This window comes from Condylura cristata, unplaced genomic scaffold, assembly GCF_000260355.1.
Source record: "Condylura cristata isolate star-nosed mole 26May11 unplaced genomic scaffold, ConCri1.0 scaffold00001, whole genome shotgun sequence".
Taxonomy (NCBI): domain Eukaryota; kingdom Metazoa; phylum Chordata; class Mammalia; order Eulipotyphla; family Talpidae; genus Condylura; species Condylura cristata.
In genome coordinates this window covers 6,289,742-6,341,197 of record NW_004567102.1, presented here as the reverse complement: position 1 = coordinate 6,341,197, position 51,456 = coordinate 6,289,742, and the positions used below count along the sequence as shown (strand labels likewise).

At 49.8% G+C, this 51,456-nt stretch overlaps 2 protein-coding genes across 2 annotated transcripts in view; one reads left to right on the top strand and one right to left on the bottom strand.

Annotated features, from left to right (window-relative positions):
• Nucleotides 1–1,985, top strand: part of SAYSD1 (SAYSVFN motif domain containing 1) — a 7,538-nt gene extending 5,553 nt beyond the window's left edge. Inside the window, exon 2 of the mRNA XM_004673444.2 lies at nucleotides 1,111–1,985. Within this exon, the coding sequence (XP_004673501.1) occupies nucleotides 1,111–1,455 (345 nt within the window). The 3' untranslated portion in view covers nucleotides 1,456–1,985. The remainder of the gene's footprint in view (nucleotides 1–1,110) is intronic.
• Nucleotides 1,986–17,350: 15,365 nt separating this feature from the next.
• On the bottom strand, nucleotides 17,351–44,133 carry GLP1R (glucagon-like peptide 1 receptor). Its single transcript, XM_004673997.1, has 13 exons — nucleotides 44,126–44,133; nucleotides 43,950–44,071; nucleotides 42,988–43,095; nucleotides 34,951–35,069; nucleotides 34,506–34,612; nucleotides 30,100–30,253; nucleotides 29,413–29,572; nucleotides 24,384–24,444; nucleotides 23,522–23,591; nucleotides 23,303–23,391; nucleotides 22,842–22,980; nucleotides 21,913–21,954; nucleotides 17,351–17,488 (listed from the first exon to the last, which is right to left on the bottom strand). Exons 1-13 carry the CDS (start codon nucleotides 44,131–44,133, stop codon nucleotides 17,351–17,353), a joined length of 1,317 nt encoding a protein of 438 aa, XP_004674054.1.
• Between the last annotated feature and the right edge of the window lie 7,323 nt (nucleotides 44,134–51,456).

The following is a 51,456-nucleotide window of genomic DNA, read 5'->3' as shown; positions in this document are numbered from 1 at the left end:
TACCCAAAAGACACAAAAACACTGATTGAAAAAGATACCTGCACCCCCATGTTTATTGCTGCTTTATTCACAATTGGAAAGACATGGAAACAGCCCAAATGCCCAATAGTAGATGACTGGATTAAAAAGACATGGTACATATACACAATGGAATATTACTCAGCAACCAAATAAATAAACACATGCCTTTTGCAGCAATGTGGATGGAGCTGGAAAAGATCATGTTTAGTGAAATGAGCCAGAAAGGAAAGGAAAAACACTGGATGGTTTCACTCATAGCAGGAGTATAATGGCGAGAAAATAATAATAATGAACAGCTATAGACCAGAGACATTTTATGGGGGTGGAGTTGGGGGATGGAATCAAAAACAGTGGCGGGAAGGAAATGCACTGGACTATGGTAATGGCACATGGGTGATCTGGTGATGGGAAGCCCATGGGGATTACAGCTGAGATGAAGAAATGCACAAAATGATATAAAAATAAACTATTATTTAAAACATTTTTTGATTTGTGTATAGAATATTGAGGGGCATTTCAGGAGATTCACCAGGAGGCTGCTCATAGGATGGTTTGGGCAGGAGGAGATAAGAGATGGGGTACCCTGTGTAGGATGATCATCGGGGGTGGTGGTGGAACTGATTGTGATTAGTATGTGAACGAGTTTTTTGTTTCCTGTTTTTGGTATAGTTGAATAGTAGTCTCCATGTTAGAATCATGTCACTCAAAATTTTGTTCATCTATCAAGTTGGCATAAATATTGACACCTGACCATCGGAAGCTGTGTGTGACTAATGTATTATCAGTTACTAGGAGTTTCTGTTGGAGACCCAAAGCACCTCTGACCAGCAGCAGGTGAATCTGGGGAAATGGCTGTCCCTCAGATGCTGTAAGGTTTTTTGGGGGTCACATCTCAGTGCTGATCCATTTGATTTAGTCAGAGCAAGGCACATGTGCTCTTTGGAGATGATTGTTTTAGAAAGCAGAGCAAGAAAATAGAAATCAATGAGCCAGAAGCCTTCCCAGGCACTGAGAAAGACCTCTCCAGATTTGTTTAGCTTCTCTTAGCCCCATTACCCTTTATTCTTACTTGTGTTTGTTGTGTCCTAGGAAGTGACTCAGCCTGGGAGCAGCACATCAGCACCACCTCAGAACACAGCTGCTCCCCCGCCCGCGCCACTGGACCAGTCTCTCCTGACCAAAATCACCTTCTTGAAGGTTCTCCTCTGGCTGGTCCTCCTGGGACTGTTTGTGGAACTGGAATTTGGCCTGGCTTATTTTGTCCTGTCCTTGTTCTACTGGATGTATGTGGGGACACGAGGCCCAGGAGAGAAGAAGGCCGGAGAGAGGAGCGCCTACTCAGTGTTCAACCCTGGCTGCGAAGCCATCCAGGGCACCCTGACTGCGGAGCAGTTTGAGCGGGAGTTATTGTACAGGCCCCTGGCGGGGAGGTAGGACCCCCGCACGCTGTCCTGCAGCTCGTGCCGCCTTGGATGTGCTCCCAGGGATGTGCTCCCAGACCCTGGCACAGACTTGTGGGTTCCAGGTGCCCCAGGAGAACGGCTGGTGACCTCGAGTTTCTTCCAGTCTTTTGCTATCTACTCCTGCAGTTTTATCCTTGAAAAACTTCTTTTGGTTTTGTTAAAATTTCCTGAAAGACACTGTGTGTCTGATGCAATTTATAAAACTTACATACTCAACAAGAAGATGGTCTTATTATTTGAGGTGATTTTAGAGTGCTAGAAAGGCATTGGGGAGAAAAATAGTTTAGAACATCAAACTGCTTAATGATTGTGCATACCTTAAGACTATATTAAAAGTAAATGTTCTCCTTAAGACTTAATATTTATAGCATTTTTTCCCTTGAGAAGTTTTAGGTTGTGAGTTTTTTGTTTGTTTGTTTGTTTGCTTTTGCTTCTTGTTTAAGTCTTCCCTTTTCAGGTATTAATGGCATTGAAAAATAAAATAAAAACAGCTGCTTTTCAGAAAAGGCTCAGTGCCTGTCCATGTCTTCCATTCTCTTTAGTTATTCAGCCCCCACTCAGTAAAGAAAAGACAAAGTCCTCAGTGGGTGGGGTGGGGAGAGATTTCACAAAGTCCATATTGGTAGATTTGATATGTGATCACATTTAAAAAGAAAAACTTGGCCCTCCCTGGTGGTGCAGCGGGTTAAAGCACAGCACAGCACTGAGAAGCTAAAGCCGTTTCCGCATGAGTTCGATCCCCGCCTGCCCCAGCGAAGATCCACATGGCGAGGCAGACCTCTCCTGGCCCGCCTGCTGCTCCCCTCAGCAGTGTACTTGGTCGATCTGTCTGTTCTGCTCCCCACTCTGTCTCTGGTGAAGTCTCTCACCCTCTGCATCTCTGGCCTGTACCCCAGTTCCATATGAATAAATAAATATTTAAAAAAAAAACAAAAACTCTTGAGTGTGTGCAAAAGGGAACTCTGGATGTGGAGTCCACTTACTGGCTACTGAGAGTTTCTGATTTCCTGAGGCTTGAGCCTGTGTGGGCAGGCGGGCCCTTCCCCTGTGGGCCTCTGATGAGAATTATGTACATAGTGCTCATCAAGCACACTCTCAGTGTTCCTCCTCTGGGACACAGAGTTTGGGTTCATTAAACTTGGGCAAAACAAGCCACTGAATTCTATTTTGTGGTTCATACTGATGAGTAAGCAGACTCTGGGTCTAAAACTTTTTTTTTTTGCAAAAATAATATTTTTAAAGAAGATTTATGCATACAAAAGCTGGGGTACAGGCCAGAGATGCAAGGATTCACCAGAGACAGAACAGGGAGCAGTACAGGCAGATTGACTGAAACATACTGCTGAGGGGAGCAGCGGGCAGGATGGGAGAGGTCTGCCCCATGTGGGTCATCCTGGCCAGGGAATTGAACTCATGCTGCAGTGGCTGTAGATAGCTTCATAGTGCTGTGCTTTAACCCATTGTGCCACCAAGGAGGGCCCCAAAATGATTAAGAAATTAATCATTCAGTAAGTTTGTAACTTCAGACTTCAAGTTATTATGAAAATAACTAATATTTATGAGATGTTACTGTGTCGTAGAGGCCTTTCGTTGGTTCTTTATTCATTCTTGCCAATTAACATACTAGCACAAACTGAGTTCATTTTCAACTGAACTTTTATTCAGTGAATGCCAGGAGACTTTTCATATAACAATGAAAAAAGTGAACATAATTTGAGTTCTCTGAACACAGCCACACCAGTAAGATTGTGAGAGGCTTTATTTATAGAAGGAGTTGTAGGAGGGGATATGTAGTTATAAGGAGGTGTTCTCATTACACCCAGTAGCTGACTAGCCCCACGTGTTTCAGCCTTGTTGAATAGATAAACACTGCTTCTCTCTCCAGCCCTTGGCTGATTAGGAGACTGGCTGTCTCTCAGAACTGTCCAATTAAGCAGAAGTTCCTGTTAGCTCGCAAAGCAGTTTTTTCTTCCATGACTCCTATCTGATCTGGACCTGTAGAAAGTATAGGCAGCAGACAATTCCCTTTTAACTATGAAAATTTGTATTGTATTTAAGATGGATGGTTTTCTTTCCTGATTAATTTGCTCGAGGTTTTCTTCATTTTCCAATGTGTAACGTGGGCTTTTCCACTTAATGAAAGCCAAATGCAAGGAAGAAATAGCTCTGCTTGGCAATTCACTGCAATGCTCAGGTCAATAAACATTGTTCTAGGAAATAATTTGCACTTAAAATACATATGCGTGTATTTGGGGTGAAAATGATTTAAACATATAGGTATAATTCAAATTTTACCCTAAAATGAAAGGCCTATAACTGAATCAGGGCCATTTGATTCAATTAATAAGCCCGGCAAGGTAGGAACTTCTCTTAAACATGGAAGATACTCAACTTTGGAATGGACCTCAATAATGTTCTTTGAAAAACAACAGTTTTAGAATGAGGTGGCTCTTAGGTTGCCTTAAGTCTGTCTTTCATGGAATTTTCTGTGAATGATGTGGCATGTCTCCTTGTTCGCCTCTTCCCAGAGGTTACATGGAACGATAGCATTAACTTCTAGGAACAGGGACCAATTAAATGCCTGAAGGGGAAGAGAAGGAAGGACAGTTCGTATTTGCTTGCTGTTCTTATCAGACCATTAAGCTTTAGGTGCAGCCTTGATTTATTGAATTTAGAAAGACCTATTGATCTTGGAATTTCTGCTCAGGACCTGGCCATTAGCCGGGCAGGCAGCTTCCATTAAAAGCTTCTTCTGTCATCAGGGAATTTGAAACCCCAGAAATGTGTGCAGTTCCTATGATAGCCATGTGCGCGGAGAGGTTGGTTCTGTCCATGTCTGGGAAGTAAATTGGCTTTTGCTTTTATTCACATTATCCCATCTTGCCTATTCAGAGAAATGTTAAATGAGCCTCTACTTGTAGGGCTGGAAGGAACCGCCAAATGACTTCAAATTTCCCTCCCCTGCTTTAGGTAGAGTCACATTTATCCCTGACTAAAGGTTTTTTTATTTTTTTCTTCTAGTCACCCTTAGAGAAGAATCCAGGCATAAGATTAGGGTACTTCCTAGGATGTTCTTTATGGAAAAAACTTTTGCCATCCTCCCCTGTCACTCCAGATTATTCTCAGCTCAGTAGGCACGGAACACCATCCAGACTGGTAAGCCGTTGCTCAGTTTTCTCTCAGGCCTCTGTTCTTCAGGCTACATTATCCAAGTTGTATTTCTGCTACATCATTTTCAAGCCAACTCTGACCTACTCTGAGGATCCCAGGAATGAATGAGATGAATGTCCCTGTTGGCAGGTACAAGGAATCTTTCTCAAAAGTTTTGGATTTTACCAAAGATGATTTAGGCATATATGTTTTGTGGTATGAAGACTGCTCTCTGAGTGTAGGAGCTATTCCACATTTGATTTTCTGACTGATTTGTATGTCAGAAAAGAACCACATAATCGAACTCATGCGGAAATGGCTTTAGCTTCTCAGTGCTGTGCTCTAATCCGCTGCACCACCAGGGAGGGCCAAGTTTTTCTTTTTAAATGTGACCACATAACAAATCTACCAAGACTAGGAGCTGGTATAACGGGCAGGAAACTCAATCCCTAATTTCAATTAAGACTCAAAATCCCCATGCTTAAAAAAAAAAAAAATTAGAAAGTTACACAATTGGCAAAAAGAATGATCCTCAGTCGGGAAGAAGAAATTCAAATTCTGTGTTTTTGCTTTCTGTCACATTCACACACTTACAGAGCTGTAGTTCATATAAAAGTAGGTTAATTCCTATTTGCCAGCAAATATTTGTAGGTGTCCTGGGCTTGTCATTGCTGGGAATCCATAAATAACCTTCCGGAGTGTGAGTCAGCTTTGAGAGTCCAGTGATGTGGGGTGGGGCTGGGAATCTTGGCGCATCTTACCACCAGGGGGTAGCATAGAGCTGACGCTGTACGGTGGGTGCCTTCACATCACACTTCATTTATGTAATGTGGCACCCCCGCACCCCCACCCGGGATGTTTATCTGAACCACTTGTGCTGCTTTTCCAGGCAATCCTTTCATTTTAAGGTTCACAGAGGAAAAGGGCTCATCAGAGGTCCTGGGAAAGGCATAGAAAGCTATCAGAAGTGATTTAAACATGTTTTAAAATAAAACAACAGCCCCCCTCTAGACGTAGAAGGCTGTATTGCAACCATGTTTGTCCACATCTGAGCTTTGTCGGGACAGTGGGAGAAAAGACTAGGAGCTGGAATAACGGGCAAGAAACTCAATCTCTAAGCCAAAGAAAGCAAACTTTGGTTGCTTTGGTTTTTGCTATACAAACTTTTATATCACAACATGGGTGCGCTGGGCTGGATAAAAACTTTTGGATCTTGCTTTTAGGACACTGTCAGAGAAGATAAGGTGAGTGTCTAGAACACAATGCAGGTGTTTTTACAGCTGTGGGGGAAGGGTGCAGCGAGGGGCTGTCAGGAGATTTGTCACTTGCAAATCTAAATTTTATACTCTTTAAGACTGTCACTTTTATGTGAAAAATATGAATTGTCCTTAAGGTTATGGAGGAAGGTTGTGACCACCTGCATCAGAATCTCCTAGAGCAATGTTCAAACGTAGGTTCCAGGCCTCCTGTCACACCTACCCAAGAATAAGACTCCAACACACCTACCCACTCAGAATGTCTGAGGGTAAGACTCCAAGAATCTGTGTTTTAGCAACCTCTCTGGGGTCACTGCCAGCTGACCGAGGACCTAGAGCCTTTGATATAAATCATAAATGTTAAAATAGGTAGAGAATTTAGTGATCCGGAGAGCCAAGCACAATCTTACAAGGGACACACAGCTCACCATTTTCAGTTTCTTCTTAGTGTCGGTTGGAATACCAACACTGAAAAGAAATGAAAATTGCATATGGCTTTAAAACAATGAGAAACAAATTCTAAAGACAGCTCGGTCATTAATTACAGTAATCACTGTAAGTAAAGGGGCTTTACTTTTGAAGTTTTCTTTAAAAATAATTATTAAAATAATTATTACAAAAGGAGTCCATTCTTTTCAGAACATTTTGGAAATATAGAAAAGGATATTTTATTTTTGTATTTTTATGCTTGTATTTCAGAACTCATGAGGACATGGGATACACAGGGAGACAGCCTCTATCCCATCATCATGCTGCTGCTTTCTCTAGCCCACAAATGACATAAATACAATGCTGCCCCCACACTTTTTTCCTTTTTTAGAAGTTAGCATTTATTTACTTACCATGACCAAACACATGCAATTTTCATGTAAGAGAAGGATATCTAGTTTTCATTTTTAAAAGGTCACCTAGGCTAGCACATGGAGACTAGAAGAGTTATCTATGTCAGTCTTTTCTCTGCCTATCCACCCACCCACGTATTCATCCACCTATATCCCATCCATCTACCCACCCACCCATCCATCCATCCATTTGTCCATCCATCCACATCCACCCATCTGTCCATGCGTCCGTCTGTCCATGTGTACATCCATGAGCACCTAATATTTGCTTGTCCTAGTCCTGAGCCTATGAAAATAATACACAGGTCCTTTCCTCAAGGAGTTCACAGTCAGACAGATAAAGTACAGTGTCCTGAACAGTATGAGCATGGAGTTTCAAAATGAGGTCCTGAGCATCGAAAAGGGCTATCAGACCACTTAGAGGCTCAGGAGACAGTGACAGAGGGCAAGCTCCTTGGGTTTTTTTGTTTTGTTTTTTTTTTAAAGATTTATTTATGCATACAGACTGGGGTACAGGCCAGAGGCTCAGGGGCGGTGAGCGGCTTCACCAGAGACAGAGTGGGGAACAGAACAGGTAGATCAAGGAAGTACACTGCTGAGGGGAGCAGCAGACGGGTCAGGAGAGGTCTGCCACGCCATGTGGTCACTTCCGGGGCAGGCGGGAATCGAACTCACTGGAAGCGGCTTTAGCTTCTCAGTGCAGTGCTTTAACCCGCTGTGCCACCAGGGAGGGCCTACTTGGGTTTATATACAACTCTGGAGTAGTAGGCTTTGTAGACCAGACTGTCTCTGACATGAGTACTCAACTCTACACAATCTAAAACCAGGCAGCTTGAGCCATTCCATTGTTGCTGAGGACTCACTTTGCCTGGAGCATCCTAGGACCTGTTCCCTTACTCCACCCAGGCCTCAGATGTCGGTCACCCCATGAGAAAGCCCTTCCCTGACCATCTATCTTTTGGGCCCCCAAGTCTCCATGTCCCTTCCTGCCCCATTCCTATGGTGAATATCACCTTTCATTGCTTTATTAATACTATTGGTCATATTTTGATAATTCCTAGAGAAAACCTAGGTGTTAACAGCAGAGTGCTTTTATACATGTAGCATATCATGACAGCAACATCTCTACAACAGATATAACTTGGTTACACAGAATTGTTTTAATCATTTTCTCTTTAGCAACCTCCCCCCCCCCCATATTTAGACTGAGGTTGGCAGTGCCAAACACATCTCACAGTGACATGACACAGAGTGACACGAAACCACTGCTTGATTCTAAACCTTCATCAGTGACGAAAGAATGTCTTTGACTCTTCTGGCTCTTATGGATGATTCCAGCTTCTGCCCACTATGCCACTTTCAAAAACATTCCTACAGAGAGTATTTTCTATATAATTTGCATGTTTTCATAAACCTGGGAAGCCTCATGGTATAATAAAAGGCCAGTGCAGGGTAACTGGGAGAACAGGAGAGACTTTCCCTGTGGAAAGACGAACATATAGGACACTGGGATCAGAAGAGGATCAGACTGGAAGATCCAGCCCAAAGGTGGAGAAAGAGAGTTTCAGAGAAGTCCATGCAGGGTGTCTGTGCCCAGCCTTTCAAAATCTACACCAGTGCCTCATTTTGATGGAGCTGAAGACAGCCTTCCACGTGGGCCGCCAGCACACGGGACATGTGAGCTATCCATGTCATCAGGCAGATTTGGACGCGTGACTGGGCTTCGGGTGGCTTGACAGGCTCTCAGGCAGATGGCGGGCATCTGCACCATGGGTGCAGAGTATCGTGAGTTACCCCAAGACTAAGCCAGGGAAGGAGCCTGAGAGCAAGGCCCGCCTCCTGCCCGGAGAGGGGCTGGACTTGAGAAGCAGGCAGAGATCTGGGCTAGGCATGTGTGAGCTGCAGCTGCAGCTGGCTCTGAGGCTCCATGGCTCTGGCATATTTCCTGACCTGATGGTTGCACCAGGCTTTGATTCCCGGGCTTCAAGGTCTTCACCAAGTTCTTCAAGAAGGTGTTTAGTTTAGATCCCTTGTATCAAGCGTGGTGTTTAGGGGCATTTTTCTCGATTGCTAAGACTATGCCAACACACTATAGTTCTTTTTCTTTTTTTTAAGGTTTATTTATTCATACAGAACTGGGGTAAAATCCAGAGGTGCAGGGGTGGTGAGAGGCTTCACCAGAAATAGAGTGGGGAGCAGAACAGGCAGATCAACAAAGTGTACTGCTGAGGGAAGCAGCGGGTGGGTCAGGAGAGGTCTGTCTGCACAATGTGGGTCACCTGTGGGGCTGGGGATCGAACTCGCATGGAAGCGGCTGCAGCCAGCTTGCAGCGCTGCATCCTAACCCATTGTACCACCAGGGAGGGCCTACAGTATAGTTCTTAATGTAACACAATTCTTTTTTTTTTATTTTAATTACAAAAGTTTATTTTTACATCATTTTGTACATTTTTTTTTTCCATCTCAATTGTAATCCCCGCGGGTTTCCCATCACCCAGTCACCCTTGTGCCATCACCATAATCCCGTGCACTCCCCCCCCCGTTTTTGATCCCATTCCCCACTCCACCCCCACAAAATGTCTCTGGTATATGGTTGTTCATTATTTTTGTTATTTTCCACCTGGTCCATTATACTCCTGCTATGAGTGAAACCATCCCGGTATTTTCTTTCTCTTTTTGGCTTATCTCACTAAGCATGATCTTTTCCAGTTCCATCCAAGTTGCTGCAAAAGACATGGTAACACAATTTTTTTAAAGACGATGAGTCTTCATACTCTTTTTTCTTTTTTATAGTTAAACTATCAGTTTTACTACTTTTGAAATGTCTTGTTAGTTTTGAATGAAAGTTAATAGAAACATGTAAACTTAAAGCTTTAAGATTTTTTTTAGTTTTCCAATTGATATATATATATATACACATATACATATATAATGATTTATTTTTACATCATTTTTGCATTTTTCCATCTCAGTTGCAACCCCCTTGGGAGTGTACATATTCTTAACTGTGCTTTTCAAAAGATGCTATTGGAAGGACATGGATTCTGCTTAATCAGAATGAGATGATTTTTCTTTGGTGTGTGTCTCCTATTTGGTTTTCTTGTCTTCATTTCCCACAACAAGCTTGAAGGTGGTGTCATTGTAAATTGCCATTTAATTGGTGGGTACCACCAGCGGGGTTCAATAAAAAGCTAAATTCAATTGCCTAAGAATCTTGAATGTTCTGAAACTCTCCGGAGGGCCAAATACATGCTGGCCAGACCCCTGTCCCTTCAAGACAGAAATGTGTGTAAGTGCTTATAGATTGCAGAAGATTGGACCTTAAAGGTAAAGAACTATTGTTTTTTGGTTGTAGTTATTCAGTTAGTGTAGTTATGTTCCTTAGTCCTGAACTGTATTTCTAATTCCACCTTAGGTCATTGGAATAGGAAAGTCTTCTGTAAACATCATTATTTCAAGTTAAAAAAAAAATATTTGCCAATTCCCTCCAGGTATAACCAGCCTGCTTCAGTTCCAAGGCAGTGTTTGGGTTGCTGGGTTGGGACTGCTGTGTTTATAATTCTCAGCTATTGATTTTATTCTTGGAGATTGTAACAAAGATAAATTTTGAGGTCTTTTGGCCCTACACTAGTCAGGACCAGATTAATTCATCTTACAACTGGTGGCCTATATGGTGGGAAAATAATATGTTGGCTTTACTTCAGGCTGTGAGTCTTTTCCTCTTTCTAAAATCATTGTGTTAGTGAAAATGAGCCTTTGTACCAGAGAAAATAATCTGTCACAGTTTGGGATTAGAGAACTCAGGAGAGCAGGGGAAGAGCTAGATTTATGGAAGAAGGAGCTAATAACATTGACTGGAGATAGGGCTCCTCACCTAGCTGCCTATAAATAGCTTCCCAGTTGTAATTCTCATTCATTTTTCCACCTCTGCAATTTCCTTCTTTCCCTGCCCCATCCCCCCCACACAGATTTTTAAGTGTGCTGCTTTTATTTCTTTTTCTTATATTCTGTTCCCTTCAGAATCTCTTTCCCATCTACCCTTCCTACCACTGGGGACAATTTATATTCCTAATAAACAAAATAAATATTGTTTTGTCCCAATATTGGGTCTGTTTTCTCATGTCCAACTATCTGGCCAATATTGTTTTTTTATTCCAGCTTGTATTGTGTTTTTCCCCCCTATTTGATAAGGAAGACCCCACTATTCTCAGTATTTCCCTTTAGTGGGCATAAGGGAGAGAGAAGGAGGAGGAGGAGAAAAAGGAGGAGGGGAGGAGAGAAGGAAGGAAAGGGGGAGGGATGGAGAGAGGAAGGGAAGGAAGGAAGAAGGAGGGAGGGATAGAGGAAGGGAGGAAGGAGGGAAGGAGGGGGAGGAGGGGGGAGGGAGGCAGGGAGGGAGGGGAAGGAGGAAGGGTATACACTCATACTACATATGATACCTTCACAAATTCTACGGGAACTCAGCTCTTCCCATCTGTGGGGAACCAGTATTTTCTGGTATTAACTATTGCATACGAATGTAGGTGAGTCTGAAGGTCAAACTTTCTCAAACTTTCTCTTTGTTTTTCCCATGGCTGAGCCTCACCAGAGAGGAGTAGCTCTCTTTACCCTTTCTTCAGGCTGGGAGTAAGCCCAGAAAGCCAAAGTGCACCCTCTTTTGCTTACACCAGCTGTGAATATGCTGGTCACAGTTGGGTTGGGCAGGTGTTTTCCTGGGCCAGGGAAGGAAGAAAACTCCGAAGTTCCATCTTAATCCTGCTTTGTAGCAGGACAAAGGGTGAGGTTATCAATAGGGAAGTGAATGAAGTTGAAAGCTAGATTGGTTAAAACAAGCAGAAAAGTAGATATTCTGTCTGCAGGTACTAATTTGTGTTTGTTCTCAGAGTAAAAACTATGTTTGAAGGAAATAATTACCACTATTTTAAAAAGCTGTCTTTCAGGAAACTTAAAATAAGATTTTTAAGCAGTAACTGAAATGCTAGAGGAATTAAGAAGATTTCTGCAGTTACTCTGCTCTTCTGTAAGAGTGAGTTGCAAATTCAGAGACCGAGTGGTTATTTGAATTAGAGAAAAGTTTGTTTTTTTTGAAAATGAATCTCTGAACAGCAGCTCCATTCAAATTCTGTGGCTGCTTTGCAAACAGGGTTTGTGCTTCTATGCCATTTTTTTTTAAATGGATTTAATGGACTGAGTTTATTTAGACAGGGGAGATCAAATGAATGAGTGGAATGAGAATACACATCCATTTGGCCGTCAATCATTGTTTAAAGCACTCGACCACCCAAGTTCGCTAATTAAATGACTTTGCAGTCCCTGTATCTAGTCTGCAATGGATAAATTAGTAGTTGGTAAGTGCTTTGAAGATGAAAATCACGATATGAGTAATGAGCAAGGTTTTTTTCCCCTTGGGTTGGAAGCAGCATCTTTTGTGTTTTCCCACTGCACTGTGAGTCACCTAGGTTGACATTGCAGAAAACCTCCTTCCCAAAGGAAGAGCAAATGAGACACAGTAATGACAGGCTTTTATTTGATTTAAAGGCAAATTAGGAAAAAGCCTGAACCTTTTCACATCTGTATAAGGAATTACATACCACACACATTTGCTACTTACAGACACAGGTCATATCTTACATGAAATATACATTAAGGAACAGCATGAAAATTATCATGTTTAAACATTCATGAAGAGCAAATGTCCCCCAAGAGCACCGCAGACAGAAATCCAGCTTTGTCTTAAGAGCATGGCTCACCTGTCTCTTGGTGCATTTAGAGCTCTGCATAGAACCTCTCCCAAACCAATGAGATGTCGAGGTTTATCTGCTTTGCAAAGAAGATCTTTATTTTTAGTTGGAGGAGGTTTAAAACTGCAGATTTATAAGTGAAGTGGGAACTGCTTAGCAAGAACCAGCCCTGTCTGTCTGGGGTGGGGGGAATCTTGCCCCTTAGACATGATGCCTACAGACACCCCTTGCAAAGAAGCAAAAGCTAACTTGTTCTTTTGATACGTACCTATCTTTGCCAGGGACTCTTTTCTCACAAAATACTCATTCTCGATTATATGTTTTCTTTCCCCTGGACTGCATTGATACTATGCTGATTAAGCAAGATAGTCTGGGTTGGCTACTTACTGATACCTTGACAGACCCCATCAGAGAGGTCACAGAACCCCGATGTAAGTTAGGATCCAAGCTGCTGGCTGCAATGCTCCCCACTGTACCAGTGTGTGAAGGCGTTACATCATTTTCAGCCCTGGAAGCACCTCACTCTCATCTGCACCCCCAAATTGGTCACAGCTGAGAGAATGGTATTCACAGCACGCCTGGCAGGATCACCTCTTACTGAGGCAGCAGGAGGAAGATTGAGGGGAAGCTCATTTTGGGATGGGGGGTATGCGGGGGAAACAGGAGGGAGAGTGGATACATCAGAGGGAAAATGTACCACTGCAAAATAAGATCCTAAAAAACTGGCTAAAACGACCAAAGGGAAGGAGAAAAAACTCTCCCCTCTGGTAATCTCAGATGTAGGTGAAGTCCAAGAGATGGTTAAGGAGTTAATTGGAAAACAATTATGCTTATCTGCTTCCTGCCAATCTGTATCCATTGACAGAGCAGAAGTAATTATAGATACTGTAGACACACTGTGGCATTAAGTGAAGTGTTTGAAATTATCCTGCTTAACAACGTTTCCTGACATGCTCCTCTGTGGGGCCAGAGAGCTGATCAGAGCCAGCAGGTAACACGCAGGGCCCAAGAGATGTTTCTCACACTGGACCATTTTCTTTCTCCAGCCATAAAAACGAGGAAAAGTTTGAGCGGATACTAATTTGATTTCTGTTGAATATTTAGCATGTCATTCACATAGCTGCCTTCGCAGAGTAAGCTGACATATTTTATTTGAGGGTTTTTATAGAGTTTGCCTCATAGGAGGCAAAAGCAGGGTCAGCACTGTAGATTAGAATCAATTCAGTGGAGGGAAAATAAGCCTTTGGAATATATTTTGCCTTCCCTGAGCACGTCTCAGGCATTAGCAATAATGGGAGTCCTGTCTGTGCATGGAGACGGGGCATCTATTGCTCAGGCCCCCACCCAGTCTCGCCCTGGGTTGTGCGTTCCAGTGACCTTCACAGTGGGTGTGATTCTTCGGGAATCATCATCTCTTCACTCTATGCTGCTGTGCACAGGATAATACACACACACGTGGAACACGAACACACATCCGCACACACACAGTTCTCCCCTGTAGATGAGACAGGAGAGAATGGCGACGGGGTGATGAAGTGACTAAAACATGGTCCACACCCGAGAGGAGGTAGTCTTTTAGGGCCAGGATGTGAACTGACTTTCTCTGTTTGTTCTTTGTGGGAGCTGTGCTCTCCTCTTTGCTTGGCTAATGTTGCCCAGTTTGCTAGTGTCTAACTTCAGGGAGGACAGGCAATGCAAAGGGGCAGTTCGGGACATTTCTTGAAGTTGAATTTTCAGTCTACTCTAGGTGGCTATTGATGCCACTTCTTAAGCAAGTACAGCTACATTAGAAAAAGCATTAAGCAAAGCCATGCTCGCAGTGCATTGTCTTTACTATCTGAAAAGGCTCCTTTGCTGTTCTGAGCATACATGTATTGTTATGTACTTCATTTCTTAATTTTCTTAATTTTAAGACAAGGGTGAATGAGGGACTAGAGTCACGAAATAAAGCACACCATCCCCTCTTCTCAGCAAGGGAAATCACTGAGGAGATGGCACCTTCACCATCACTGTGTCTGTCGTCGTTGCTACTATTTTCCATTAACAGAAACTCCATATAACACTGTCAACTGACTTTTACTTACAGGCTCTCAGCCATTTATATTTTCCTCCTATCCTTTCCAGCCTCTCACTGGATTGGGACAGAGGAGTTGGACAGGGTCTAGACCAGCTCACCCACTATCTAGCACTGTGTCCTTGGGCAGGTCACCTCTGTAAGCCTCACTCCTCACTTCTCTGATCAGGTAAGTTTTTTACTGTTATGAGTCTGCAATTTTCAACTGTCTGATATTGCATTGAGGCAATTGAAAATCATACCCACAATCTGGAAAGTTGCTTTAAAGGGAAGGCAACTTTGCAATCTTAGTGGCTCATTTCAGTTCTGTGATTTTTGCTGCTCCAAAGATTAACATGGCAAAAATGAGTTGACAGGATTTAAACCCCTAACAAATTTGGGGGAGCTGGCCAGCGTGCTGAACTCAGATGTATGACCATCACTAGACCTTGCGTGCTGTCCGACTCACACGTAGCACTTACGTCCTGCTGGTCAGGAATAGGAAAGAGGCAGGCACAGGAGTTCTCAGTCAGTCCCAGACTCATAGCATCAGGCATGTAAACAGCTAGTGGAATTTCAGAGTACATTACATTCCCAGACCTGTTGTTGAGCTATATTTGGCTTAGGAGAGTTTGGGAATAGCTTGGGAAGAATACACTGCCATTCAAACAAATATTAATAGTGTGGGTCTTGGTGTAAAGAAAATATTTCTTCAGTTCTGTATCTGGTATGTATCTGAGAAAGAAAAAGTTCCTTAGTTGAAAGACTTAGGGTGTGGAGGGTGATGAGCCTTCTGAAACCAGGGATCATGAGTACCAGTCGGGAAGTCTAGCATAACTTCAACCAAACTGTCAGAACTTCCCAGATTTTGAACGAAACACTTCCTCCCCACAACTTCTTCTCAAGAAATAATTTCTCACAGACTATAGCAATCTGTCTCTTTGAGGTTATATGGCAAATGAGTGATTCAAGGTCATTCAAAACTAGAACACTTGCACCAGAGCTATACCCTGAGCCAGCTGGCCACTTTTGGAGTCTGCTCACTCCCAAAGTAAAGCCAGTGACACCCCCTGCTAATTCTTCCCTTGTTCTTACTCTGGGGCCAGGGGTGAGGCTGGAGCACTGCTCTCGCTTCCAAGTCTACATTTTCCCAGTCAAGAAGGCCATCTGCACAATTCCTTTCTCTAGCCTGAGGTCCAGCTTCCCTATTAACACACACACAACACTTCGCTGAAGCTGAAGTATAAGAAATTTTCTGCTTGATGTGTTTTATGTCCCATTATTATTTCCCCTGCATAACGCATGCCTCTCTGAGGGGCACAGGAGAAAGTATCTGGTGCAAGGCTTTGGGGGAGGGTGACCCACTACTTAAAAAGGAGGAGGGAGAGACCCAGCTCATAAAAGAAATCACCCAGTGCCTCTCCCGCTGCCTTCCCAGGAGGCCCTGACTTCAGAGTTCTCTCCTGCCCAGAAACTTCCTCTGCATCCATAATCTCAACTGCCAGCCTCCTTGGGTTGGGTCTTGCTCTTTTGTCTGGGTCTCTACAGCACTGCTACGTGTCTGCATTCTTACTGTGTCTGTGGCAGGATTGACAGATTTGCCCCAACTATCCTCTCTGCTGTTCATTCTTTAGGGATGGGGCTGATGCAGGCCAAGCACTAATTAGCACAAAAATCAATTACTACCTCATTCTCCCAAACAACATCACAATCACCACAATGATTTAGATCTTATTCCAGCAGGTGTGAGAAGTCAGAATTGCACATTTACACAGGTTGTTCACAGCAATAAAATGAATAAAGCACATATACAGCTCTCCGGTTGGAAAACTCTTCCCTGGTGACAATGGGAGTGGGTGGTTTCCCCAGAAACATCTTTTCTTGATCACACCCCCTAATGTTGGAGGGTGCATCCAACTCTCATGTATAAGATACACAATCCTCACCTCCATGAAGAGGTGGAGGCAATACCCTTTAGCTCCCTGGGTCCCCTACAGTGGAGGTTATTTACACCTTCCGTGTGTACACCCCTAAAGTCCCCTAGGTGAACCCTGGAATCTTGAGTATCTTTAGATAGCCAGGGCCAGCTCACCTGTGGTGGGCCAGCCTTGGCTTCCTGGTGCCTGGTGGAAGCAGGCTCCAAAGTAACTCAAAACACCAGGTTCGGAGAAATGGGTACCAGCACAAGAAAGCTTCGGGCACCTTTCCAATGTTTATTCTCCACACCACCCACAGCCACGTCCAGAAATAGCTGCGGGTGGCCCAAACAAAGGCCCCAAAGAGAAACTGGGTGAAAAGACAAGGGAACAAGATGAGGGAAATAAGCAACCCAGACATATGGACAGCTTCTGTTAGTGAGACGCAGACGGGATGGTGTCCCCCAAACTGGAGGCAAGCAGTACTCCCATTCTGCAAGCTGTGCCTCTGGCCAGGGCTTCTCAGCAAGCCCTCCAACAGTAAGCCCCATGTCCACTAATGAGCCATTGACCTTGAGTTTGAATTTGGGCTGGTTTGCTGCTCTGTCTGGGGGAACCCCAGGGACCTTGTGGCTTAACGGGAAGAAATCCTCCTTATTTTAGCAGCAATCATTTTTCCTCTCCTCCAGTCACAGTGATCAAATTAGCAGGCTGCTTCTCCTCAGAGAAAATGTGTCCACAGCTCCCAGGAGGCACTGCCCAGTTGCCTGTCTGATGGGTTTGGGAAGGGGAAGCAGGGATGTATGTGTGCACGTGTAAGCCCCCTTTTCTGTCCCCGGGAAGGCTTCTCCCACCTGGGATAGCCACCCAGCCAGCAGAGAGATGGCAGGGAGGGCAGTGATGGAGCCCTAGCCACAGGAGGCCTGGCAGGTGGCCGCGTACACACTGCTGGTGGGACACTGGAGGGGCTTCATGCTGCTGTCCCTCTGGATGTGCAAGCGTTCCAGCCGCCAGCGCTCCCAGCTCTTCCGAAACTCCATCTGGACCTTCCACGGGGAAAGGAGGCAAAGGAAGGCCATCATGCAAACCAGCTGCCCACAGATTGGCCCCACGATTGCATTAGCAGGAAAGGAAAAACATCCACTGCATTAAACTACGAGAGACAAGTCGAGGCCTTCAGGCGCCTAAATTAATATCCCAATAAAACTGTTTATTGTTGTCTCCTCAAGAGCGAGATGGGTTTGATGATCTAATTGATCTCTTCCATCTCAAACTCTGACTCAGCTAAGTACCTTTTACAGTGCATCACGGTGCTACTTAACGGGAGAGAAAGATACAGGGAGACGGACAGGGGAGAGGGAAGAAAAGGAGAACTCTGACTTCAGAGCAACTCCTCTGAATGCAGCTTGGACCAGAAAAGGGCAACCCTCGCCAACCCCCTCCCCTCCCTGACCCTTTTAAACTCTGCAAGGGTTCTCATACCCGCCCAGGACCCACAGGGAGGGAGAAGGAGTAAGACTAGCAGCAGTGGTGAGGAGGGGGCTGTAGACAGGGCTTCTCAGCCCAGAATTGAACTAATTCCTTCCAGGAACGAGTTTCAACCTGTGGATTCTGGCCTGGTGGAGGGGGGGATGGATCTTGTGCAGCTAGCCTGGAGGGGCCTACAGTGTCTTCGGGGAGCCTTTCCTATAATTTTGCTTCTCTGCTGTGTCCCACCTTGGTCCCCGGGCCTTCCCTCACAGAAAATTCTAGGGCCTGGACTCTCCTCTCAGGCTCCTGCCACAACAGGGCCAGCTGCCAGCAGTGGTAGTAGGCAGCAGCATGCTGCCAATGTCCCATGTGCAAACATCCTTCTTCTCCTGCAGGGGCTGTCATCCATCTAGCTAAGCCCAGGAAGATGCCTGGCGTAGCTGCATGCCATCCCTTAAAAGAACTCTTCTGCACTGTGTGGAGCTGAGATGACCCAGAACCTGCCAGGATGGCCCTGATGCTAGGCAACGGCATAGAGTCCAGGCTGGGATGCAGGAGGGAGGCTGAGCAGATCCCACTATGACCACCTGGCTCTATGCCAGCTGGCTGCCCAGATGAGCCCGTGGGAAATGTGTGCTCACAGCCAGGGTGGGGACACCAAGGTCAATGGGTGGCTCCTCTGAGCAGTCTCTGCTGGACCCCAGACAGAAGCCTGGGGAAGCCCATCCAGAAGCTGATGATTCAGAGTCAGTTATTTTCCAGGAGCAGAGTGGGGGTGTGCCTATCCCTTACTCCTTAGAAAGCTGGTCCAGTCTTTCAAGGGTAGGCCAGAGAGGAGGTGATGGGGTGATTGGGCTTGGAAGAGTGGAATCAGGAGAGGAGCTTAAGCCAGAGCCCAGGGAAGACTGCAGAAGTGACAGGAAAACCATGCACCCTCACATACAGGCAGCACAGAGGCCAGTCTTGACCAACAGCCCTTAACTGGGGAGAGGGTGGAGAAGGATGGTAAACTGAGGCACCTGTGTTCGCCACTTCAGAGACCGGAGAGACTTCAGGAAAAACAGCAGCATCAGGATTTCTCCACATGCTGACATACATGTCCCCTCCCACCCCAGTCTCCCTCAGCACTTTTCTGGGACCTCTGTTCTGTATGCCCAGAATTTTCCATAGAAACTTTCAGTCGACTTTCACAGCACCCCTGACCGGCAGCTCCTGATATTATTCCCTGCTTAATGATGAGGAAGCATTTCTCATCCAGGTCTTGAACCTTACCTGGGCCGACTCGACCCCTGACTCCTACCATTGGCCTCCCCTCCTTCATGACTGGGTGATGCTGGTCTCTGGCAGTGTCTCCGCCCCAGCCAGCTGGGTGCCTGGACATACTCCTCACCCAGTTTCCCTGAGAGTCACACAGGGCCCAGCATGTACCAGGTACTCTAAGTGTGTTTTTGAATGAGCCAAATAGTGAGCAACTAAAAGAACATCTGACACTGGCTTCTGTTACTGACACCTTACGATGAATCCACAAAGTGCCTGGAATTCTGGGGACGATGAGCTCCTTCTCAGGCCACGTTCACCTGGCTGTGCCTCCCACAGCCTCTCAGGCTGGCCCCAGGTCAGGTCTGGGATTCAGATGAATTGGTATAGCTCACTCACCTCCTTTTCCACTTGGGGAGAGACAAAGGAGCTGCTCTGGGTCACACAGCTGGTGGTGGCAGGACCCACACCAGCACACAGCTCTCCAGAGCTGCATGAGCAGACAGGAGTCAGCCCAGGCCTTTCCTGTGGCCACTGCCCCTCCCCCTAGCACTGCTGCTGACCCTGCCAACCAGACAGGACCAGCATCCAGGCCATCGTCTCCAGGCTGGAGAACAGCTCTTGGAGACGGGGGCCTCACCCCAAGAGCTGCACATGTCTTTTGTGGCCCAGTGATGGTGATACATTTGGCCTTGTTATGGGGGGGGGATTGGGGTGGGTGGGGAGTGGTGGGGAGTCGGGACACAAGGTGTCCTAGGAGGTTTTACCGGAGCTGGGCAGTGCACTTAACTAGGTAGTTCCTGGTTCTGCCACTACCACCGTTCCTCTTAGCTATCTCTGCTGGACCAGAGACAGAAGCCTGGGGAAGCCCGAAAGGAGTGACTGGTCCAGTCAGGGTCAGTTATTTTCCAGGAGCAGAGTTGGGGGTGTGCCTATCCCTCACTCCTTACAAAGCTGAACCAGTCTTTCAAGGGTAGGCCAGAGAGGAGGTGATGGGGTGACTGAGATTGGAAGAGTGGAGAGAAGCTCAGGAGAGGAGCTTGAGCCAGAGTCCAAGGAAGACTGCAGGAGTAGTAGAGAAACCATGCACCCTCACATACAAGTGGTGGGGGGTACGGTGAGTGTGGTGCATGGCATTGGGGAAACTGGAAGAAGTGGGAAGTCGGGGCAGAGGATGGTGAGAAGGTGTGGTAGGGAGCCAACTTCTCCCCACCAGTCTGTCCCCTAGCCACACAGGGCAACCTGCCACCCAGAATTATCTCCTGTCTCCTTAAGCAGCAGTGTCTAGACCAGGTAGCTCACCATACCTTTGGCTGAGAACAATGCCAAAAGGTAACACCAATCTGCAGAGCTATTTATAAGAACTTGGATGTGGTGGGTGGGAACCAGGACCAGGGGGAGAAGAAGGCCCTCCTGTGTGTCCTTCCTTCCCTGGCCCACCTCAAGCTGGGCCTGGTGGACCCACTGAGACCTGCCCAAGGGAAGAGCCAGAGCCTACTACAGGTATCACTCACTGCCATGCGCTGCCTCCACACAGCCGCTCCGAGCCACTAGCTGGGAGCATCGCTTGGCCCACTAGTTCTACTTCCTTCTAGCTGTTCAACTGGGAGTTATTCACTTCACTTTGCTGCGTTTTAATTTTCTCAGCTGTAACATGGCAACAAATCTACTAATAGGATTTGGATTTAATGAAAACACATGAGTATCTTAAACACAGTCAGCACTGAGAAATGTCATTTCCCTCTCTTTTAAGAGATGGGAAGGTCTCATGCTCCAAACATTAGTGCCTCCATTTTTACATGAGGAACTGATGTTCAGCGTGGGCATGAAGCATGACCAAGGGACTGGGGAAGATTTCTTAAGAGCCCACACCTTTGCTGCGTCTTTCCTGCACCATCATGTTGTGTCTTTGAGCCATCACATGGCTCCCTGAGACATGGAGGTCCCCAACCATTGCACCCTGGTGTCCTCCTCGCCCACAGCAAAAGACAACTTTGTATTAAGGCTCTAAGCTGTCTGAGCTCCGGGATCTCAGAGTCAATGACACAAAAGTAACCCAGAGACAGCCAGGGATTTGAGGAGCCCTGACTCTGGGTCACTTGAGCCCAGCCCCACTGATGCCAACTCTTACCTGGGCATGAGTGGAGTTAACACCATCCTCACTTTCCCTAGCCTGGAGCTCAGGGGGTTGCCTACACTCTTCCTTGCTGGCTGCTTGCCCACATGTCCTGGCTGGCACTGACTCTGACTACACTTTGATGTCCCCTCTGGAAGGGTTTAGTAGGGGGACATGCTCTGGCATTTATGACACTTGGTTTGATGATCTGGGGCTGCTCCTGCTTGACTCTAGCACAAAGCTGGGTGTCAGAGCCCACGTGCAGGTACCCACAGACACACACAGCCTCCTCCTACCAGGAGCTGAGCAGCTCAGAGGGGGCATGCGTGTTGAATCACCTTGTAACATTCACCACCACCCCCATGTTCATCCAGAGCCCCCTTTCCAGGAGAGCCGAGTCTTTCCCAAACTCACATACCCTTAGGGTATGCCTGATTGTGTGTGTGTATGAGAGAGAGGCCACCACATCGAAAACAATACATGGACAAGGTACCTCTTCAACTCTAGCGCCTCAGTGGGGTGAGTGAAGGTTTCATCTGAAAAGACTGAGGGGGGGTCCCCTTTGCCTAACTCAGAGCAACCCACGGAAGGGCCCCCCAGGGCTCAAGGGCCCGCTTCGGGCCTTACCTCATTGTTGACAAAGCAGTACAAGATGGCCACCATCAGTCCCTAGAAACAGAGTCAGATGAGCAGAAAGGAAACAGCAGGAGGAGACCAGCTGTGGCAGGCCCACGTTAGCCCCAATATCCTCTCTCTTCAGATAGGGCAACCCAGGCAGAGCCAGAGGTGGGGGGGTCCTGGGTTCCCTCTTTCCTTTCATGAAGAACAAGGAGTTCTCATGTTCAGAAGCTCTTCAAGAACTCTCTCCTTGAGGGGGTCAGTCCCAAGCAGTACATCATCTCTGCTCATGGGGCCTCTCCCCATGCCAGCCCTCATCTGTTCACTCAGGAGTGTGTGTGTGTTCACTCAGCGCTGTGTGTGCGTGAGTTGCAAGTGCATATGTGTTTAAGTGTGGACATGCATGTAAATGCACGTTTGCGGCAATATCCTAACCTTGCAAAGGTCCTAGGGCCAATTTCTTATATTTCCACACCCTCACTGACACGCATGTTTCCTCCGTGCACTAAATACTAGTGAAGAGGATCAATTTTTAGCTTTAGAAACTATATGTGCTGGTAGATAAGATATCTTTTAGCATCTTAAAGCCTGTTTTCTCCTCTATACAGTGGAGATAATCCTGCATCCCCCTTGGGATTCTGAGGGTTGGATGCACAATGTATGTAAAGTACCTGGCAGGATGCCAGCCACCTGCCACCCAGGTAGAGGCCACCTGTGACAGCAGACTGGATGGCCAGGGCTCCACTGGGAAGGCTTCCCACTCACCATACTACCAGAGAGCCTAGCCTAGGTCTGGTGTGGGGAGGTGGTGGTGGGCCTCTAGTTCGGGCTCTGCTTTGGGCAAGAACCACCTCCCCGCCCACCTGCATGACACTGGTCCACCCCTGCCCCACCTCCACTCTGGGACTTCACAAGGGAGGCGCCAACTGGGAGGTCACCTGGAAGGAGGTGAAGGAGAGCTCTGTGAACAGCTTGATGAAGCGCAGCGTCCCCCGGGCATGCTCGTCCATCACGAAGGCAAAGATGACCTCGTGGGTCCCCAGCAGGGGGATGAGCGTCAGCGTGGACTTGGCCAGTCTGGGGGTGGTGGTGTGGTGTGGAGATGTTATTCCACACTGTTCCAACGACCCTTGTCACCCTTCTGTGCCCCCAGCTGCCACCAAGGTCTGGGTCACAGATACCCTCTTACCCTTAATCCCCTGGGATGGGTTATCTAGAGGGGAGGACATAGAGGCCCAGGTACCCCAAGGCATAGGGGCCTCCCAAGTATAAGGGTATGGATGGGCGTGACCTATGTGGGAGAAAATTACATAGGGTTCCAAGCTCAGCACCCCAGGATCTCTGTTCTGCAGGAAAGAAGGGCTGTGGGCCCCCCGCAAAGCCAGCTCAGTCACACCACCTGCATTTGATGTCTGTCTTGCACATGAGATTGGCTTTCAGTTTGGACACCACGATGCAAATGACCCGGACAAAGATGAGGAAGTTCACCTGCAGGGCAGAAAGAGGGTTGCTACGGACCCTCTCAAGATGCCCACTCTCCCCCAGGCCTTTCCTGGATACCCCCAGACCCACCATAACTCCCTCGTGCCCATGTTCCCCCACATATACCAACACTCACCCCAATAGCAAAGAGAATGGGCAGTCGAATAATAAGCCAGTAGTTCATGTTTGAGTTCCTGGTCCAGCAGCTGGGGAGAAGAGAGAGACTCACACAGGTACCTCACGGGGCACACAGACACCCCCACATCACAGCACAGCACAGGGGCACACAAATACAAATGGGCATACTAAGTGACACACCCACACCAAGCCACACAACGTGCCACCAGGAGCCAAACAGCAATCAAGAACCAGCCCAGACTCACACAAGAGCCCAACAGCACGCATGCGTTCACCAACACACACACACACACACGCAAATACTTGCTCCTAAATATGGGGCCACACACAGATACACACAACACACAGGCCTTCACAGACCCATGAACACATCAGAGCTGTACCCCAAACCAACACAAAATCCCGAAAACACGTCACCCATTTATCACAAAACCCTGAACGGGAGCTGCGAGCCCACACAGACCCAGCGTCACTGACGGTCACACACAACCCCAGGGACGGAGGGTATTAGGGAAGGACATCTGTGGCAGCAGCCCTCCCGCCCGCCTGTGGCTAAGCAGGTGTGTCTCTTCGCAGACTCCCTTTGCACAGAGCAGAGGCCGCTCCTTCCAAGGCTGCCGCCTGTGACTATGAGGGCCTCTTTCTGTTCCCTGTGTCTGTGCAAGCATCCCTGACTTCCCTTTCCTTTTTAAGAAAAACCTACCCTTTGAAATAAAAATAAGTAAATATATAAATACGTAAATGAAGCTCCTGGATCCTCAGTTTAACCCCCCACAGCTCTAGGGAATCCCAAGGGTTTGAAGGGGATTTCTGGTGTACCCCCCACCCCACCCTCCACCCCCCCCCAGCAGGACACTCACCCCTCATCCTCAAAGAGGTACTTGACAATGCCCCAGGGGATAACAAACAGCAGGGGAACACCTAGGAGGAGAGAGGGAGAGAGACAGAGGGGAGAGGAGCTGGCAGGCTTGAGTCACTCCCGAGCCTGCACTCAGGCCTCACCTTACCCAGGGCCTTTCTGCTGACCTGGCCCAAACCACACTTTCCAGCAGGGCTGGAGCTAGGCTGGCCTGGATGCCTGTGAGAATGGAGGCAGAAATCCCTCCCAACCTCCACATTGGGGCTGACTAGTCTTCACCAGTATGTCCCTCCCAGGGCCAGTCACATGGCCAGAGCTGGCCCTCAGCTTCCTGGCAGGGACTTGAGCTCACAGACACCCAAGGAGCAGAGGAGAGGGCCAGGGAGGGCTGGATGAGGCTGGAACAGGCCAAACCTCTGATGCCCTCCCCTCGCTCCTGTCTCAGGCCACATGCCAGATTCAGCTAACTTTTTTAGGCACCAGAAACCCTCTCTGACTGGCTAGGGTCTTCCCTGACCTGCGCACCTACAAATCGCTGAATGAATGTCTACAAGTCATTCCATTCTCCCCTAGAGATGACTGCCTCTCCGTCAGAGACCTGAGTCAGGTGCAGAATTAAATTGGACCCAGATTTCCTGATCATCAAAATGGCAAGAGAGTAACTTGTTTTAAGCAGCTAAGTAGTGGGGTCATTTGTTAGGCAGGAAGAGATCACTAATACAACTCGTTTCCAGTACCTGAGGGAAGATGGAGACTCATTCATTTTCACAGCCTCAGTGCTCCGCTCACCTGAGAGCTCAGTAAGTGTCTGTTGAATTCAAATTGGATTGTCCATCCTCACATGACAGATGGAGATGGATCAGGAGCTCTGGAGGATACAGGAGGGACTAGCAGCAGGGCTGAATCCCACACTCAGCACTGCCAAGGGCTTTCGGCACCAACTCTCTACCTGCTTGTCCTTATCTGCCTCTCTCAGAAACGTGATGGGCAGAGACGTGATGGGCAGAGACATGCATAGTAAGGTGCAGCCTAGGGGGGCAGACGTAAGTGGAGGTGGCTTTAGTGCACCCCCCCCCCCCCCAGGAGCACACATCCAGGGCAGAGCCACTTCTGGGCCTTTCTTATCGCTTGGAGATGCAGATGGGGATGCTCACAGTTGACCAACATCCTTGATCGGATACCTCTCTCCTTGGCCAATTATCTCTACACAGACCAGAATCTTCTGCATCCATGATGCTTTAGTGATCAATTTTCATGACACCGGACAAGTGAGGGATGGCCCCCCAAGACACAATATGGAGACGCCCATGTCAGAAATGCTCAGTAGAGGAGCAGGGTGAAGAAGAGGTGTGACTGACCCCTGGACTGACCAAAGCCCCCCGTGCCCCATGTCCCCCTACCCCATGCCCACACCTACATCCTTGCCATCACCACCGTGCTCAGGAGAAAGGCTGGAGGGGAGGCAACAGGAGATAAGGCCAAGGTGAAAGATGGACCGCAGAGAAGACCCGCAAGGTTATCTGCTAACCCAGGTCTCCCAGAGCCACAGCCCGAGACAAAAAAGGTCCCCGTGAAGGAGGGAGAGAAGCGCCCCAAGAAAGAAGGGCAAAGCAGATGCTCGCAAGGATGGACACAACCCTGCAGAAAAGGGAGATACCCAAGGCAGAGAAAAGCTGAAGGTGCTGGAGATGCCAAGTGAAGCATGTTCCTTTTTGAAAATCTACTTCCAGAGACTGTACAGTCTAAAATATTATTTTTCATGCCGTTTTATAAGAACGCAGAATTTTGTTTTACTTTTTTAAAGATGTGTCGTTAGCACACAGAACATTTCACTATTGTTTGTTAAGGCAGGGATATGCCAATAAAATGTGTCCAAAGCTGGATTGATGCAGGGAAGAGAACAACTTCCCTTCTGATCTTGAGACGTCCCTTGGGTTCCAGGAGGGATTCCTCGATGTTGACACACTTTAGCCACCGTGGCACCAATGCCTTGTGGTGTGGAAAAACTAGAACTCATTTTTTCTGTCCTTTTCTCCCTTTGCTTTTAGCACAGACTTGACTCCCTGAAGCCCAGAGACATCTGTTGAGAACTGATGACAAAAAACTCACTCTCAGGATGCCAGGCGATCTGGGCTTGTCACCACTACTATTGAGATGGTGTCCCTCAACAGAGCAGCGGTTCCTTCTTTAGATTGTGGGTCTCCCGATTGATACATCTGCCATTTTCATTTTATTTCCTGAAAGCCAGGGTTGTCTGGGAAAAGTTGTTAAACAGCAAGCTAAATGTGAAGTGTCAACCCTCACTTAACCTTTCCCTGTTAAGAGCATCCAATGGAGACGTCACTGGGGTTGAGCGAGTGGCTGTCTGATTTGGGCAGTCCATTGAAGAGAGGAGTGTGAAAGCTGCTGTCAGTGACTGCCTGCCCCACAACCTGTCTGAAAAGCCATGATGGTGCATATGGAAAGTATCTTCAGTCAAATTAGATACAGTTGGGCCTGGGGGGAAAAAAGTTCAGTAGGACAGAATGGATGCATGAATGGGCGAATGAAAGACGAAGGAGTCAATGCATCAACGAGAGAAGAAACGCTCTCCAGGCAGGAGCACGCCAATTCCCTGGGCCACGCACATCGAGGGGCCTCCTTCCTGGGCTTCCCCAGACACCAGCTGTCCTCCGTCTCTCAGCCCCACCCCGGGACTGGGCGACTCTCGCATTATCAGCCAGACGTGGTGAGCTTCATTCATCAGAACTCCTTCCCAGAGTTATTTTAAAAGCACAGGCACAGCTCTGCTGTCTACACACATTACACATTTCCTACTTGGCTTCATCTTTCTCCCATTTAGAAAATCAACAAGACAGGCTGAAGATAAAGCTCAAATTAAGACACACACAACTGGCTCAGAAAGTAAAATTCCCTCCTCCATCACCTACCTCCCTTATGTTAGGTCCCTGTGGTTTATTATGAAGCCGCTGGCAGCAAAGAGACACAGCAAAGGCTCGTGTGCATTCTGGGGACTTCCCCAACAGTGTTGGAGGTTCTAATTTTAATTCTTCTGTGTGTACATGAGGCCAGAAGTGGTCTGCCAGGCATCTTGACTTGCTCCAGGCCTCATAAGAGCTCTTAGATGTCTGTGAATGTCTTTCTGTTCTTCTTTGTCTTTCGGTTTCTCTCTGTATCGCCCCATCCCAATTCCTAAAGATGTTCTATCTGGAAATGGAGGGCCCCCATTTCTGTTCTTATGCCCTCTCACCTCTGAGGAGCTGTGGTGTGGGGCAGTAGGCAAAGACTGGCACCCCCTCTCCTAATTCCACGCAGAGACCTCCAGGCTCCAGGTATCCCTACCAACCCCCCACCAACCATTTCCGCTCCTCTGCACACATCACACTGTCCTTTGGTTGTTCCTGCCCTTGGATCGCCATGGTGACAGGCACTAACAGTGCTGATGCTGTTTCCCAGAATGGACAGTCACCGTCCCCCACCCTGAGGACAGCCTTCCCAGAGCTCCCCTTCATGGCTGGGCTCCACCCCCACCCCCACTTAGCTGCAGGGCTCTCCAGCTGCCTACAACCTGTTTGCCGGCCCTAATGGGATGAAGAGGGCTGGGAGGGGAAGAAAGCTGAGCAGGGAGGAGATGGGCCTCCGAAGAGGAGGGAGTCAGGGCGAGGGAGGGAGCTGTGTGCAGAGGCCAGGCCCACCTGCCCGCCTTCACAGCTTCAGTTCAGGGGACTAAAGAGACACTGCACAGGCCTGAGAAGTCTACATGGCAGAGTCCAGGAGTCAGGAGGCCTATCTGTAAGGCCCTTCCACTTTAAGATACCAGTAGCTCCCCCCCATCACCAGTTGCTATACATTGGCAGAGCTGAGGAGCACCAGCAAAAATGAGTGCAGTGCAATGGCAGGGGACAGAGGGGCTGCAAGGGCCTGAGAGTAAAGAACCAGGCCCTTCAGGCAACCTGAGGCGGCTTTCTGAGGAGGCAGGCTGGACCGGAAACAACCTTCCAGAGGTAGCGAACAGGAACCCGTATGGGAGGAAGGGATGACAAGGGAGGGGCGGAGCTGTCCCTGAGAGGACACTGAGGGGGGATGTCCCCTGGGGCTAGAGGGCAACAGTGGTCAGAGATGCCTGAGGCAGGCAAATGAAGAAATGAGAGTGGTGAATGAATAAATGGCAAGGTGGAGGGCAGGCTCCTCTGTGTGGAGTGAGGACACCCACCGTTTACGGGGGACGTGAGACCAGGGCCTGTTCTCTGGCTCCTTTCTAGGTGGCCCCACCAGAAGAAGCAGGGCAGGGGTGGGAGGGCTGTGTGTAGGGGGTGGGGGGTAGGGGGGGAACAGCCCTGCCCCATTTTACCCCTGTTCTTATCTTAATCCCACATGGCGAGAGGCAGAAGCACAATCAGAAATGTTCCAGCAAAAAAAAAGATACAATGGTTCTTGGCAAACTTTTTTGGCTAGAACATTTCCAGCTGGGCTCCAGGCATGTCCACAGTCCACCCTCTACTCAACTGGCTCCTGGCCAACCCACCTCTCTTTTCTCCTCTGTGCCCCGCTCTTCATCACCACGCGACAGAGCCAGAGTCTCCCAATCCCACCCAAGGCCCAGGATTTAACTTTTCCTCAGGACTTTGGCTACCCAGCACCAGAGGTGGGGCTCCAAGCCCGAGATTCTTAGGAGCGGGAGATTTGAAGTCACTGTCCTGACTGCCAGTGGTGTGTGTGGTGTATTGAGCCAGACAGTGGGAGCCTGTGCTTCCATTAAGGGATGAAGGCTTGCAAAGAGGGAGCTTTTGAACCCCTGCAGTGCCTTGACAGCTCTGTTGTTGGAATCTTGTGTCTAGGAGGGGGCTGGTCAGTGGGCCCTGCCTCCTGGCTCAGCTGTGGGCCCTGGCTCTTGGCTCAGTCCCTTGTTGGGCTCCCGAGTGCAACCTAAAGCAATGGTTTGAAGAGAGGTCTCCCACTGCCCCCAGCCCCCAGCCCATGCCACAGGTCAGGTGTGGGATGGAGGTGAGGTGAATGACGGTGGGCCTTACCCCAGCCTATGCTCAGATAGAGCCTGAAGATGCGCTGCTCGGAGAAGACTGAGAAGGCCAGCAGCGTGTACAGGTACACGCCCTCCACCAGGAGCCAGTAGTAATTGGCCGCTACGCAGTACTGCATGAGCAGGAACACCAGGCGGCAGCCCAGAGAATCCTGGGGGCAGAGGAAGGTCCCAGGGACCACAGCTCCGGTCCTGCCCCTCCGCCCCTCCTGCCCCGGCTGCTGTCCTGCCATGTGAAGGTGGGAGGAAGGTACAATCGCCTCTGACCAGGGCCAGAGCTGAGACCCTGACTTGCTCATTGGATCCTCACTAAACTGGCTAGAAAAACAAAACAAAACAAAACTATTACTTTCCTCAAGGAGGTTAAAAACTGAGGCTCAGAGAAGTTAAATGTCTGGCCCCGAACTACATAGCAAGTAACTGGCAGAACTGGGAATAAACCAGGAGCTTTCTCCAAGATGGCGCCTCTATGCAGAATGAGAACTCCCGAAGGGCAGGGCCAGTGTCTTCCTCCCAGGGAGAAGGGGGTGAGGCACCCGGGATGCACTGCCTCTCCCATCAGACGAGGGGTTCCCAGGCGTGGGCAGGTCTTGCCTTTCTTTGGGCGAGGCCCAGTGAGGAAGGGGAGGCTGACCTCTACCGACCACCTACCCGTCCCCAGGCCCTGCGGGACACTCACCTGGTAGGAGAGGAGCCCGTCCCACTGGTGCTGCTGGGCGGCCGTGCTGTACATCCACTTGAGGGCCGCGTCCTTGATGAAAACGGACAGAGCTCGGAGGATGAAGGATGCAAACAGGTTCAGGTGGATGTAGTTTCGCGCACAGTGCAGATGTCTAGGGGGAGAGCAGGACACTTCTTTTGTGAGATGGCCAAAGCTCTGCTTCACCGCCTGCAGCCCTCAGGCGAACACAGGCCCCAGGCATGCTCTGAGACTAATGGTGTCTTCCTTGCCCTGAGATGCTCTTCTTCCCCATAGCCTTGAAAGTCCTTCAAGTCCCCAGCTCAGGTCTTGCCTCCATGAAGCCTTCAGCTGTGAAGTCACTGCTCCCACCCCACCTCAGAATATCCTTCTCTCTATGCATCTTTTTGTATAAAGGCTTGTCTAACCTAAGTGCTATGCGTTTGAGGAACACCCTTCCCAAACAGGGCTTTGCTTTGCTTACCATAGGGTCCACAACTTACATGCCTCCAGGTTGTCTCATAGAGACACACCGGGGTTAAGCACCCAGTAGAGATTTATAAAGTATTGCATACAGTTTCAATATCCTTTCCTGTGAAAATGTGTAGCCAGGCCCTCCCTGGTGGTGCAACAGGTTAGGGCGCAGCACTGCAAGCTGATCGCAGCCACCTCAGTGTGAATTCCATCCTGGGCCCCAATAGGGTGGCAGACCTCTCCTGACCCGCCCCCTGCTCCTCTCAGCAGTGTACTTCGTCAGTCAGCCTGTTCTGCTCCCCGCTCTGTCTCTGGTGAATCCTCTCACCGCCCCTGCACCTCTGGCCTGTACCCCAGTTCTGTATGAATAAATAAATCTTTTTAAAAATGTAACCAAAAAATGTGTAGCCAACAACAACAACAACAACAAAAAACATAAGAGCCTTTGTAGCCTGGTAAAGACAATCTATCCAAATCAAGAGCAAACATTCTGTGAAACTTTGGACACATCCCCTTTCAAAGCAGGAACAGAATCAGGGTCATCTAGCTATTGGGAGTTGACATCTCTTAAAGTCTCTTCAACATTGTACTACAGAGCCTAGCCACTGTAAGACGCTAAAAGGAAACAGAATTGCCACCATTTAGAGATGAAGGACTATAAACTATCTTCACAGAAAATCCAAGAGAACCTCCATAAGATTTATTAGAACAAACAACAAAGTTCAGCAAGGTTGTTTATATGTATATTTCTCAGCAGCAGCAACAACTAAAAATTTTTTAAAATAATTCAGATTCTTTCACCATATTTTTAACTGGTTACCTAGAACTCAGCTAACAGAGTGGGGAAGTTTCTCTGTGAAGAACATAATGAAACCTGCTTCAAGTCATTGAAGGAGATTTAAATTAATGGATGATATGCCACATTTCTGGATAGAAATTTGCTATCATGAAAATGCAAATTCTCTCCACATCAATTGATAAATAGAATGTAGTTATAAAAATTCCAACAGTGACAGACTTTTTTAATGGAACTTTTAAAAACCTATGAACTGCTGAAGGCCAAAAACATGTCCAGATTTCCAAAAAGCCACAAAGTAGGAGCCATTGCTATAAATGAACCAAGAATTTTTTTTTTAATAATAGTTCATTTTTACATCATTTTGTGACTTTTTCATCTCAGTTGTAATCCCCTTGGGCTTCCCATCACCAAGTCGCCCGCGTGTCATCACCATTGTCCCGTGCATTACCCGCCCCCCCATTTTCGCTTCCATTCTTCACTCCACCCCCCATAAAATGTAGTTGAAGAACCAAGATTTTTAATGACTCTGAACTAGGTAAGGCACTGTACTGGCAAAGGGAGAAATACTAGACTTCCCAATGGAAGAGAACCAATGACAGAAACCAGCCCAGCAGCGGGACTCTTGCTGCAAGGCAGCATTAGCAGGACAACCCCAGGGGGAAGTTTGGGCCAGCAGCAAAGGGTACTGAGGCGACTCACCTTTTGTATATATGAAAACATGAAATTAAATCTGTTATTTTCACTGCAGACAAAAGTAAATTCCAGCTGGATCAAAGACCCTTAAGGAAAGAACCAACCTAAGACCCTAAGATAAGATTTTTTTCAGCAAGACCAGAAAGAAATTTGGCTTGGAGAAAAAATGGATAATTTTTTTTTTAAAGATTTATTTATTTATGCATGCAGAACTAGGGTATAGGCCAGAGGTGCAGGGGCGGTGAGAGGCCCCACCAGAGACAGAGTGGGGAGCAGAACAGGCAGATCGATGAAGTACACTGCTGAGGGGAGCAGCGGGCGGGGCAAGAGAGGTCTGCCACGCCATGTGGTCACCTCCGGGGGTGGGGAGGAGCAGGCGGGATTTGAACTCATGCGGAAGTGGCTTTAGCTTCTCAGTGTTGTGCTTTAACCCGCTGCGCCACCAGTGAGGGCCAAAAAAAATGGATAATTTTTTAATCAAGATTTTATTAATTGGAAACATTTATTGGTAAAATTTACATAATGAAATTAGTCTCTGATCTATTTCAGCCCATTAAGATTAAAAACATCTGTACATAAGTGGCACCATAAAGTGTGTGAAACTCTAAGTCATGGACTAAGAGAGGGTGTATCTTGGATTAGTGTCCAGATTTATCAATATAATGAATGCCGAAAATAAAAAGTAAAACCCAAATGAGTCAATAAAATTGTAACCAACTTGTATGAATAAGTGGAATATTCACACATAAGACATTAAAAAATGCTTCACGTGTCTAGGAATCAGAGATATGCAAATTCAAGTACAAGAAGATATTTCACACACTTCAGATAGCAGCAATTAAGACTAGAAATACGAAATATAGGTGAGGATGTGAAGCAAACTGAACTCTCCAAACTGGTAGACCACTCTGGAGAACCACTTAACACTAATTGATTTGCAAAAGCAGCAGCGCTGTTCAGAGGCAGCTGGCCAGGAGGTGTGTGTACTTGGGGAACAGACTGCTCTTAAGTAGCAAAGTTTACAGAGGAGAAAAAACTAAGAAACACTTCAAATGAATAGATATTGATAACAGATAAATCAGCAGTGATACATCATACAATGGAGAGTGCAAGGTCAGTTAAAACCACAAAGAACTAGCTGTATCCACGTGAATCTCATAAAAACATAACATTGGGCCAAACATAACATTGCAGAAGAATCTGTACAACATGCCACCATAATAGGAAAAGCTCACGCTCTGCGTATTGACAAAGACCTACACATGTGGTAAAAGCACATCAAGAATGCGGGGGTTAGAAGTGGTCAGGGGTTCCCTCTGGTGGGAAGGGTGCAGGAAGTTGTTACCCACGAAGCCCAGTCTTTAGTCTGTAGGCTGGATGGTGAATGCACAGGTGATGCCATCTCGGCTACTATATTTTTGGCTCTCGGGAGTATTTCCTAATGAAAGGGGAGGATGTTCAAGGGGCGTCCTGAAGTCCCTGCCCTTGATCCCTCCAGTCTTTGAACCCAGCTCCTCGGACCCACTTTGGCCAAGCAGGGGAGTGCAAATAAGTTGGTCAGACCTAAGGACAAATTTTTCTACTCGGGCTAAGTTTCAAAGAGAGCAGACCTCTGGGCCCCTGAGATCTTGCCTGATATCACGGAGACTCTAGTTACACTGAGAGGGTTTCTTATCATCTGCCATCTCCTGCTGAAGCTTTGAGATATGCATTAAGTGTGTGTACACATGGGTGGTGTGTGTGTGTGTGTTTCTCTTTTTTGCAGTATTGTATACAGATACTGGCATGGCAGAGATTAGACAAAGTTAACTGTTGTATCCTGTTTTCAACCTCAGCCTACGGCTTAGGCTCTTGGCCTCTTTTTTCCTGGTAAACCACTTTAGCAATTAATTTTTTTGTTTGTTTGTTTTTGCAAAAGTCAAATATTTTGCAGGAAAAAAATATGAATGTTCACCTTAATATCAAAATCCAAATAATTACATATTCTCTCCTGATTCGTTTCAAAATAGAGAGCTTAGTGCTTACACAAATATAATCAGGAAATACAATAGTTCCTTTAAAAATGAAGATGGCTTGGGCCCTCCCTGGTGGTGCAGGGGGTTAAAGCACAGCACAGAGAAGCTTACACCACTTCAGCATGAGTTCGATTCCTGCCTGCCCCGGAGGTGACCACATGGCGTGGCAGACCTCTCCTGACCCGCCCGCTGCTCCCCTCAGCAGTGTACTTCATAGATCTGCCTGTTCTGCTCCCCACTCTGTCTCTGGTGAAGCCTCTCACCCTCCACATCTCTGGCCTTGTACCCCAGTTCTGTATGAATAAATCTTTAAAAAAAAAATGAAGATGGCTTAAGAGAAGAACCTGAGGTACTGTTGTTTTGGTTCGGACCCCCTCCTCTTTTGGGGGACAGGATGGGAAGTGGGGATAAAGCAGCGCCCTTACCTGAAGCCCAGGAGGATGGCGGAGGCGATGACCAGCGCAGAGAAGGAGAGCGCGTAGCCCACAGTGTAGATGATGTGGAGGAACAGAAGCTGCTCCTCTGGGGAGTCCTGGGTGCACACGGGACACGCGCTGGACACAGAGCAACTGCGCCTCCTCGTCCGTGTCCCTTCCCCCCCACAAGGGCCCAGGTAGAGGCCCAGGTGAAGTCCCACCTGGGATCCCAGGATGAAGAGAGTAGCCTGTGGGGATGGTTCTTGGATTCCCAGGGCCCTTTCTGAGACAGAGAGGTGGGCACACACTGCCTGTACCTAGAAAGCCTGGCGTGCAAAGCCGCCAGAGCAGGGGTGGGCGAAAGGCCAGGCCAGCCAGCCACCAGGGTCCCTGCCCCTGAGAAGCTGCAACCCTGTTACCCACTTTGTATCTCAGAGCCCCCTGTCCCACTCACTCTCTCCCCTCGCTTGGACTCCTCACACTCTGACAGGTCCCTCCACGGCAGGCTGGAGTTGTCCTTGTGTAGCCACAGGCCTTCGGTGGTGCAGAACCGGTACACGTGACCCTGCAGCACTGGGCCAGAGAGGGGGAGCTGAGCCTTGGCCTATCCCACAGGGCCCCCACCCTCTGCCCTGGGGCCACCCTGGCTCCCTCAGAACTGACCCCTCAGAGCTAGTAATGTCTCTCTTTCGCCACCTCCCCCTGTTCCTCTCCCTCTTCACTCCATCTTCCATATGTTCTCTGAACCCAGGAACAGGAAAGGGGTGACTAAGGTGAAGGCCACCCAGCCCCTCCCTCGCCTTTCCTCTCGGCCTCCCCAGGTTGCAGTGTGATGAGTCCCCATCTTTGAGATGAACATTAGTCCATTTCCCTGTCCCTGTCTCCAGCCTTCAATCGCACTACAGACAAGCACCAGGAGTGACCCTAAAAGCCCCATTACCCCACTTCAACCTCTAGTTGTCAGGATGCAGTGCCCTTCCTCTAACATGTCTCAGGTAGAGAAGATTCTGGGAACTAAGAAAGATCTGTTTCCCCAGCTTTAGGAGGAAGGCTCTGAATGAAGGAGGATGGGAGGGTGGAGAAACCACCCAGGCCCTGGTGAGCAATGGCTGGTCAGCAGCGTCCTTGAGGAGAGAGGGCAGCAAGACCTGTGTCTGGGAAGCGTGTGTGTGGGATAGAGAACGAGGCCAGCCGAGGGCCGGCCTCACAAGGGCCCAGGCGGTCAGAGCCTGGAGGACAGGGTCTCTAGCTCACCTTCCACCTGCCCGCTGCTGGTGTGTACAGAAAGGCCTTTACTGCAGTGACCAGACCAGGGGCAGCCCTCTCCCCACAGTGTCAGTGCCAGAAGGGCCTGCCTTGGGGACCTTTGTCCTTCCTCAGCCTGTCCCAACCAGCCAGCTGCCCCACTCACTCTTTCCCGGTCTCCAGCCCCCTTTCATAAACAAACCCTGAAACAGGTCCCTCTTCAGAAGGCAGACCTTTCAGCAACATAGTGAGGAAATCATCTTGCAGTTTGACTATTTCTAGTAGAATCTGGTTTGTTATTTTTTTTTTAAGATTTATTTATTTATGCATGCAGAACTGGGGTGCAGGCCAGAGGTAAGGGCAGTGAGAAGATTCACTGGAGGCAGAGTGGGGAGCAGAACAGGCAGGTGTACTGAAAAACATTGCTGAGGGGAGCAGTGGGTGAGACAGGAGAGGTCTGAGGCCAGCAGCAGCGAGCCAGGAGGGGTCTGCTACACCATGTGGGAAACCTCCCCTGGCTAGGGATAGGGATTGAACTTGTTCTGCAGTGGCTGCGGTAGCTTCATAGTGCTGTAAAGTACTGTACCACCAGGGAGGGCCCTGGTTTTTGTTTTTAAGATTTATTTATTTTTACATGCAGAACTGGGGTACAGGGCAGAAGTGCAGGGGTGGTGAGAGGGTTCACCAGAGACAGAGTAGGGAACAGAACAGGCAGACTGATGAAGTACACTGCTGGGGGGAGCAGTGGTCTGCTGCCCCATATGTGTCAGCTCCCGGGGCGGGGATCAAACTCGTGCTGCAGTGGCTGTGGCTAGCTTCACAGCGCTGTGCTTTAACCTGTTGCACCATCAGGGAGGGCCCAGAATCTGCTTTTAAAAAGAGACTTCACTGCTGGGGGGAGCCGTGTGGTGTATATAGATATTGAGGAGTGAAGTTGTGAACCTGAAATCTAGGCAGCATTGCTAAGGAAAGTTACCGCATAGAGACAGAAAGGAAGGGACAGGGGAGGGGGTCGAGGGGTAGAGAAAGAGAGAAAAGAGACTCCCCAGGAGAGAAACAAAAGACAAAAATCCAAATGCAGGAATTCTGGGAATGGGAAGTCATGTCTTAATATCCCCATTTATGAACAAAATCGGGCAAGGACAAGAACAGAAAATGGGGAGCTTGTAGTCTGATTTTAGCAATGTGAAGGGCTCCTCTTAGGCCCCCAAATGCCTCTCTTATTAGCTGTGGGGATGCCTAGAATTCTTCATCAGAGGTGGAATCTCCTGCTAGATCCACCCAACCTTTGGTGGCTGCAAATCCCAGAGCAGGGAGTGTGGCTCACTCTGCAGGACCTCAAATGCATCTGTCTGCCCTGGCTGATGTTGTGCATGGGTGAGCACACTCCCCAGTAAGGCCCACAAACAGGCCAGCAGAGCACAGTGCACTCTGTCCTGCAAACAGCTGCAGCCCACTACTTAGCTTCAAGTAGAAGCTACCAGAAGACCCAGGCCCGGTACAAACATGTATCCCACCCTTTGTATAGGGCACATTTCCTGCATCGGGCACATTTCCTGGGCATATTTCCTGCATCAGGGCCATTTCCTGGGCACATTTCCTGTTTCTCCCTGCACCTACAGACCCTATATATACCCATGGGCAGCCCTAATAAACAGACTCCAGACTCCAGACCCCAGGCTCCTGCTTCAGTTTCTCGCATCTCCGAGTCTCCTACGTTCAGGCAACGGGCGATTGTAGAGGTCAGCGCTCCCCTTGGTGGGTTTGCAACAAGGGAGGAGTTAGGCTTGGCTCCCTAGGAGTGAACCTGAGCCAGCGCCCTCTCTCCCAGCTGTTTTGATGGAGGAAGGGGTGAGAACCGAGGGCGACAGAGAGGCCTGAGGACCAGAGAAGAAAGGCAGCCACGGGCACATCGCAGCAATGGGAACTGCAGGTTAATCCAGGACTCAGCCCCCAGCAGTGTGAGCCTAACGGTACCCACTTGCCACAGCTGGACTGAGCCTGGCTGGCCACAGCTGCTGGCTCCTCAGCCCCACCTGCCCTCTCTCCAGGCCGAGCAGAACACTCACAGGTACAGGTTTTGCACTCCTGCTCCAAGTCTGACACCACAAGCGCCTTACAAGGCAGGACACAGCTACTCTCCCTTTACAGATGAAGCAACAGACCCTCGGAGAGGCCCAGAGACTTGCCTCAGAATCATCTAGCCAGGCAGTAACAGTCAGGACTCAAACCCTCCACTCTTTGCCCTCCAACGCTTTATGTTTACAGTCAAACACACTAACCCCCAGCAAAGGCAAGGCATTGTGCCACTTTTCGCTGCTCTTCCTTTGGGCTTCTGCTTCAGTAGGTGCCCACAGCAGGGTGGATGCCCATGCAGCCTGCACTGTCGCAAGGCCTGCTGGGAAGGTGGGGAGGTGGTGCATGCACAGACGCGCACATTATGGGCAGAGTGTCAAGGAATGACCGCATCCCTGTGACGCTCAGGAGCTCATGCCAGTGCACTTGTCAATAATCCTTCGTTAGCAGTGAATATTAAAAGCCAGGGCTGGTTTCCGATCGGCCCGTGGTCCCCAGATGCCCATCTTGGCTAGAGGTAAGGTGAGTATGGGCACAGTCCTGCTTATCATCCCAGCTTTCTCTGGCCCGGGAGCTGCTGGTAAATCATAGCCAGAGACTTGGCTCTGGTCTTGTCAACACTGGGAGGCAACAGCCACATGCCAGGAGGTCCAGGAATATTTCATTAAGCCAGACCCTGGTGCTGCAAATAAAACCCCCAATTAAACACTTCCCCTCCCGGAAACTGCAGTGGCGTCTGTAATCAAGCTAACAGCCGCCCTTCCACATGGACGCAGGCACTCAGAGCTGTGGAGAGCGGCTCACGGGCCCATTAGCTCCTGCACTCTGGCAACCATGGCAGCCAGCTAGGCTACTGGCCCCATGGCACACGGAGAGTGGGTAGTCGATTTGGACGGGGTGGTCCAGGCTCTCTCCAGAGTGGTGGAATGAGGGCCAAAGTCAGAGCTGGAGCTGACGGCGTCAGTGTGGGGTGGGAGCCACATTGTGGCCTGGGAGAAGCAGCTCGGTTTCTGACTACACGGACTCAAGTTCAACCTGTGGTGGGCCCACAGGCAGATGTTTCTGGGGCCCATTTTCCTCACCTGTCAATTGGGAACCATACTGACTTCTCAGGTCTGTAGCTTCAGGGCCAGGAGCTAAAAGCATGGGAACTGCTTGGTGCTTACAGGCCCCCAAAACTTGGTCACAATGGAGGCCTGGCTGCTGCCTAATCTGTTTCTCAAAGGGGCGTTACTTCACCGGGACTGGGGCTCAGGAACTCCCCCTCAGCCAGAGCTCCTGCAGAGTCAAGAATGGGCTTCTGCCCGCCCTGGGCCTTTGGTGAGAGCTCCTGGGCACCATGTTACTCGGGAGGTGCCTGCCAGAGTTTCCAAGAATTGTGAGTTACGGACTATTTTAAAAGCCTTTTATGACTCTCGTATAATTAGAACTAAACTAACAAACAGGTAGGGATCAGGAGGGGTGCAGCTAATGAGACAGGAATGATTTGTAACAAGCAGATCAGCTGTTTGTATGTAAACGAGGCTGCTGAAGGGCCCTCAGGCTCTCTGAAGTCACTCCAGCTTTCAGAGTTACAGAGAAATCTTGTGGACACTTGACATCTCCTTCCTTAGCTCACTGCCCCCTCCCTTCTGGCCCCATCCTGGGCCCCAGATTCTGAATCAGGGGGCTCAGAATCCAAGGGTTTGGGGGGCTTCCCCAGGAGAGCTGAGGTCTGTGATGGGCCCATCTCCCCGACATCCACGGTCCTCTCCTTGGAAAGCCTCCTCTCCCCACAGTCATCTTCATAGGCGGAACCCTGCTGCTTCAATAATTGCTTTGCATTCCATTCTTTCTCTAGCTGCTCATTCTCTTGTCCTGCTGGACATCCTGAAAGGCTGACCTCTGAGGACTGCTTTGCTTGGGCCCGCTGCCTGCTACTTCTATGGGTTTGGTCAATGGGAGGTCAGTTGGCAGAAGGTAGGAGGGAGAGGCTGAGACGGGTCTCCCTTGCTCCCTTCTGGCCTGATTCAGAGGTTCTGGCATCCCTCTGGGGCTCTAGCCCTGCTCGGTCACCATGACCTCCAGCTACTATGTGGGCCTTGTACTATTCCATTAGGGTTTAAGGACACTAAAGCTGGGATGTCTTCTAGTCTTTGCTGCTTTAGCTATCAACCGCCCTCCTAACTCTGCCCAGTCCTTATAAGAGGCCCTCCACTAACTTTTCTTCAAATTCCTGGGTGAGTGTGTTTTCTGCAGCGACTGCCTGAGACACCCCCTCTTATCCCTGCTTTCTCCCCACCTCCAAGTGACGTGACTACTTCCTTGATAAGCCCAAGAAAACTCCAGAGCTTCCCCCTTTCTGGTGGGGGTCAGGGAAGCCCCAGGTGCCAGCTCGTGCCAGGGGGACCCACCGGATCAGAGACCGCGATTATGCTGGTGGGTGTCCCTGTGAGAGGCCTTACTGAGGCAGTCAGTGATCCAAGTGTCAAAAAAAGGGAGTGAATTAGCCCGGCGAGTCAGGGGAGGGGGCGGAGGCTGGCAGGGGGCCTGTGCAGTGACTGTTATCTTCGTGGAGAAAGCAATAAAACTGTGTTCGCTCATAAACGGGCACCACCAGGACCTATTTCCTGCTCAAATAAAATTAAAGGTGATGGATGGAGCCTCCAGTGGCAGGCAGAGCTGGGGGCGGCTTAGTGCTGAATGATGGGCCCTGTCCTGTGTCTGGCTCCCTGGGGTCTAGAGGCACAGGCCAGGCTGGCCCTGCAGCTGGCCTTGGGAACAGGAAAAGCATGGGTATTGTGAGAGGTGGGGAGCTGTGCAGGGTGGGTGAAAAAAAATGAATAGCTAACATATTTTGAGATCATGCAAACCTCCCAATACCCACATCACCTCACTGGATCCCATCTCTCAGGTCAGCAAACTGAGGCACAGAGATGCCGGAAACTTGCTCGAGCCCACAGTGCCATTCAGAACCAAACAGAATCACCAGGTTGGGCAGTTCAAATTTTTGGACAGGGAGAGGGCAGGCAGTTCATTGCTTGACCTTGAGGTGTGCCCAGCCAGCAGAGGCCCACTGTACTCAGAAGTCATGCACAGGAACACACGCGCACACATGTGCACATACATGAACACACGTGCACACACATACTGAAGGAAGCTTGGTGCAGCAATTAAACAACCGACTCTGCCACTCTCCAGCTGTGTGAGCTTGGGAAAAATCACGTAACATCTCTGTGCTTCAGTCTCCTCCTCTGTAAAAGGGGAAGATAATCACAGTGTTTTCTTCAGAAGATTATTGTGAGGATTCAATGAGTATATGGGCATAAATTGCTTACAACCGGCTATGAAGTGCTGTGTGAGGGGCCACTGGGATACTCACTCCTACCCAGACTCCTGCTTCTTTCCAGGCCCTGCCCTGCCCTGCAGCATTCAGAGTGTGATGGGTGAGGTGGGGTGAGTGGGGGAGGGGAGAGAGCCTCCTTCTCTCCTGTCTGGGCTTTCTTGTCACTTCATTTCTCTGTTCTGAGGTGAAGCTCATGCCAGCCCCTGCCAGGTGCCTCGATGTTCCCCTCAGGGGCCACCACCTCCAGGAAGACCTCTGGTTTCTCACTGTATGACCTCGCTCTCACGCTTGTGTCTGGGCCCCTTTCTGCTTGGTCTCACGCCCTTCAAGCACAGTGGTTAAGAGCACAGGCTGGGTTCACAGGCTGTCTGCCATTTACCATCTGGGGCCAGCAACTTAAACTTTCCTCTTCTGTACACACAGCAGAGCCAAGGCGTAGCGGTAAAGATGAAATGGACACCCTGTGGTAAGGCAGGACTAGGGACATACTCCCTACCACCACCATTTGCCCACACAAGCCTCATGGCCCGGTGGCACCTGATAACCACCCCCAGCGCCTGTTCCCCCTCTCCTGGAAGGCAGGCAGACCACTCCTGAGGAGGCACAGAGTAGGTACTCGATAAGTAACAGTTACTATTATACGTGTGTCTTTTCTCCCCTCATCGAAACCATGAGCAACTGGGGGCAAGGGTGCTGGCCACCTACCAGTCTTCCCGTTGCCGGGGAAGGTGACTGAGAGGGCATAAATACCTCAGTCACAGTTCCCATGCAGGTCTGTACCCCAGTAACCCTCTCACTCCACAGATACATGGTGCAGGCTGGAGTGAGGTGGAAGAGCCTGAAGTCCAACCCCCACCACCCTGACCCATGAATCCCGGAGGAGTCAGGAGTTGGCTGGGTGCCACTACCAGGTAGGTGGTGCCTATAAACATGCATCATTCATACACAGGCACACACATCAGCGCAGTGGTAGCTCTGGGAAACACCCCACTCCTAGCCTCCTTTTTAACGGTAGATGGAGGGATCCCCTTTCTCTCAAGTCAGACCCTATACTCCCTGCCACCACCATTTGCCAACACAAGCCTCATGTGTGGGCGGCACCTGATAACCACCCCCAGCGCCTGTTCCCCCTCTCCTGAAAGACAGGCAGACCACTCCTGAGGAGGCATAAGACCTCTGGGGTGGGAGACCAGGTCACAGATGAAAGAAAGTACTAACCCCTCAGAGCTTCCCCCACGCCCCTTCCCCACTAGGGCCTCTGTTTTTTTGGGGGGGGGAGAGGGAGGGGATTTTAAAAAATATATTCATTACAGCATCCTTCATTTTTGTACAATGTATGGTTTTCCCGTGAAATTCCCATCACCCATGCCCCCATGCACCATCACTGTAGTGCATGGTGCATATCCCTTGCATCTTCCCACCCCTGCCCTCTTCCTCTGCCTCCTTCTCCCCTACAGAATGCCTCTGACCTATGGTTGCCTGATGATTTTGATGTTTACTTTATTATACTTACTTTTTTTCTTATTCCTTTTTCGCTTTTTCTGTACTCCTATACACTAGGGTCACCTATACATGCCTAGACATTCGGCCTTCTATACACTCCTGGACACCAGGGCCTCTACACTCCTGGACACCATGGTCTCCTATACCCTCCTGGACACTAGGGCCTCCTCTACACTCCTGGACACCAGGGCCTCCTCTACCCTCCTGGACACTAGGGCCTCCTATACTCTTCTAGACACTAGGGCCTCCAATAACCTCCTGGACATTAGGGCCTCCTCTACACTTCTGGACACCAGGGCCTCTTGGATGTGGGAGGAGGGTGTTTTGCAAGGAGGAACTCACCACTGCTGGCCCAGGGCAGGTACCAGGGGCAGCTGACGTTCACGAAGGAACCAGGCAGCCCATCTGGCCAGCAGGCATAGTCATCAAAGGTCCGGTTACAGAATAGACCTGTGAGAGGGGAAAATAACCTGAGTCCCAGCCTGCCTGGGGACTTCCCCTCCCTGCTCTCTCCATCAAGAAGGCTGGCAGGGGGAGCCTGCTAACCAGGGCGAGCTCTCATGTGATGCCAGCACTGTTCCCACCCAGCAGGTGCCAAGCAAGGGGACGAGGCCACTTGTCAGTACTGTGACTGTGGGCAAGTCACTTCATGCCTGTGCTTCCTCGTCTGTAAAATGGAGGTAACCTTGGGCCCAGAGGACCTGTTGGGGATAAACAGTATATGTTCTGTAGATAATCTGAGCACAGTGAAGTCTCAGTAAACTCCCCCAAAGGCCTATTCTTAAATTACACATGACAGATGATGGGGAAGGAGCGCTGATAGAACTTTCCTAAGGTCACCATGTTGTGATTTCAGAGTGGAGCCTATCTGACTCCAAACCACCCCGCAATCTCCCCCAAAACATTTATTCCTATAAATATGTTGCCTGTAATCCCTGCACAGGTGGGAAGAACTGAGCGGGACATAACGTGGAAGGCCGGGTCCCTGCTCCAGAGGGGGATTCAGTCAGCAACGGAAGGCTGGCTGCAGAGTCAAGAAGTAAGAGCCAAAGACCACAGATTCCTTGCAGGGTAGATCCCCTGGAGGAACTGGGACTTGCACCGCACCCTGAAGACTCTGAGAATTTTCCATAGTGTAGAAAGGGTAGGAAGGAGCTGAGTGAGGGAACAGATTGGCCATGGCAACGGAGGCTTGGGGCAAATGTGCTGTCTTAGAGGGATTTCCCCAACCAGGACTTGGGGGCCTTCAAGTCCCGGGAGTTGTTCCAGGGAGCACTGAGGGTGAGGGCCCCATCTGAACTCACCTGTGGCTGGGGGCGGCTCCTCATCCAGGAAGTCCTGGCACTGGCGCCGGTATTCTCGCCATTTCTGCACAGTCTCCGAGAGGGACACAGAGGCACCCTGGGGGAGGGGGAGGAGCAGGGGGCTCCATGGGTCTAGTCAACTTCTTGTCTACCCTCCACTGTCCACTCATTCATACCCAGCCATAGCTTTTTGATCTCCAGGGGGGCCTCAGAGCCTTAAACTCCACCAAGTACTGGCCAGTTCTGAAAGGACAGAGACCAAGACACCCCACAGAGGGGCTCCAGTGGGCCTTCTTTCCCCTTGCCCTCTCCTGAGGCTCAGGGCACAGACGGGCACAGCACGGTTGTCTACTAACTGCTCAACAAAGGTCTCCTGGATTGATGTTGCTGGGGTTGAGAGAGGAAAGGGAGGGAATGTTGTGTCTCATTCATGGTCTCCTCTGTCCTCCCTGGGGAGGTGGAGAACATTCTTGAGGCCCAGGGCTTCCTTATTGTCATGGCTCCTTTCCAGAGCCCACTCAGCCAGCTTCTCTCACTTTCAACAACTCAAGAAGGGGACACAGGGCTCAGGGTGGGAGAGGGGCTCAGTCAAGCTGTACAGCCCCCCAGGGAACAGAGCTACCCAGGACCCCAAGACCCTGGGTCAGGGTCAGTGAGGGAGCGCTGGAGGGCGCTGGTTGTGGTGAGTCCTAAGGCTAGGCCACTAGCAGACCTCCGAGAAAATGTAATCACGTCAGCTCCCAGTTCAACACGGCCCCAGTGTCCCCTTCTGACACAACAACATAGATCATTCGTCAGACCTGTTTCTACCAACTGGAGGAGGAGAGTCCTAGGAACAGGGAGCAATGGGGTCTGAAATGTTCCCCAACAGGAGGGCAGCGTGCAAGGGGAGGGATCTTCCTGTCTATGGGTAGGGAGGGAGAGACCTCAATTTTTAGATAAGTTAACAGAGGAGGAGGCTTTTCGCACAGAGACCCAGACAGATCCACACACGTGACAACTGTCCCTCCAGAACACTGTTGTATATTTTCCTTAGCGATGTCTTGGGACTGCATTTCTTTTTTATTGGTATATTTTCCTAAGCAGGCTTAAGATTATAAATATTCCACATTTAGAGGGTACAGATCCAGAAATGACCAGGGAGCCCCTTGTGTAAAATTTAGGGCCTATACATAATGTAAGACAAAACTTCACGTTTTGAAATCACAAAAATGTACCCATGTGCTGAAATTTAAATAGTTTCTCTCTAGAAGCTTGCACTCCTGGCTCGTGGAGCTCTACACAGCCTGGATCTGGTTCCTGGGTTGTCCTGCCCGGCTCAAGCTGGAGTCCTGGCCTCCAAGACTCCTCCCGTAAAGACAGGTTGTCTGCTCTCATCCCTGGTGAAATAGGGTGTCCCAGGGAGAGGGCAAAGCCAGCCATATTCTTGCAGTGTGTGTGCTGAGGTCACAGGTTCTGAAGGACAGATCTCCTCTGAGGGCCAAGATCAAGCTTATTTGTTTAAAAATTACGTCAAGAATCAAAATACAAAAGCCGAACTGCTCTCGGTGACGTCACCAGAGGTGACGCTGGTGCACCAAACCCCCACCCTGCCCCTTTTCGCTCTCCTCCCAGCCTTGGAATGCTGGCCCTGGGAGATGTGGGCGATGGAGAAAGCCCCCTTGATCTATCTTCTCAGGAGGAAGGAAGCAAGATGACTGGTGAGAACTGGGGCAGAAGGAGCACGTATGGCAGGCAACTGGGACAAGGATCCTATGGAAACCAGGGGCCTGGCCCAGGAGTGGGGTCAAGACTAAGGGCTCCACTAAGAAGGCCAGTCTTGCAACTACTGATCACCCCTGTAAGCTTCAAGACAGAGGCCACTCTGGGGCTCCCTGGGGCAGGGCCGTGTCCCCTCCCTCAGACCGGGGCTCCCTGGGGCGGGGCTGTGTCCCCCCTCAGACTAGGGCTTCCTGGAATAGGGCCATGTCCCCCCTCAGACCAGGGCAGGTTTAGGCAGGGCCGTGTCCCCTGTCAGATTGGGGCTCCCTGAGGCAGGGCCATGTCTCCCCACCCAGACCAGGGCTGGCTGAGGCAGGGCCATGTCTCCCCACCCAGACCAGGGCTGGCTGAGGCATGGCCGTGTCCCCCCTCAGAGTGGGGCTCCCTGGGGCAGGGCTGTGTCCCCCCTCAGACCAGGGATCCCTGAGGCAGGACTGTGTCCTTTCTCAGACCAGGGATCCCTGAGGCAGGGCCATGTCTCCTCCCTCAGATCGGGGCTCCCTGGGGCAGGACCATATCCCCCTCAGATGGGGGCTCCCTCAGGGCATTGCAGAGCTATGTTATCCCAAAGATAGGGAACATCCTGACAGTAAGGATCCTCTACCTTCTCCCTGCCCCAGTTTGGAGTAATCTCCAAATACTGCTTACACACACACACACACACACACACACACACACACACACACACACACACACACACACACCAAAGTCCCTACACCTTTGGCCTCTCCCCTACCTGGTGTTTATGGAAGCCACATTATGCCAGGCTCTGGGGTGGGGAGAGGGATGAAGATGTTATGAGGGGACATGAGGAACACAGATGAATGACAGGGCGCTGGTCCAGGAGAGCCCTGGCTACTTGGAGGTAGGCTAGGGGTCAGAGGCCTTGCAGGATAGAACAGAGAGGGCAATTACTGACAGTGTTCAGGGAGGGGCTGGGCCAGGCTCAGTGAAGACTCTAAAAAACTGGGGACTCTGGATCTGTGAGGTGGTGGTGAGTGGAAGTGGGAGAGACAGTGTGGGGGGAGGGCATTTCAGCAAGAGGACCCAGCAGGGATAAAAGTGTGGAGGTAGGGCCTTCGGTGCTCTGGAGGGCAGGGGAAAGCTGTAGATTTTCTAGGCCAGGAAGCACAATGGGCAGCCGCTGAGACAAATGTGAGGCTCTGGCCAGACAAGGCTCTGACTGACTACACAAAGCTGGAGCCTCCCAGAGCAGCAGGCCCTGCGCTCAGGTACATTCAGTGGAGGCTGAACCTTCTGGACTGAGCTCCAGGCCTGATCCTGACTCCCCCATTAATAAAGTCTGTGACCTCAAACATGAGACAAGAGTTTTAGAGTCCTCTAGCATCAGCATATACATACACACACACACACACGTATACATACATATACATACATATACATATATGTACACATATATGCTGATGCTAGAGGACTCTAAAACTCTTGTCTCATGTTTGAGACATATATACATACATATATATATACACACACACACACATATACACACACACATATACACACACATATATATACACACATTGTTAATGGGATTAACAATCAGCACAACTGCCACTCTACTGCTGTGAGGATGAAGTAGGGCTTAGAACAGCCCTGGGAGCAGGGAAAAGGTGAGATGTGGGGGACTTCTCCTGATTTCAGCCATTTTGGGGGGGAGCAGAGTAGACCTGGAAAGTGGCCTGGCTTCCTGGAGAATCTGGGTCCCACCTCTCCCTCACATGTAGGATCAACAAACTCCCCACAGGAGGAAATAAGCATATTTTCATAGCTCATGCCCATGGACCAATCATTTGCTCATTTGCGATATCTTCTGCCACCACAGTGGGTGGCAAAGCAAAGAAGACTTCATGCCCCTGGGCAGGAACTGTGGGGAGGGCCCTGGGCCCCACTTCAGCCTCCTGAAATAGGAGCTTCTGTTGCAAGCCAGGAGCCATAGGGCAGAGGGTGTTGGGCAGGAGGTCCTAATGCTGGTGGTGGTCAAGGCCAAAGCAGCCTGGGAGAGTGCTGGCTGGAAGTTCCTAGAACTGCAACGTGCCGATTTCACGGCATCTCTCTGCAGGGATGAAGGCAAATGAATGCCTGGGTTGGGTGGAAGTTACCTTTAAGAGGGGGTGTCTCAGATTCAGGAGTTTGGGAGGAAGCAGAAGAGGAGAGAGAGAATGTCAGGAGGGCATAGGATGCAGGCACGAGCCCTGGACAGAGGGTCACAAGTCTTTGGTTTACATAAACAAGTCTTTGGTTTACATACACAAGTCTTTGGTGAACAGAACACATTTTAATTTTGAGGAGCCTCAGTTTCCCCACCTGTAAAATGAGCATATGATTCTTCTCAAAGGTTTACTATCCAAGGCAACGAGATAAGTCAGGGGAACATTTTAGGAACCACGCAGCCCTGTACAGAGGCAGCGTGAGGAGAAGAAGAATGGCTGTGCCCTGGATGGCCTCCGCGCGGTGGGCCCTGGGAAGGCATCCAAAGACTGGCTCTGACCTGACAAATTCCCCCTGCCACTTTATTTCTCCCTGTGATACTAGAAACTGGGTGAGGAGTAGGAGGAAAGACACCTTGCCTCTTTGGGTTCCTGAGGTGGGGCAAAGGGGATCCTCTCAAGGGGAGAGAGAGGGCTCCATGGACATCTGGGCTCTCCCAGCTTGGTGCACTTCTTCATTTTCCCTGAAGACTCTCCCCAGGATCCCCAGCTGCTTTCCTCCCTGCCCACCTCCCACAGCCCAGCCTCACCATCAGCTTCTGTGCCTGGACCAGGGGGCTGCCGGAGCCCTGTCTCTTTGATTTGATTATTTTTTTTCTTAAGGGTTGTAGATATCTGAGCAAAACTGCATACACTCCCACATCCACCAGACCCTCACATGGATATACTGATATGCATTATCACACACTCCTTCCAGCACATTCTTGCATTACACACTGAGACAGGACAGGTCTCGCGCTGTCTTTCACACACACAACAGAGACACACATACACAGACTGACATAGAGCACCCCACAATGTCACACATTCTGTCACAAGCACCCACACACAGACACATACTGCCAGACAACTATGCATACATCAAGATCTCTCTCTCTCTCTCTCTCTCTCACACACACACACACACACACACACACACACACACACACAGAAATCTGACTGGGGCAAGCTACAGCTCAGGAAGGTCCTATCTCCCTCAGCAAGACATCCAAGGGAAGGATGCAGGTTCTCAGCTGCTCCTGCCCCAGCCCCTGCCTGGGGGCCAAGTCCAAGAGGAAACTCAGCTCAGAACAAAGTCCACACAGACCGCTGTGCACCCTGGACCCCACCTGCCCTTTACCAGAGTGCCGAGCCCACTCCAAGCCCTGTTCTGCAGCCCTGAGAAGGCGTCCAGATTCCCAGATCTAATGGGTCAGCACACCCAGCTGCAGTTTCAGCTGCCAGCCTCTCAGGCCTCTCCACACCCTGTGTAGTTGCAGTCGCGTCTCTGTTCCAGATGAGGAAAATGAAGTTCGGCATGTGAGTATCCGATGCAAGATCGCCAACTAAAAGCGGACCCCATATTTGAACCCCGTTTTGTCCGGTTCTAAGTTTGGGTGTCAGAGGCTTGCCTGTCTCCTCAGCAGACAGTTCTTGCCCAAGGGTCTTAGGCAGGTAAGGAAGGGCCACCAGTTCTCTGACCCTGGGGCAGGGAGGGTGCTCCTTCTCAGAAATAATGAAGGGGTGGCTTAAGTCACTTTCAGAGCTCAAGGCGGCCATCGCCAACCCACAGAGAGCTGCTCCCAGCCTGGCCAGAGGGGCGTGGACAGCTCCCTTTGCCTTCTTCCCTAGGACTGCCTGCATAGGCTGGCAGTAAGCACCAGCCAGCCCCACACTCCCTTCTCCTACCTATCCCTGAAATGCTGGGTCACCTTTCACAGGGAACCCTCCTTTACTGAGATTTTGTGTCCACATCATTGACATGGAGGGAATAATTCCAGTCTTGCTGACCCCTTGAGCAAAACATAAATTGCAAAATTCGCCGTTTTTAGAGCTTTTCAAGAGGGCATGAGGTTGTGTCATGTGACTGCAGTCTGGCCTCCAAGCTCCGTGGCTCAGATCTCTGCAGTATCCAGGGGATCTCAGTGCCCTCCAACAAAAGCACCCCCCAAAACTCCATCCACTCAGAACCTGGTTTCTCCTGTCCTGCTCTGCTGACCCTGCCTGCAATGGGCCAGAAAATGTGGCTTTTGGTCTGACCCAGGGCTGAGAAATGAAGGGTCAGAAGAAAGGGCAGATGCCAACCCCTCTGGAAAAGGGAACTTGGGGGAGAAGACCGGCAGCTTCCAGAACCTGTCTTCTCCCCTTTCTACTCTCCCTTCACTCCACAGGGGTCTGCAAACCAAGCCTAGGGTAGGATGGGGTCAGGCAGCTGAGGTTTCCACTTCCACCCAGAGAAGTAGGGAAAAAAGCAGGTTACGGGTCTGAAGTCCTGGCTCCCAAATGAACCTAAGTAGATCAGGGAAGCCAGGACCTGGTTGGTTGGGGAAAGGTGCCATGGGACAGAGGGCATCTCCTGCGCTTAGGGGCCCTGGGCTGGAAGCAGGGAGACAGCAAGACTGAGTCTGGAAAAGAAACTGGGGTGGTGAAAATGGGCTGGAAGCCCATTTGGAGTCTCAGGCAGGGACAGAGTGGGCCAGGGGTTCCCATCTAGTCTGGGGTACACTTCAGGCAGGCCCATACCCAACGGTCTCAGTTCTTTAGGTCTGGCAGTAGGAGAGGGTTTCACTGGAAATTGTTCTCCAATACCAGCTCTGAGCTGGCTCTCTGCTCAACCATCTCACTGCATCTTTGGACAACTCCCCTCTCCCAGAGCAGGCCCATGATAGCCCCCAGCCCGGGAGTCTGGGGCAGGAAAGGCAGGGAGAACCACATGGACCACAGGGCGAGGCTGCAGGGGTACACCTGTGGCCTGCTCTCTTCCGGTGGCACCAGGACAGCCCAGGTGTCTGTAAGTCTATCTGTACCCTGGTGTGTCTTGTCCACCAGAGGGGTCAGAATCCCAGTATGTGAGGGGGGATTGACAGCTTTCAAAGGAGCAGGAAGCCCCCTGCTCATTTGCTGCAGGGGCTGAAGGGGGGGGTACCCAAGGTACCTTTGGGAGGTCATGGAGAAGGACAACAAGCCAAGCTGACACCCCCCCACCCCCCACCACCACCAGGATCCTTGGGGATATGAGTCAGAGCCTTACGGGTATGCTGGTGAGGGGCAAAGAGAGCTGGGTGTCCACACTCTGGCCTTCTGTGTCCACCTGAGCCTGGGGTGGGGGTGGGGGTCTCTGAGGCTGCTGGACTGGGGAATAGGCGCCAAGGGGAAGGAGCCCCAGGTTATTGGGAGAGGTGAGGACGTGGCGCCAGGGAAGCTGACAGGGGCTTACTAGAAGGAGTTAGGAAAGTGGCTTAGGAAGATGCGACCGACGCAAGCAAGATCAGCGCCTGGAGCGGCTGGGCAACTGGCGCCACGGTAAAGGGTCAGGGCAGCAAGGAAGGGGCCCCTCGGGGATCCGGGCAGTGGTCGGGCATCCAAGCCCCCACCTCGGCCACCCAGCCCCCGGCGGCCAACTCTCCAAACCCTACTCCCTTCCAGCCTTTCGGTTCCCTCCGCCTGCAGAAGCGGAGTTTCGCCCAAGTCCCGGTCGCCCCTGCCAAGGCGCTGCGCCTGCAAGCCCGCCGCACCGCCCACCTTCCCCTGTGCCCAGG

Coding starts and splice junctions, on each gene's coding strand:
- GLP1R (XM_004673997.1), bottom strand. Junction 30,254..34,505: donor GCCATCCTCCTGGGCTTCAG/GTAAGGGCGCTG, acceptor CTCTCCCCCTAG/ACATCTGCACTGTGCGCGAA. Junction 17,489..21,912: donor ACTGCTTTGTCAACAATGAG/GTAAGGCCCGAA, acceptor TCCCCGTGGAAG/GTCCAGATGGAGTTTCGGAA.